Below are 71,782 nucleotides of genomic sequence, written 5' to 3'. Positions count from 1 at the left end.
TTAAAGTATAGATTTTGCAAACAGATTCTTGAAAGTTAGAGGAATCCCACCATAAACTGTATGTGATACTGTACAATTTTTAAACTCATGATGTACGGTAATAGGATAAACTTGCTATTTTGCTTTTTGTCTTATTGGCTAACAAAGATCAATGTAAAAATGTATGCATTTTTTATTGCCATCGCATGCAGCCAGTTGCGTCATGTTCAATGATCCTGACAATTCCGTTGTTTTTAGGTCAATACAACAAAGGTGTTCTTTCACTAGGATCTGCAGCAAGCAAAATTCACTCTGTATATTCAGATTTCTAAGCACGTCCTATGGTGTGATATGCCTGTTCCTCTTTACCGTCTCCTTCTGGTTGTTCTTTTTCTGAAAAGAACAAAATATCTTAATACAATAAGAATGAAAATACAGGTTTTACTTCTTTCTTACACTACAAACATAGTATGACTACCGGTATGTCTATATGAATATAAGACACTTTTGAGATACCTTTTTTTATTATATAATGTCATGAATCAGGGGTTCAAATTTTTTTTTGTCATGGTCAAGTCCAGGACTTACAGAGTAAATTTTAGGCAAGTCCGAGGAAGAAATTTCAGAGTCCATATTTACCTATACATTATTAAATTTATGTTACTTATAACTAATTTTCATTTGTTGCATTGAATGAATAAAGACTATATGTATTTAATATGTTTTATTTTTCCTCCATAAACTGTCATAAAGTCATACATGAGTATTTCAACACAATACCAGACTGATAGATTATTGGTACATTACAATAACTTTTACAAATACTCACTACTGAATAAACCATCTGTTACAATAAATAGAAATTAGAATGTGCTGTAAGTCACAGCTAAAACCGAAATTTAACAAACTCATTGTCGTTTGTCATATAGGAGGAAACATGAGGAATTGCGTAAAAGCAAGAGTCTAACCGCAACGGAAAATAAAAAGACGAATTGTATTTTCAAAATGTTCGTAATGTTTTAAGGTACATGTATTTTAACGCCCACAAACCCTTATTTTTACTTAATACATTTGAGAATTTGCTTTATTTTTTGCTTTACGGTCATTTTTTTAACTTAAAAAAAAAAGATAAACAAGAAATATAGCCAAGTCCCAGGACTTTGGCGAATTCTAAATGCCGAGTCCGGATGCGGACTTTGTTAGTCCGGGACGTCGGACTTGAGGAATTTTGAACCCCTGATGAATTTTTTTAATTAAATGCATATAAAGTCAGCCTCATTAATCTGGGCACTTTTGCTCCCAAGGAAATTATTTGGATTAATGAATTGTCTTAATTAAACAAACTGGTATATAAGGATAAAGATCAAATATTTTAGTTTCTAAATGTAGGCCACACTCTAAGGCCAAGACCATGGGGTTAAAGAAAAAGAAATAAACGTGAAATACAAAGACTCAGCACAAACTGTTCAAGAGTTAATACCAAAGGATCAAGCTTTTGTGGAAATAAAAAAATACATGTACCTGTCAGTGACATACCAATGCATATACAACTAGCAACCTAACTATTTTATGTGGAATTAAAATACTTTTCTTTTTACATCTTATTCCATTTTTTTAATTCAGCTTTGTCCCTAATTACCTTATTGATATAAATCCAATATTCTTTTGTAACACCGCAGATGACACTTGATTAGCCAAGGATCCTATATTTCCATGGGATCTGTAACATGATGAAAATAAAATAAAGTAAATAGCTTGATCTATTTAAAAAAAAATGTAGAATTTATTAACAATTTTGATTTATTTTGCAAATTTAGCTATGATAATGTGAAGAGGTCAATATTGTTAAAAAACCATGTCAATTACAAGTTTTTTAACAATACTGACTTCTTCATATTATCATACCAATTCTTTGGTGCTTTAGTTGAAACAATTTCTTTCAAGTTAGAAAACATCTTTACATTTTACAATTTTTTTTGGTTATTCAGTTTTGAATTCAATTTACAACATGACTTTTTATATGTTTATACACAAATATTTGACCATACATGTATTTAAGTCAATAGAACACCTACATGTACAATGTAAGTAGTGATGCAGGAATCCCCGATTAGATTCTCAGTCCAGCCATACATGTTCCTCGTTTCCTGACACACAAGTATGCCACTTTATGTTCAGTTTGCTGTAGCAGATCTGGCTTGAACTTTCCTGAAATATTAATATGATCTTTGAGAAATTATTGACTTAAGAAAATGCTTCTATATGTATACAATAATACTGTATGTACATTATGGTGTTTAAATTAAAAATACAAGGACTAAAAATCATAAATTTAAATTTTTAATACATGTATTATAAAACATCTCCTTTTTACCACCCCCTTAAAAAAAATTCTGGATTTTCCCTGATTGTGCAAGTGTAAATTGAAAGAAAAAAATACAAACCAATGGCTATTTTGGAGTTAATGTAAAAAGCACCCTTGACATTTCTCTTTCCAGGTGACACTTGATTTGGTCACATTATTTCAGCAGAGAAAGCTGAATACACTGTCTAGTTCATAGCTTGCTTCACCTGTAGTATTAAATATTTCTTTTATAATCTATGAATATGATATCTGTTTATAATCAGGGCCCTTTTGAGCATAAAACAAATACATACATAAATTTATTACAGGTGCATAAATATTACATAAGGCCAAAAAATAGTCTTGTTTCCTGCTACCCAACTGACCCTATTTTTTTGTCACTTGATCCTAAAGTTGTTTCTTTTTTTCAATGCAACTTTTTACAATTTGCTTGTTATCTCAAAAAGACAAAAGATTTGCAAGTAAAGGTCCACTGTCTATCATTTATAAAAGGGGTTAAAATAATTAAAAAGCATCTGCCATCCAAAGCAGAGAAAGTTTATACATTTCTGCATTTGAACAATTTAAGCAAAATATGTCTTTCCATTTTTTAATCTGAGTAACTAAACACCACCTCATGTGTTAGGCACAGATAGGTATTTTTACTAATCTGGCCTTTATCATGTTCTGACACCAGAAATGTCCGGTTTTATTCTTCTATTCTAGAAGTTACAGTCTGGTCATGAAATGTTTTATTTTTTAGCTAAATAAAACTACTTTAGGAAGGAAAAAAAATCTATGAAGGTTATTGGTAATTGAAGCTAAATATACTGGTTGTACCGGGTGCGTCGATTTACCCAAATGGACCCAAATGGAACCCAAATGGAAACTCAAATGGACCCAAATGGAAATCAAATGGACCCAAATGGAAATCAAATGGACCCAAATGGAATATAAAATATATATATTATATCGTATTCTCAAGTTTTTACTTATTTAAAATATAGAAAATAATAAAATTAAAACAAAAAGAGAATATTTTAATATCATTATTTTCTTGATTTGTATTTTTAAAAATGCGATTTAATTCTATTTGTAATAACTATTGAACACACTTGAATACAAAACTGAAGTATTAGATATTTTTTTATGGCTGTAGGAACGGATAGGGGGGGGATGCCATGCCAACCCACAAGCCACAACCCCAGCCCCTACCCCCAAATAGTTTTGCCGATATATAGAATACTATCAAAACTTCATGCTTCAAAATACAACATTAGAGATAAATAATTTTTTTAAAATCCATTTGTAACTGTAAGTTCATTATTTTCATCATTTTAAATAATTATTAAAATACGATAATACGTATTTAATATTCCATTTGATTTCCATTTGGGTCCATTTGTGTTTCCATTTGGGTCCATTTGTTTCCATTTGGGTTCCATTTGGGTCCATATGGGTAAATCGACGCGCCGGTTGTACCAGACCTGTGCGTAAACAAACAAGCACCATAGTCATGATCGATATACTACATGTACTACGTCGTAAATATTTAAAAGCTCAAGTTTTGTAGGGCCATAGGAGCGTTGCCATTGCGCGAGTCCTTTGGAACCAAATCTGACAACTTTTGAACTACCGTCCTCATGGATTTGATATAACATGTATCCCAATCCGCGACATGATGTGTCCACTGCAAGTCGAAATTCCAGGTCGTAACGAGGAAAACTGAGAACAGGCGAATTCTTCAGGAGCTTCTTGAGTTCATTAAATGCTGATGTTTGTTCAGAAGTCCAGTTAAACTTGGCATTTTTCTTCATTAACTTGAGTATAGGTTGTGCAATGGCGCTATAATTTGGTATGAATTTTCTAAACCAATTAAATAGTCCCATGATTCGCCGTAACTCTTTAATGTTAGTTGGAGGGGGATAGTTCATAATCAATTCAACTTTGTTGGTAGGTGGTTGAATTCCATCTTTAGATATCGCATGTCCGAGAAAAACACACTTGCGTTGCGCAAAATGACATTTCGATGGTTGAAGTTTAAGTCCTGCAGAATGAAGACGACCAAAAACTTCCTGAAGATCTGCAAGGTGTTGCTCAAAAGTTTCGGAACAAATAAGAACATCGTCCAAATAACACAATACCGACTTGAATGTAAGACCACGTAGGACCTTGTCCATTAACAACTGGAAGCTATTTGGTGAGGTTTTTAGTCCCATGGGAAGTCGTAGAAATTTAAATGTGCCATAACAAGTATTGAAAGCTGTGTATTTTGATGAATCTTCAGAGATAGGCATCTGGAAAAATCCTTTGCTCATATCTATGGAAGAGATCAAGTTCGGCACTTTGTCTGTAAATGATTCTGTAAGTTCTTGTAAGTCAGGGATATTGTATCGGAACTCTTGCGTCACAGAATTCAGGTAGCGAAAATCACAACAAAACCTGTAGTATGACAAACACTGATCTTTAGTTAAGTTGTTTAACTTCCCCTTTGGTTTGTTTTGTTTGGATACTAACACAATAGGACTTGTGATAGGGACATTTTCACTTTCTTGAACAGGTGCAATAATATTCTGTCTCAAGAGATCATCAAGCTGGTGACGCAACACTTGTTTCTTCTCTGGTGGTAATCGGTATGGTCGGTGATGTTTTGGTTGCGCATCGGGCTTAAGATGAATCTGATGTTCTACAACACGTGTACGACCTATGTCAGGGTTTTCCTTTGTAACAAACAAGGATTTGTTTTTAATTAAACACTCTGTTAATGACTTTTTGTCGCTGACACTCAATTCATCGTCAAAGTTAAAATTCAGCAAAAATTGTTCATTGGAATGAGTATTCGCTGTTGGAGCTGACTTGGAGTCAGATAAAGTTACGTTTGCACACTCGACGGGGGTTTTGTCCAAGTCTATCGTTTGAATATGGAACGAATTGTCAAGTGGTTTGAAATGAGCCAGAATTGATCCTTTATTTACAAACACAGGTTCATCACCAGGGTTCAATATCTTAAGGGGGACTGAGCCGTTTGTTGAAATAGTAACAACTGATTTCACTAGAAGTAACCCTTTTCTCAAAAACAAATTATGTACAGAACAAACACCTGGTAAACCTATCATTTTGGTTTTGCTAACTTTGCCACTGATGAACATTTCTGACTTGGGTGGCACTGAAAAACTTGATCTACATCTAACTTTTGTACATTTGCACTGACCTCTAAAAGTTACAAATTTGTCAAAATCTAACACAATCTTTTTAGAAATCAAATAACAAGTACCAAGTATTAAAGGATGAGATGCACAATCTAAAATATATACAAAAATTGAATGTACTTTAGACGAACAAGATGTCTGCACTGAGATACTGGCTGTCCCAAAGACGCAAACAGACTGATCATTGGCCAATTTGACAGTCTGCTCACTGCACGATCGAAAATTCGATTTGCTGTTAACTGGTAATTTATCAAAGAGAGACTTGGAAATGATATTGATACTACTACCAGTATCTAACAGTGCAGTAACTTGCATACCTTGGATCTTGACTGGCATGTACATAAATTCTCCAGCACTATTTTCATCACATTCACTTTCACTATTTACACTTTCACAAAACACATTTTCACAATCTGAAATGTTGGCACTATCACTTTCACCGCCACAGGCTGTGGGTGCCTTTTGCAGACCGGGCGCGGTTAGTTTCCCGAAACGGTGACCTTTTTACAGGCCGCAGCACTGTGTCCGTTTTGCTTACAGATCTGGCACAATACGGATGGTTCGCGGGGTCCCTTTCCGTTCCAATTGCACTCAGCTTGTCGATGGTTTGGGCCATTGCAATTGTAACACACGTATCGGGTATTCCTAGTTGGGTGGGCTGGTGCTGGTCTTGGGCGATGGGCAGCTTTCCTCTCTGGGTCCCTGGCCTCTAGGCGGTCCATTCGTTCAACGAGCTGCGACAAAAGCTTTTCCATGTTGGTAGAGGTTGCGGAGGGTTCCTTGGGTGTAACGGCAGCGACCGAAACTGGAGCCGTAGACTGGCGATATCCATAAGCCTCTCCGAGTTTGGCCTGCTGGAATGCGGCTTGAAGGTTCTTCGGATTGGCAGCTCGGACAAAGAATGCCAGTTGTTGTGGGAGTCCATTGATGAATTTTGCAGTAAGGTCCCTCTCTGGTTTCTCCAGTCTGGACCCTTTTTCCAGGACTTGGCTGTGGAAGCCTTCTATGGGGGCCCCAGGCTGGAGGGTCAAAGCGTCAAATATGGCGGATTCAGCAATGATTGCTGGGTCGTATAGAGATCTGCTGAGGTATTGCGCATTGAAAGCCTCCTTGACCACTGTCCAGGAAAGTTTATCGCTCGCCTCCAGTGTAGTAAACCACACAAGTGCTGGTCCCTTCAGGTGTAAATGGAACGCAGCTATCACTCTGCTATTGTCCTTCAAATTCTGCAAAGTGCAGAACGATTCAAATTCCTCCAGAAACTTCTGGGCATTTTCGCTTGTGTAGCCATGAAATTTAGTAAGTTCAATTTTAGCAGAAATCGCTACGGGTGAGGTCACTGGTTGACTAACTGGTGGCATTTCGAGAATGGTTTGATTTGGGGAATTAAATCCAAAACATTCAGAACTGTTATAATCCATGACGTAATAATAAAAAGTCCAAAGAAAAAAAAAATTTAGATTCTCCACCATGTAATAAATTGTCAAATTGATAAGTCAGGTATAAAGTTTTAGAATTTATTGTAAGTCCAAAAATATGAATTTCACAAACATAATTTTAGAACAAATTTTGTAGATAGAACAAACTGAATTTTACAAAGGTAATTCCTAAATTGACTCACATACAAACTCACTCACATCTAATCTTTGACAACTCCGCCCACTTTCGTACTGACCAACCAATTAAATTGCAAGAACAGGGGAATTCGTATGACATTAATTTACAACACTGAAATTAGGTAGAGCTAAGCATAACAAATTCAAAGAACACGATCCTAAGATCTAACCATAAAGTTGATAACAAGTATGAGTAAATGACATTGATATATCGTGAGACAGGAAAGAGATGTCAAGAATTAGATATTGGTAACATGTGCAAATTGCATTCACTAAACATCAAATGAAAACAATTAACTTTCAACTACAGATGTCAAACAAGACCGAAAAGTAATAATCAATTATATAAAAATACATTCATAATTAATAATTTGTCATTTAGAAACCCTTATAACCCATAATCATAACAATTCACCTTATGTATCTGACACGGACACAGCATACAAAAATCTGTTCCGCAAAAATTTTACTTCTTCCGTCATACCAATTAACATCGGTAGGGTCATGGTCTTTTAAATGTCTATACAGAAAACAACATCAGGCACAGATCGATACCGGTGTGTACCCACGTGGTGCTGTGCAGCGGACAGTGGACAAGGAGTAGTTTCACCAAAATTATGTTCATGTTCGGCTTCAGTCTCACTTCTATTTTGATTCTCATTAAGATGCTTCAATTTCGAGAACCGTAAAGATTTAATACGTATGGTAACTTTGTCTTTCAAGTCGAGAAAATTTCTCGATCGCTTCGTCGGCCATCTTGTAGCATAGACAATAATGTGTAAATGGAGACTTTTATTTGACGGCGTTCCGGAATCCGGAAAAAAAGCACGTGCAAATATGCGAATTCTTTCTATCACGTGATTGCTATCGGTCTCTACCTTAAGACAAGCTTGTAGTTGTCTTAAAGTTAGGACTAAGATGAAAAACTCTCCTAAGATAAGATAGCTTCGTTGACCCCGCTTATAACTAAGAAATGGTCATCAAAAGATATGTCTTAGTCCTAAGATAGCTTCATAAGCATGCTTGCAGGTTCCGAACACATTAGCAAGGGTGACGTAGTACTCACTTCCTAGCCTTAAACCCGTGAATAATTTACCATTTCCAGTTCTAGTCTCGCTAGATTTCAGCAAAACTACTTCCAGAGCGTCTTTGAATTCCGTTGGTTTTATAATTTGCGGAACATCAACATTTTGATGTACTTCCGATCTTAGTTACTGTTTGTTTATTTCATTGGTAAAAGCTACATTGAAGCATGGAGTTGAAGCTTATAAGTCCGTTCAAACAATAAAAATCGGAAGCAGAGAAAACACAAACATAAGAAGGGGTGGGATCAAGTGCCATGAAATAGTAAACTTTTCTTGCTAAGTGGTCCCACACGCTGTGTACTCCTTGTCATGTTTAGGAAAAACAAAGAAAAATCCATAGGTAAATCAGTGTGTAAATTATGGTCTAAAGATTAGTTTAAAAACATCAAACAGATTTAGTGATTTGCATTAATCATTTATCCTGTATGGAGATAACCATTACCATATCCTCCCTGAAAAAACGTCTCTTTTTTATGACCACTGCGCATGCTCCTTAAAAGTCATTTCAAAAACCACATTTATTTTAAAAAAAGATCAAACATAATGTGACTATATAAAATGGGTGAGATCTGATTTTGCTTCAAAATAATTTACCTTTTGGCTTTTGTAAACCCATTGTCAGTGTGCAAGTTGAACGCTAAGCAAAATATTTTAATCTTTGTGGTAAATACTCTATTGATTTAAGACTGAAATGTTGATGTTTATTGAAATTCTTTAATTCATAATATGTGTTAATAATGTTTTAGAAGTATGTAAAAAGAAAACGAATTTCAAATGAGTCTATAAATATTTCACCCAAAATATCTACACCTCTATTCCAAAGCAGTTAAAATTGTGACATTGTTGTTTTTTTTACAATAGTTTTGACTATAACAAAAAAATAATAAAAGAAATCTTAGATATTTATCGATATTTTGAATATTGTATAATAAAAATCAAATAGCATTATTTGTCAGGTCATTGGGCTTGGGGTTGCAGGTGTAATTGTTCACAAGATCAACAACAGTGATCCACCAAACGAGGACTCAGAATAAATATAAACGTCAGAATTTTCTATGTTTTCGATCCACACATGGTTTCCTGCCTCAACCTCTACAAACACTGTTTTGGACCCTGTATGGTAATAACCACCACCATTTTCACTCGAACGAACTTTTCCTTTTATTGAATTATTTATTTTAAGAGCTGTGCTACAGTGGGTACTCCCACTATAGTAGCATTGCATGGTCCAGTGGAACAAATAAAGGCCGTGGACAGGAGCGATAAATATTCCATTTGTCGGGTTGTAATGTTTTCCCTGGTTGTTAATTATATTAGGAAACTGAAGGATGAATCCAGGTCCTATTCCAGATTTACTATTTGACTTCGCAGAGAATGTTACCGGTGTATTATTGAAGACAGGTATACCTAAAATAAGAAAAAAAAATCATTTTATCAAATTCAAGCCCCATTATTATTTACTGTTAGTGAGTTATCTTTCATCAAGGTAACGATAGTAATCTTTTTGTGTATTATTGACCATTTAGAGTTTTTTCGACATGAGAGGAATATGTTCTCTTAATGTTAATTAACCATTAATTTAACGTCGCTGATTAGGCGATATTAAAGGAGGATGGCATGGCGATACAAATTGTGTGTAAAAGAATAATCAATCTCAAATGATTTATAGACAATTATACAAATATGTGAAGACGGCAAAATGCGTAGACTCTAGGAAATTCTTAATTAGATCAGGTGCAATGGAGTAGTAAGCATCTCTGTGGACCAGTCACACATGATCAGTAGGTAGACAGAACATTCCCTAGTCAATTTTAGTATAAGACCTAACGATTTCTATGAAACAAGTATTTTTTCTCGATGGAGACCTGTCCCCTAATACAGTTATAATATTTTTTTTTACTGAAGATAGTTTCAAATACATGTATATGAATTATCTTTCAAAAAGTTGCATATCAAATACTATCATACTTCTGAAATTGAAAATAAAATAAAAATATTTATACAAAAAAATAAATGAACTATAAATTAAAAAAAAGGAAAAAGTTCTGCATGGTTTTTTTTTTGTGCATTAAGGATATAGGATTTCAGAGTTTGCAGAAAATTTTAATTATATTTTTTATCATGTTTATAAGCGCTATTATTTGCAAGGAAAAAAATAATTTTAAAAAATGATTAAAAAATCATCTAAAATATACTCAATTTTTTTTATTTATAAATAAATCAAAAAGATTATCGCTTTGTAAAAATGCAGTAAGCTAACATCATACCTCCACTTGCTACCTTTAAGGTGTTGATGCTTGTGAGGTTCGTGTTGTCCTTTCCGGTCAGCATTTTTGACACAGTTTTCTCCAGTATGGACACTCTATTCTGCAGATCGGATACGGTCTCTTGATGAGAACTGTTTGTAGTATTCTGACAAAATACACAGCTAATGCAAAAGACGAGAAGGCTACAGTATAGTTTGAGAAACATCATGCTTCTTTCAAATGCCTGATCGGAATTAGGGAGGACTTAATATGTTTTCTTATCTATAACGTTTCGGAAGGGGAGTTTACAATCATTGTTTTTCATCCTGATTGGATAAAGGTATCTCAACAACACTTTATCTATATCTTCCTCTCTTTTAAAAGTATTTACAACTAAATTAATGAAAGATTTTATTTGAAATATTTGCACCACATGGGTCTATTTTTCCTCGTGGCGCTTAGGTAGAGTGTTTTCTCTTGACTCGCAGAGTAAGAAGCTGATCCTCACATCGCTGGTTCGAGTCCACTGCGGGATGTAAAGACCGGTCCCGTGTCGCAGTACGTATTAGTACGCAAAAGATCAATCACAACCCAAAGGCTTTTAGTGTAGAGTATAGATATAAATTTGCACCCTCCACCTGCAAGCGGTGAGATCTCCTTATGAGTGAAATATTCTTCAGAAGGACGTCAAACAACAAACAAACAAAATACATTGGGTTTGATAAATAAATAAAGTAGCTTCTGCTTGAATTTATTTGTATGTTACATTTTTATGCAATATCTATAGGTATTACAATACAGGTTTCGTTATTCTTGTATACTGATCATTTAACTCGCTCGTATATTTAAAACCTTCATTATATCAATCATCAAAAGGGTTTTCCATTCATAGATCATTCCATTTTGAATTTTAATACACAGTAAAGGATAAATTCTGATTACATGTTTTGAGAAACCAATATTGATATGATTTTTTTTAAATATCGATTGAACAAATCGTCATACTTTTGTTTATGTTTATTTATTCTAATTGCATTCATATTATAGACGGATTCGATTCTTTTGAGAGAACAACTGTATGTTCTGAAATGACCTTGTGGTTCTTGTAAATAAGAGCATTTTATCAATGGTTTTAGGGTGCCTACTTTTAATAAAAATGACAATTTAAGGAACAGATCTTAAGATATTTTTGAAGCATTTCCTTAATGCAAAATCGAAAGACAGTCTTTAAGGAAATACTTTTAAAAAGCACATTCTTGAATTGTAAAGATCCCAGGTATTTACTTCCCTAAAGTCCTTATGTTGTTTAATTCAGTATACTTTACAATATCTTATTTCATTCTTTTTGTGACGCCTGCAGAACAAAGTGACACTTAATAAACACTTTTCCCCGGCTTCTGTTTGTGTGTCTATCCGCCTCTTCTTCTCTCCCATCATATGTTAAGGTTATTATGCATTTGATAATTAAAAAGGCTAGATATTCATTTGCTTGGCTGCTTTTTGAAAAAAAGGTATTTTAAATTTTCATATTTTCAATGCAACGGTAGCCATTATTAAAAGTGTTTGAAAAACACATTTAACTTATTTATTATTAATGCTGTAATGTTTTATAAAGTTGTTGCTCACCACCAACTACAAGATTCCCTTTAGACAAATATAGACAGAGCAATGAAAATATTTCCACTGATTTCGTTCAGGGACAATAATAAACATCCTACATATTGGTATCTTTAAGAATTAATACACTGTATATTTATAGAAGTATAAAAGTGGATAGGAAATATATATTCCATGGAAGATTACTTTTCCTTGACATAAAATGACTAATCTTTGCTGTATCCACGTCTCTTTTTGTTTCTATTTCTATAGATAGAATAACAACTCGTTGGGAGCCGATATTTTGTTGTTTTTCTATTACATGTGAATTGAAATTTGGCAGCAAGTTAGACTTAGGTTGTCCATGAAAATCAGTTTTATTGGGAAGGATGTGGAGATAACGAACAATTTTTAATCTCAAAGTCCATAAAACAATACAAAATAGGAGCAGAGCAAACATGGACTTCCAAAACATCAGAGGTGGGATTAGGTGCCATGGAAGGGATCAGGTGCCATGGAGGAGTAAGCATCCCCTGCTGACCGGTCACACCTGCCGTGTGCTTTTTGTCATGATCAGGAAATAACGGAAAAATCCGTCGTCAATTCATTGTATAAATAATGGACTAACAATTGGTATGAAAAAAGTTAGTCAGCATTTTGACTTAATAATAAATTGTATTTGCTGACAAGGTCATTGTATCGACCATAGAACTTACGAAATGATATCTTTAAGGACAGATGATACAAACTTTTTTTCATGAAAGAGACTTATTAGTATCATGTTAGAAGGTAAGAGAAGTGGATAATTCTTAAATTTTATTCTCCTATGAACTGGAAAATGAAATAGACTTGGGAAATATTAGTAATATTTCAATAAAAAAAAAAAACCAAATATATACAAATCACATTCAGTAAAGGTTTAAAGCTGAAAACAAATTTCAGAATATCTTATCTTCGTGCTATAAGTGTAATATAAACTTTAGAAAACTAAAAAGCCAGGTGAATTTTTTTTAGGAAAAGCAAAATTACGAAAAGTCAGCAAAATCACATAGGTTTATTTTTACCTATTTGCTTTTTAGGCCACCTCAGTAAACTCAGGTGACCTATTGCTATCCGTTGTTGTTCGTCGTCGTGCGCCGTGAGTTAACATTTGAACATTTTCAGCTTCTTCTCTGAAACTACTAAACCAATTTCAACCAATTTTGGTACAAAGCATTTATCGGTGAAGGGAACAAAAATTGTGAATTTCATGGTCCCTGCCCCCCTGGTGCCTGAGGTCTGGGGCCAAAACCACTCAAATTAGTGCAATCTTTAAAAATCTTCTTCTTTACTCCTTGACATCAAGCAGTCAAACTGTTGGCATGATTGTAATCAGCATTGAGTCCTCTATCAAAATTGTGAAATTTCATGGCCCCAGGGTTAGGGGAGCTAGTGCTAGGGCGGGGCTAAATAGACTATATAGTGAAAATGCATTATTTCTTTGAAAATCTTCTTTTCTGCTCCAGGGCATTAAATAAGCTAACAAAGTACATAATAATGTTGAATAAGATTGCCTCTTCCAAAATTGTGAATTTCATGGCCCCAGGGTCAGGGGTTCTGGTGTTGGGGCGGGACTCTATTGGTTATATCGTGAAAATGCATTAATATTTTGAAAATCTTTTTCTCTGCTCCTGAGTATTAAACAAACAAAGTAAGTACATAGTTATGATGACCGAGAATGCTTTTTCTAAAATTTCGAATTTCATAGCCCATGGGTGATGGGTTCTGGTATTAGGGCAGAGCTCTTTAATTGTTTATATAGTGAAAATACATTAATTCTTTAAAAAATCTTCTCTTCTCCTGGGTATGAAATAAACTAACCACGAACATGGTTATATTGAATAAGTCTGCCTCTTTCAAAATTGTGAATTTCATGGCCCCAGGGTCAGGCTTTCTGGTGTTAGGGCGGGGCTTTGTTGATTTTATATTGAAAATTTATAAATTCTTTAAAAAACTTCTCCTATGCTCCTGGGTTTAAAACCAATAAACTATGTACATTGTTAGGATGAGGAAGGATACTTCTTCCCAATTTTTGAATTTCATGACCCCTGGTTCAGGGGTTCATGATTATATTGTGAAAATGCATGAATTCTTTGGCAATATTTTCCTTTGCTCCTTGGTATAACGCCAATGATCTAAGTATTTATATATGATGAAGAAAGGTGCCTCTTCCAAACTGTTTAATTTCTGGGCTCCTGCTTTAGGGGTACTGCATCCGGGAGGGGGTTGTTCTCACATAGTCTGAAAAAAAGTAATACTTTGAAATCTGCTCTTTGATATTAATCAAACACCAGGGTCAGTGGTTCCTCTGGGTTGGAGTGCACAACTGGTGGTTATAAAGTGAAAATGGATTTTCTCTCCGTTACTCTGATTTACCTTTGGGTATTAAGTAACCAAAATAAGCATGCTAAGTGTATAGTTATGATAAACAATGGTGCCTCTTTCAAAATTGTGAATTTCAAGGCTTTTGGTTTAAAATAGTCAAACCAAATTCAGTTGTTGGAAAGTTGTTACATGTTACTAAGGTGACCTATAAGGCCCATGGGCCTCTTGTCCTAATAAAATTCAATTGGCTTGGTATAGTTTTCTTAAATTATATCACACTTTTAGCACCAAGGTAACATATTCTTAATTTTTTTCATCTGTAAACCTTTACTAAGTGCGTTTTGTCCATATACGCAATTACTACAATAATTATTATATTGAAATATTCTTATTATTTTCCAAGTCTACTTCATTTTTCAGTTCTTAGGAATTAAAAATCTAAGAATCATGCACTTTTCTAAACTTGTGACATGATCTTAAGTTTTTTCCAAAGAAAAAAAATTGTTTGTATCATCTATCCTTAAACGAGACTGCTGATATTCTTGTTTCATCAATTTGCTTGTCAATAATTTACCTCGTTTTAGAAATTGTTCATACGTAGAGAATGCTCTTGCGTAACGAATCACCAGAGATATATAAACTCCGTATGCAGATGATGAAGGTATATTGCTACATAAGTAAGGGACGTTGACGATTGTAAAGTTAAAGTCATCACGTTTATCATATAGCTTGGTTGTTAGATTATAATTTACGTCTTTTCAAGTAAAATATCCAAGTATGAAACACATGTGCCAGACTCTGTGGTATCTTTTATCTCAAGCTCATTTAGATATATCGTGTAGACGACGTAGGAATGGAAATTTCTATAATTGTTAATTGACAATACGTCGTCGATATATCTAAATGTCGAGTTGAAGGCCATAAAGTGTTTTCTTCTTTTCTTGAATGAGATTTTGCACGTTGAGAGGCGCGGATCATCAGATAGATCTCGACGCTTCGCGTCTCGTTGGATCTGATGATCCGCACCTGTCAACTCGACTTGATACAACCCTTCGGATCAAGTTACTGTAATAATAATATATATTTATCATATACCCATCAATTTCCTTGTTTTTGTTACTGTTAATTTTACAGAGTTTGATCCAATTTTCCGGATCACCACACTGTGGTTTTCTGAATCCACATTACCACTCTCTGAAACTGATGGCATAGTACACAAAAATATGACGTTATTTTTCTTGCGCGTTAAAAAGTCCCTTGTTTTTATGCTTTGTTTTATGGATAAATATTATACAATTGATATCTAAAGTTTTATTCTGCTATATTTAGCTAGTTATAAGGGGGTATATAATAAATTTATCATTATAACAGTAACTTGGTCCGAAGAGCCGTGTTACGTCTCGTTGACAGGCGCGTATCAGAGGATCAAACTCGACGTTTCGCGTCTCGGATGATCCGCGCCTGTCAGCTCGACGTGATACGACCCTTCGGATCAAGTTACTGTTATAATAATATATATTTATCATATACTTAGTAGTAAATACACCGATTCTGCACGTTGTGATACGGTTGACGTCACAATACCCCATATCATGGACCGGTCCGAAAATCACGTATCGGACCGACGGGCAGAAAATCCATATCAACCGGAAGTAACGTTTGTTAGATTCGTTTACCTGAGAGGAAAAATTATTTATAGAAATATTTCACTGGAATTTTTAGGCATCATTCAAATAATGTTGATAATGATATATGCCAATTCTTAACTTTATAGTCCTAGTGAAACAAAAGATATCGAAAATGTTCGCGTTTTTCTGGGATAACCCTCATATATTCTGAATACTAAATCTACCAAGTAATCCCTCTGTTTTATATTATACAAAATGAAAGTTTAAACACAGTTTTCATTTATTTTCTGTGCAGAAGGATATGGAGATAACGAACAGTATTCAATCTCAAAGTCCATTAAACAATATACAAATCAGAGCAGAGCAAACACGGACCTCCAAAACATCAGAGGTGGGATCAGGTGTCATGGAGGGGTGAGCATCCCCAGCCGACCGGTCACACCCGCCGTGTGCTCGTTGTCATGATCAGGAAATAACGGGAAAAAATCCGTCGTCAATTCAGTGTATAAATAATGGACTAACAATTGGTATGAAAAACGTCAGTCAGCATTTGACTCAATGATAAATTGTATTTGCTGACAAGGTCATTGTATCGAACATAAAACTTACGAAATGGTGACTTTAAACGAGACTGCTGATATTCTTGTTTCAACTTGCTTGTCAATAATTTACCTAGTTTAAGAAATTGTTCAAACGTAGAGCATGCTCTTGCGTATCGAATCACTAAACATATCAAATGAAAATTCAGAATTTTTCTTAACATATCAAATGAAAAATCAGAATTTTTCTCGATAAGATTTTAAAATTCTATTGAGTATCCTATGATATAAAAATTTGAAAAATAGATACAAGAAAAAAGCTTAGGAAAATTGACACTTTAATTTATTTTAAAAAGAGTAACTGATATGTCTCTTTGTTTCGTGAAAACTGATTGTTCACTTTACTTTCTCCATAACATGTACATAATTTACTAAAATGGAAAAATTATATTTATTTATAAGATACTGTTTTGGAATTCGTTCGCAGTTAATCATTAGATGGAATTGCTTCTTACATACTATCTAGATCGTAAATGTAATCAGTATGTTTGTTTCTCGTTTTAACTCCATCTGAAGAATGAATTTTGGCACATACGGAGACGCCGTCAATGCCATCACCTACAAATTCACGTTACCTCATTGCTGTCCCATCCGAAGGACCAGTCTACACATTCAACAGTGCAGTAGTCAAACCAGCAACAAAAGAATCAACTCCTTACTCCTTGACTCTAGAGTAGACTGATGCTCTAACCACTGCGCCACGCGGGCGACGTTATCATTGAAAGATTTGGAGATAATGAACAGTTTTCCAGATAAAAAGTCCATGAAACAAGACAAAACAGGAGCAGAACAAACACGGACCTCCGAAACATCGGAGGTGGGATCAGGTGCCATGGAGGAGTGAGCATCCCTGCCGACCAGTAACGCCCACCGTGTGCTCCTTGTCATGATCGGTAAATAACGGGAAAATCCTTGGTAATTTTAGTGTATAAATAATGGACTAACAATAATCAAAACGTAAGCATTTGACTCAATGATAAATTGTATTTGCTGACAAGGTCATTGTATCTATAGATAGAGCTTACGAAATGATGACTTTAAACAAGACTGCTGATATGAAATATGGAGATAACAATGTTTTTTTTTAATATCTCCAAGCTGATTTGTTATGCAAGAGTATATACTACGTACAAACAATGTCTAAAAAAAAAAATACAAGCTATAGACCAAAAAAAAAAAAAAAGATGAAGAAAGGTTATTAATAATTGCTCTTTTAGTTCACATTTTGCAAATTCTATGATTGATACAATGAGTTCATGAAGAAAGGAATTCTATAATGTATTAGTTGAAGTTTGTTTGAAATTTATCATACAAATGATTAGTCCATTATTTTTACACTGAATTTTCTACATTGTGCACATATTTCCGTTTTCTTGAACATACAATAAACAAACGGCATATGGGATTGGCTGATAAGGAATGCTTACTTGCATTTGATGGTACCTGATCCTTGCTTTAATGTTTTCAGAAGTCCTTGTTTACCTTTAATCCATATTATCATTGTTTCAGGTGACTCTAAAATTTAATTGGATTGACTTTAAATTCATCATGTTTATAATACAGTTTTGTTTTATGGTTTTAACTAACGCTTTTTCATAGTTAATACCAAAATCGAAAAAAAAAAAAAAACAAGAGGCCCACGGGCCTTATAGGTCACCTGAATAACATGTAACAACTATCCAACAACTGAATTTGGTTTGACTATTTTAAACCAAAAGCCTTGAAATTCACAATTTTGAAAGAGGCACCATTTTTTTTTATCATAACTATACATTTAGCATGCTTATTTTGGTTACTTAATACCCAAAGGCAGATCAGAGTAACAGAGAAAAGAAGCATTTTACTTTATAACCACCAGTTGTGCACACCAACCCAGAGGAACCATTGACCCTGGGACCACGGATTTCAAAATTTTGGAAATTGTATCAATTTTATTTCATCAGAAATGGGTGATTAATATCAAAGAGCAGATTTAGAACTATTACTTTATTTTCAGACTTATACGTAACAACCCCCTCTTCAATATCCCTGATGCAGGCGCCCTGAAATTAACCATTTTAGAAGAGGCACCTTTCTTCATCATAAATATATATTTAGATCATTGGCATTATACCAAGGAGCAAAGGAAAAGATTTCAAATCCAGGCTTTTTGATATCATTTACAGTGGCTTCTTCAATAAAAATGGAACTCGTAAATTTACTTACTTCGTCATTGGTCATTTGCAAAATTATTTTGTTAAAACAGATTCTGATTGCACACATAAGAACTCTGAAGTTGACATCAAGAAGATGCTTGAGTTTCTGATTGACAATATCTATGTGGTGTTTGGTGACCAGGTATTCCAACAATCTATTGGAATTCCATTGGGTACAAATTGCGCTCCGTTATTTTTATTTTTATATTCATATGAAGCAAAATTTATGCAAAATATTATGCGTGAAAAGAAGAAAATACTTGCTATGGACTTCAACTCGACATTTAGATATATCGACGACTTATTGTCTATAAATAATGGTGATTTCCATTCCTACGTCGATACTATATATCCTGGTGAGCTTGAGATAAAAAAAAATACCGACACTTCTGTTTCAGTGTGGATTTTACTTGAAAAAGACACTAACGGTAATCCAACAACCAAGCTAAATGATAAACGTGATGACTTTAATTTTTCTATCGTCAACTTCCTTTACTTATGCAGCAATATACCTTCATCAACTGCATACGGAGTATATATATCTCAGTTGATTCGAGACGCAAGAGCTTGCTCTACGTATTAACAATTTCTGAAACGAGGTAAATTATTGACAAGCAAGTTGATGAAAAAAGAATATCAGCAGTCTCGTTTAAAGTAATCATTTCTTTAGTTCTATGTTCGATACAATGACCTTGTCAGCAAATACAATTCATCATTGAGTCAAATGCTGACTGACATTTTTCAAACCAATTTTAAGTCCATTATTTATACACTGATTTAACGCAGATGTTTCCGTTATTTCCTGATCATGACAAGGAGCACACGGCGGGTGTGACCGATCGGCAGGGGATGCTCACTCCTCCATGGCATCTGATCCCACGCTCTTCTTTTGTATTGCTTTATGGACTTTGAGACTGAATACTGTGCGTTATATCCATATCCTTCTTCCTAATAAATCATGCGTTTTCACAATAATCATTATAGAGCCCTATCCTAACACCAGAATCTCTGACCCAGGGGTCATGAAATTCACAAATTGGGAAGAAGCATCCTTCCTCATTATAACTATGTACATAGTTCATTGGTTTTATACCCATGAGCATAGGAGAAGATTTTAAAAGAAATTATGCATTTTCACTATAAAATCAACAGAGCCCTGCCCCAACACCAGAGCCCCTGACCCTGGGGCCATGAAATTCACAATTTTGAAAGAGGAAGACATATTCAATATAACCATGTACTTGGTTAGTTTATTTCATTCCCAGGAGAAGAGAAGTTGATTTTTTAAAGAATTAATGCATTTTCACTCTAAGAACAATTAAAGAGCTCCGCCCTAACACCAGAACCCCTCACTCATGGGCAAATGAAATTCACAATTTTAAAAGAGGCATTCTCGGTCATCATAACTATGTACGTAGTTTGTTTGTTTAATACCCAGGTGCAGAGAAGAAAATTTTCAAATAATTAATGCATTTACACTGTATAACCAATAGAGCCCCGTCCTTACACCAGAACCCCTGACCCAGGGGCCATGACATTCACAAATTGGGAAGAAGCATCCTTCCTTATCATAACTATGTACATAGTTCATTGGTTAAATATCGATCCAAGCACAGAGGAGATGATTTTAAAAGAATTTATGCATTTTCACTTTACATGTATATCCAATAGAGCCCCGCCCCAACACCAGAACCTCTGACCGTGGGGTCATGAAATTCACAATTTTGGAAGAGGCAATCTTATTCATCATAACTATGTACGTAGTTTTTTTTGTTTAATACCCAGGTGCAGAAAAGAAGATTTTCAAAATATGAATGTATTTTCACTATATAACCAATAGAGCCCCGCCCTTAAACTAGAACCCCTGACCCAGGGGCCATAACATTCACAAATTGGGAAGAAGCATCCTTCCTTATCATAACTATGTACATAGTTCATTGGTTAAATACCCAAGCGCAGAGGAGAAGTTTTTTTTAAAGAAATTATGCATTTTCACTATATAACCAATAGAGCCCCGCCCCAACACCAGAACCCCTGACCCTGGGGCCATGAAATTCACAATTTTGGAAAAAGCAATCTTATTTAACATAACTATGTACTTTGTTAGCTTATTTAATGCCCAGGAGCAGAGAAGAAGATTTTCAAAAAACATTGCATTTCCGCTTTACAGTATATTTAGCTCCGCCCTAGCAGTAGCACTCCTGACCCTGGGGCCATGAATTTCACAATTTTGGTAGACGACTCGATGCTCATTACAATCATGCCAACAGTTTGACAGCTTGATGTCCAGGAGCATAGAAGAAGATTTTTAAAAGCTTTGGCCCCACCCCTCAGGCCCCAGGGGGCAGGAACTATGAAATTCACAATTTTTGTTCCCCTTTACCCATAGATGCTCGGTGCCAAAATTGGTTGAAATTGGTTGAACGGTTTCAGAGAAGAAGCTGAAAATGTTCAAATGTTAACGCACGGCGCACAACGCCCTACGACGGTTAACAACGGATAGCAATATATAGGTCACCTGAGTTCATAGAAATTGTGATGGATGGGTTTTTTAAAAAAATTTAATTAGAGTTCAAAGGGATACATCGAATGTTGACAGGGGAGCTATTTTACGAGTTTCATTTTGATTTAAAAAAAACAGCCTTCTATGAATATACTATTATTGGAAATTAACTATGTTTTTGTTTTACTTCCAGTCGGTTTGTTCTATCCTCAGGACTTTGATGATTACATTTTGTGATTTTCATATTTCATTTGAAAATTCACGGTTCATAGAGGATTTCCATTTACAAATAAAGCTCATATGAATATAAGTGGTTTATAAAGCAGCTAGTTTTAAATATTTTTTTAAAGTTTGCCACGTTTCTCTATTTATTCAACGTGTCAAATGTTTTAAATCTTGCTTATCTATATAAGCTTCATGTATTATAATTCCCATTTTCCTTTTGAGAAAAATTATTGAAAAAAAGTTGATGAAATAAGAATATCAATACTTAATGTCATCATAGTGTTAGTTCCGATACGATGACCGGAACAATTAGAATTTATCATTCAGTAAAATACTGACTGACGTTTTTTCATACTAATTGTTGGGACATTTTCACAAACACACAGCGGTCGGCATGGAATGCTCACTCCCTTATTGGACCTGATCATCTCTAATGATTAAGAGGTCGATGTCTGCTCTGTTCCTCGTTTGCATTGTTTCGTTGGATTTAAATAATTTGTTCGTTATCTACATACCAGTATATTTCAGATTAAAAGAAAACTTCAATTTTCCGATTAAGACAAATTTATTGAATTACTTTTGCAGTCCTTCAGCAACTTTATAGAAAAGCATGAATAAAAATTATAAATAGATTTTCAGTCAGCTGACCTGTACTTTCTCGTTAGTGTAAATTGCATGTCTTTTATTTTAATAGCCAACGGACAGCACCCTATAATTTGCAACATTCCTGTCACAATTCAAACTCTGAGAAAAAATTATGCTGCTATCTTCTTAGAGAAAACACTATTTACATATATATTTTTCAGATTTTCTATTAAAAACAAATAGAGTTACAGTGACAACACATGCTAAACGATTGGAAACAATTGTAACTCAAAATTTAAAATCTTAACCAAAATAAGAATAAATCGGGGACTTGTAATTTCTTGATCACGTTAATTTACAGAATTAACAGGCGTTCAGAATGTTTATAAAATGGACAAAAGAAATCCCCCGAATGAGGAATAAGAGTAAATGCGAACATTTGTATAATCTACATTTTCAATCCACACATGCTCCCAAGCTTCCACCTCAACGATGACTGTATTGGACCCAGTATGGTAATAACTTCCTGCATTTTCTGCAGATCTTATCTGTCCTTTCAATGCACTGTCTATTTTAAGAACTGTACTACAGAAAGAACTTCCAATGTTGATACACTGCATGGTCCAGTAGAACAGGTAAATGCCGTGAACAGGTGCGATAAAGATTCCGTCCGTCGGGTTGTAGTGCTTTCCAACGTTAGTTATGACTGTAGGGAACTTCAGAATGTATCCCGTATTTATGCCACTCCTATCACTACTGGTTCGAGCGCAAAATATCACAGCAGTGTTATTGAAGATAGGAATGCCTAAATGATATAAAACATTTGTTTTTTAACATGTCTAGAAACTATTTCAAACACGTTCGGTTGTTTATTTGCAATATTAAAGATATTCTTCATGTATTCAATTTTCATTAGGACGAAAATCCCGAAAACTGATAATATACAGCATTATTTTGACAAGAAACATACGTTTTTGTCTAACTTATATGTTGAATTGAGAATAGATATGTCTACTACGGAGAAAATATACATTTGATACTCTATAATAAACTTTTATCAGAATAAGAGTAGTCTTAATGACACATTGCTATGAAAACTTTTATTATTAATGTTTTATTGAAAATGCAAGAAATGAATAACTCACTTATCATATTTTAGTTCATTTTTTTTTCAGTAAGTTCAATATTCTCTTTGTCATTTTAATCAAATGTTTTAAAAAGGAGTGTTAAGTATAATATCGTAGAGTTTTTTATGCTTAATTTATTGGAGTGATAGAATTGGAAGAATGTTATGCTTTGCGAAAGCTATTTTATTTGATATATTATTTGATATATTATTTGATAAAGTACCATTTAATCCTCGCCATTCTCAGAACTTTAAGGCGGTAAAAAGTTTCAAAAATTTTAAAAACAAATATCATGACATCATACCTCCACTTGCTACGTTTAAGGTGTTGATACTTGTGAGGTTAGTGTTGTCCTTTCCGGTCAGCATTTTTGACACAGTTCTCTCCAGTATGGAAACTCTATTCTGAAGATCGGATACGGTCTCCTGGTTGGTAATATTCGTTGTCTTCTGACTATAGATACAATTAACACTTAAGAACAGAAAGCATATGATTAAAAGTTTTAAATGCATGATGTCTTGTTCAAAAGGACAGGATTCAAACAAGGAAAAGCAAATCCGTATTTTATTTATAGTGTTCGCTGCATCCATTTAATAAAGGCGTTATCAAATAGTTGTTTTTACAACCTGATTGGATAAGGCTTTTGTATGCATCAAGTGTAAGAGAACGCATGTATTTTACGACTACTAAACCTTAACTGTTTCAGATATCTGAATCTTAAATATGGAACAATCAAGTAAAGCATGCTTATGAAACATATATAAAATCTTTGACTGCTTTAAAATGTTACATAATAAAGAATGAAATAGATATTTATAAAATCTTTGACTGCTTTAAAATGTTACATAATAAAGAATGAAATAGATATTTAAAAAATAGGAAATGAAATCTTTCCAATTTCTCTTCACATCAATAAACCTATTGTTATAGACAGTATAAATTAAGTTCTGCATCTGCTTATTACTAACACTGCTTCAATAAGGTCTGTACAAAAAGCCGACCGTGCTCCGTACATTTTATTGTATTTCTTCTTTTTTTCTATTGAATGTACTTTTCAAAGTCGTTGTTTTAATTCCTCTTGGAAGGCAATCAATGAGTGAACTACTGGTATTTGTGTGACGTCATCGAGAATGTTTAAAATGGTTTTCTTTGTCAATAATTTTTTCGTTTGTTAAAAAATCTTTACTTTTTAAGACCATTCCGTTTTTATATTTTATTGCATTTTGTAAACACCGTATGCAGGTGATGAAGGTATATTGCTACATGATTAAGGTAAGTTGACGACGGAAAAAATAATGTCATGACGTTTATCATTGAGCTTGGTTGGTAGATTACCAATAAGTCATTTTCAAGTAAAATTTTGAAATATTAAACAGATGTGTCAGAAACTTTTATATCTTTTATCTCAACCTCACCAGGATTTATCGAATCGACATAAGAATGGAAATTTGCATTGTTAATTGACCATATATAAATGTCGAGTTGAAGGCCACAGCAAATGTTTTCTTCTTTTCACGCATAAGATTTTGCACAAAGTCTGCTTCATTTGAATACAGAAATAGATATGCAAGTAACGGGGCGCAATTGGTACCCTTGGGAATTCCAGTAGATTGTTGGGAGACATGGGCTCTAAAAACAATATAGATATTGTCCATTAGAAATTCAAGCACCTTTTTGATGTCAACTTCAGAGCACTTATGTGTCAGAATATTGTTAACAAAATAATTTTGCAAATGATCAATGACATGGTAAATAAATTTATTTTGGCTGTTTCTTACCATTTGTTAGGCTTTTGTATTTTTACTGAAAATTCCGTCCTTCCTGATCCTTACGTAGGGTTCATGGTGGGTCTCACCGGTCAACAGGAGATGTTTACATCTCCAAGACAGCTGAACCCATCTCTGGAATTTTTAAGGGTTCGCGTTTCTGTGAGCATTATTGTATTGTTCATAGTTATTATGAGAAGGATCGCTGTTAGATATCTTTTTCATCAATGCTCAGGGTTCGTGTTAACACTTAACAAATCAAAAGTTTAAAATGATTTAGAGTTTTAGAATGTTGATATATTAATTCAAATTTTAAAATAAAAAAAAATCAAACTGATCTGGTAAATTGAAATTTAATATTTTAGTTCAAAAATCTAATTTTTCAAATTTCCAAACAGGTTTTCAAAGTTTAATAATTTCGATTTTAACCTAAAAAAATTAAAATTAAAATTTTCAAAAGCGACTGAATTTTTAATTTAAACGTTTGAATTTTTAGTCTACCGTATGTTCAGAAAGTTTACACAACAATATATAGTTCAGTAATATTTTCTTTTGATTATTTAAACATTAGCTTCTCAAACTTCTAAAATCAAACTTTGAAACATTTTAGACCTGCGTCGTGCATCGTGCGTCTTTCGTTTACATTTGAACATTTTCAGCTTCTTCTCTGCAATCACTGAATCACCAATGAAGGGGAACAAAAATTGTTAATTTTATGGCCCCTGCCCCCCTGGAGCCTGATGGGTTCGACCAAAACCACTAAAATTAATGCAATCTTTAAAATTCTTTTTTACTCGTGGACATCATGCAGTCAAATTGTTAGCATGAATGTAATGACTATTGAGTCCTCTACCAAAATTGTAAAATTCATGGCCCAAGGGTCAGGGGGTTCTAGTGCTAAAGCGGGGCTCTATTGATTATGTAGAGAAAATGCAGAAATTCTTCGAAAATCTTTTTCTCTGCTCCTAGATATTTAACAAAGTAACTAAGTATATAGTTATAATGAGCAAAAATTCCTCTTCCAAAATTGTGAATTTTATGGCTCCAGGGTCAGGGGTTCTGGTCTTAGGCTGGGGCTCTATTGATTATATAGTGAAAATATATTAAATCTTTGAAAATTTTCTTCTCTGATGCAGATGAACTACCTATATTGCTATGATAAGCAAGGACCATTCTTCGGATGGGGGGGGGGTCTTCTTTTATATTGAAAATGAATTAATTGATGGAAATCATCTCCTTGGTAGTAATCAAACAGTTTTTGATAAGCAAGGGTGCCTTTTCCAAAATTGTGAAATATGTGGACCAAGGGTCAGGGGTACATGTGTGGAAGTTGCACTAGTGATTTATATTGCTGAATATTACTGATTAGTCTAAATGCTTTTTTTCTTGTTCGTTCCTCTACTCTGTCTATGGGTATTAAGTAACTAAACTAAACATGCTAATTTTATACACTGTAGTTATAATAAGCGATGGTGCCTCTTTCAAAATTGTGAATGCCATGACGTCTAACTTAAAACATGAACCAAATGTTGCATGATTCTCAGATGACCTATAAGGCCCATGGGCCTCTTGTTAAAATTTGAAATTTTGATTCAGATGTTCTAATTTCAAATAACCTAAACACTTTGAGTTTAAGAATTTTACTTTAAACATCATAAATATCAAATTTCCAAACCCGATTTGAGTTTTCAATATCAGTTCAATAGTCTAATTATCTAAAAGCTCTTTTGATTAACCAAAATTGTTTTTGAAATAGTTTGAAAAGTCAAACCAGGTTTGGAATTTGATGATATTTTGAGATATTTGAAGTAAATATCTAAAAACTCCTAGTGTATTGGTTTTTTGAAATTCGAATGTTTGGATCAATATTCTAAATTTTAAAAAATCTAAAATGTTTTGAAAGTTGAAATTTAGAAGTTTGAGGTAAATTTTGAAATATCGAAAGTCGTAAAAGATCCGTGTAAAGGTTCATGGAAGTTGAAAATCATTTTAAATAATCAGGAGAAGAAAAATGTTATTCAATTTTAGATTGTTAAGCGTAAGCTTCCTGAGGAAACGGTAGGTTAATACTCATTAGTTGAAACTTCAAAATTTGTTTTTTGGAAATTTGAATTTTGAATAATTTAGGTAAAAATCTAAAATATGAAAATTCTAAAACCTGTTTTGAAATATGAATATTTAGATTTTAGAATAAAAATATTTAATTTCAATATACAAAATCAGCTTGAGTTTTTGAAAGTTATTGAATTAATATATATATTAAGGGGGCCGACTATAGTTTTATTGTGTGAAAACTACAATAGCGAAACTCTTCTTTTTTATACCATATATAACTTACATTAACATCAGTGTACATGCAAAGTTTGGGGGAAATCTACCGTCCAGGTATTATTGAGGGACCGTCTCAAAATACAGGTTACTATAGGATTATATGGGAAAATGCCAATTTTTAGCACTTTTAGTCAAATTATACAAATACTACAATAGAGATTTTGTTCAAACTATAATATTTGATGAGCAATACTATATTATACAATATATGTAAGAAACACAGCATTCTACCGTCTTGTTACCAGAGGGGGCATCTCTAAATGCAAAAAAGAAGAGCAAATTTTACAATTTTTATAGAGTACTACAAAATATGACGTACACAATGGATTCATATGAAAACATTATAAAAGTACTGGAGATATTCCTAAATCTCTATGTTTTAAATTTCAAGAGCGTATGTTTATTACTTATTCTTTAATAATATTTTACTACCCCTTTCTTTAAGAGATACAGATTATCATAACGTCAAAAAGACACTGCAGCGACGTCAACCTACCTATCAATTTTTAAAAGCGGTCAAAAACTCAGTTATATCAAACTGTAATTACATTTTTATACCTATAATTTCTTAATTTTGTTTAATTTTGATAATTAAGCGAAAAAAGTTTTATCAAAACAGTAAAAACGCTTCATTTTACTACGATGCGCGAAATATTGCGCAATGGAAACTATAGTCGGCCCCCTTAAATAATATTCTTTTACTCAAAATCATTTTAGAAAATTAAATTGTTCGGTATTACACGGACTAAAATCTCTTTTGGTTAAGCAAAAGAGCTTTTAGATAGTTAGAATATTAAACTAATATTCAAAATTCAAATCGGCTTTGAAATTTGATATTTTGGATATTTAAAGTAAAAATCTAAAACTCAAAGTGTTTTGGTTATTTGAAATTTGAATGTTTGAATCAAAATACCAAATTTTAAAAAAAAAAAAACAAAACGTCAAATGTTTGAAATACAAAAGTCTCTTCTGGAAATTTGAATTTGAACATTTAAGGTAAAAAATCTAAAATATTTAAATTTTTCAATAAATTATACCAAATCAGTTTGAATTTTTTGAAATTTAGATATTTGAACTTATATGTAATAACATAGAACTCAAAATAGAAAACTAGAAATTTGAATTCTTAAGTGTTACTCGGAGCATAAAACTTACTGAACTTAAGATTGTTAAACGTAAACTCAAACAAACGTAAACAGGTAGATTAAAAATCAAAAGTTTAAAATACAAAAATCGTTTTTGGAAATTTGAAATTTGAATGTTTAAGGTAAAAATCTAAAAAAAAATCTCAAAAAAAAAATCTAAAACCTGTTTGGAAATTTGAACATTTAATATTTTTGAGCTAAAATATTAAATGTTCAAATTTCCAAACCAGTTTTGAGTTTTTGAAATTTAGAAATGAACTAATATATTAACATTCTAAAACTCTAAATCATTTTTAAAAAATGAATTGTTAAGTGTTACACGGACCGCTCAGGACCACTAAGCAGGTAGTGTTATTTAATATGTCAACTCGAGATCATGGTTTAATTTTTTTAAAATGATCATTCGAAAGTCCAACTACTATCAATTCAAAGATTCGCTTGGTTAAAGGTACAGTTTCTAACCATTTTCGTGGAATTAGGTTTGGAGCGGCTGTGCTTGAATCCACGATCTTCCGATTTAAGAAAAATTAACAATGAGAGATTCTAGGTTATGTTTGAAGATAGAGAATCTCATAAATCCAAGAATAAACCCAATCGTTAGTTAGTCAAAGACATAGACAAAAAGAAATACACACAGTTGTATATCAGGTGTCTATGAGCTAGCCATAAAAATATTCGGTTTTCCTTGTTCTTGATGTAAGACTTAAAAGATCTACAGGGTTGTTTTTTTTTTTTTTAAAAAGACAAAACAAGTGTTATTAACTATCACTTCTGCTTTGATTTTAAGGACAATGTAGATGAGAAGAAAACACTTGTCCTCTTTGTTGCTTTTAATTTTTTCGAGATGTTCCGGATTAAATTTTGAGAGGAAATTTGGGACCACAAAAAATAATGTCTTGAAAGTTTTACCCGTTGTCAAAGTGTTTCATGAGGATCTTTTATGCAGTTACTTTAATTTCAAAATTCAATAAATATGTCACCAGATTGAACAGGTTAGAGGGGCATAGACACAAATGCATAGCTGTTTTGCTTCCAATTTTTCAAAACATTTTTTAAAATAAATATTTTAATTTAATAATTGACATGAACATTTTTAAAACTCAATGGCAACTATATTCTTCAAATCATCACATCAAACATCTCTGTCTGTAGGCAGGGCACGAGCTTAGCTATTAATTAACGTTTACGTTTTACCGTGTCTTCAATTTGTTTGCTTTGTATATTATTACAGAAGAACACTTGTGAGTTGGTTTGATATTACATATATTTTTTATCAATGTTATGAATTACAGCTTTCATATTTCATGCACAACAGGGTTTCCTTTTTTTACGTATTTAGTAAAAAACACATCATAAAAGTTGTTTCAATCAAACGTATAATCAAATACCTAGTTCCTTTTTTCTATTTTAAATACTAAGTAATCAAAAGCCAAAGACTAAAAGCATACCATTGTTCATCTAATGAACAAAGAAATACTCCAGTAGATAACGATTAGATTGCAAGATACATGATACATGTCATGAAATCTTCTGTCTAAGCTATTGAGAACAAATTAATGAAACAATCATCCGTCTCGCTTGAATAATCATTTTTGCTAGTTCTTTGGTCAATACAGTAACCATGTCAGCAAATAAAAAAAAATTTTTATGTCAAATTCTGACTGACATTTAAAATGGTAGGCCATTTTGTACGCACTTAATTGCACGCGCTTAATTAATTTCCCGTTATTTTCCGGTTATGACAAGGAGCACGCGCCGGTCGAGACTGGTCGGCACTCCTCCATGGCTCCTGATCACACCTCTGGTGATTTCCGAGGTGCATGCATGCACTGTTCCCGATGTGTATTGTCTAAATGGAGTTTGAAATTGAATATTGTTATCTCCGTATCGCATTATATCTCAGAAATTTTAAAAGTGATACTTACGAACAAAGTATGAAAAAAGTAAATGGTAATTTAGCCAAAAATCTCAATGATAAACGTGATGACTTTAACTTTTCAATCGTCAGCTTCCTTTATTCATGCACCAATATAACTTCATCACCTGCATACAAATTTTATATCTCTCAGTGGATTCAACACGCAAGAGCATGCTTTACGAATAAACAACGTATGAACAATTATCTAAAACGAGATAAATTATTGACAAACAAGTTAATGAAACAAGAATATTACAGCTTCGTTTAAAGTCATCATTCGTTAGTTCTATGGTTGATACAATAACGAAGTCACCAAATACAATTTATCATTGAGTAAAATGCTGACTGGCGTTTTTTTTTTAGTACTGTTTTCAGGCTATAATTTTCATTTTGAATTAACGATGGATTTTCCAGTTATTTGCCAATCATGATATGGAGCACACGACGGTTGCTCACTCCTCCATGGCACCTGATTCTACCTCTGATTTTTTGGAGGTCCGTCTTTGCTCTGCTCCTATTTTCTATCATTTTATAGACTTTTGAGCTTGAAAACTGTTCGTTATTTTCATACGTTTCAATGGTCATATTTCCTATAAATGTTGTTATAACAACCAATTAATAAACGAAATGCTGTTAAACACCCAATTTTATGTTAACGCCCCCAAAATCTACCTGATTCAAGATCAATAATTTACCGCCTGTCAATCATTAAAAAACAATATAGCTTCTGATTTGATTGACAGGCCAGCTACCCGTGCTACCTGATAGTCTGAGTTTGTGTCCTTTGAAAACGATTGCCTGGTCACGCGTCAAACACTTTCATGTAGCCGCCTTGTATACACGGGGGTTAAAAAAAGAATCTTTGTAAAATTTTATTTTAAAAACAATTGAGAGAAGATAATTGAAACATGACTTCATAAAATATTTGCTTTTAATTTCAACGGCTATATAAAGTATATTGTGTTTTAGGCGATATGTCGTCCAAAATATCTACTGTAGAATTTAGACCAGTCCGTGCACAGAAACGCTATTTTGCCGATTAAAATTGGAATATGATAAATAAGAAAAGATATTTAGCACAAACGGCACGGATAAAAAATTCATTTATCCCATGTTTTATCTACGTATATATGAATACAATTTATACCATGTTCTGTTGTAAAGTTCTAAAATGTTAGAAACAGTTAAAATGTCAGAAACAACTAGGAGTTTCGAGATTGTAACTTTTAGCTCGAATTTTCTAACATCTGTCAATATACCCAATATTCGAAATTAAAAAGTGAATATATACAAAGATCAATTCTTAAAAGTATAAAAGAAATCTTGCAAACAATAAAAAATTTTTAAACACACAAACACCCGGAAATGGTGAATATTTTCGACACTATTGTTGATCAGAACGTAGGCAATATTCCTATCGCGGTACGGTACATTGTATATGTTCACATTTCGGATAGGCCTACCTTTGAATGGAATATATATATATTTTTTAATTTGATATTTACACAAGTTTAATCAAAAAATAAGATATTTTTACTTTGTAGTTTTACTCGGTGTTCTTTTCTTTAATTTGTCATTTTTTTTCAAATATAAAAACGATATTTCTTTATTTTTTTTTTTATCTTCATTAGATATCGCTGAAAGTATTTATAAATAGATTTTATATTGAAATATTTCAATTATTTCAAGTAATTTCACTCAAATTTAGACACGAAACACGGAATGTTGACCCTGATCACTAGACACAGACTTCCTGTGTAATGCTACGTATACACAGATTTTTGACATCTTGGGTATTGGGGGTCTCCAGGTAAATAACACCACTGTTACTTGGACCACTCCCCCTCCTCAGGTAACCGTACGGTAAAAAAATTGGGTCTTTAAGAAGAGGTTGTAAAGGAGAACAATACGTAATATCGCGAGTACCTCGCAGTTATTTAACTTACTACCACTCTTTAGCAGGGGAGTCGAGAAAGCTATCAATCTCGCAAGATTTCTGGGACACATGACATTGTTTACAGTACTGTAGTGATAAATGGATGATTCGAACAATTCTATACCGAAAGTACAATGTATTACCAAGGATTGAACTCAAAATAGTAGATTGTCAAAATAGGAAAAATTATATTTTGTCAGTTTTAAAATGTGACGATTTTCAATGAAAATCTAATAAGAAGAGTCCGCTTAGTTAAGTGTAATATGTAACATTTTAGGATAAGTTCCCCTCAAAAATTGATTAGGCTGGTTCAGCAATTGTTTAGCGAGGTATTCCACTAGGATTTTTTACTTATTTGTCCTTTTAAATTCTGCAATGATCAATCTTGCATTGTATTCAAAAGCACATTTGCCCCATCCTACAGACGTTTCCTACCTCCATCGCAAAAGAGTTCCGCTAAGTTTAGTAATTGTCATATCAAGTATTAGAGCCTATAATAATCCTAAACTTGTATTTTGTACGGATTGGAACAGATTTGGTTTTTTTTATTATGTCTTCTTGAGACTTTAAATAGTCTATTATTCTTGAGGCATCAAAGCCTTGACATTTTCAACAACCCACTATATGTGCTGCTCGTAAAAAGCAATAATTTCAGTTTTGGGACACATCCACAAATTTTCAGGTTGATTGGAGGAGTACTTGTACTGTAGAAATCCTTTCACAAGCAAAATTAAAAGACTAAATTTGGATAAACCAGCCTTCTATAAAACATTTTTAACATGGTACACGATTATAACTCATCACAATATGTAAATATAGGTGGGGATTTTAAGTCAAATTTAGATTCCAAACCTAAATAACCCTAAATCAAGAATGGAGGTTATTTAAGATGATAGAGATACAAAATCTGAAAAGATATTTTTCGTAAAAATAGTCCAAAATTAAAAAAAAAATATTTACCCGGAGAAGAAAAAAGAAAAGATCATCAGACTTTTTTTAATGACAGTGTACACGAAGGATATGGAAATAACGAACAGTACTCAATCTTAAAGTCCATAAAACAATACATTAGAGAAGAGCAAACACGGACCCCCGAAACAACAGAGGTGGGATCAGGTGCCATGGAGGAGTGAGCATCCCCTGTCGACCGGTCACACCCGCCGTGTGCTCCTTGTCATGATCAGGAAATAACGGAAAAAATCCGTCTTCAATTCAGTGTACAAACAATGGACTAACAATTGGTATGAAAAACGTCAGTCTGCATTTGACTCAATGACAGACTGCACCTACGGACAAGGCCACTGCATCGACAGAAAGTAGAAGTCACTATTTTCTATAAAAACTTTGTAGTGGCACAATTATCGGGGCACGCCACCTCCCGGATCATATGGCCTTAAGTTAACTGTATTTTAGCCGTGTCAACTGATAATTTATCAGTCCGTTTCAAATCAAAACTGTTAAGATTAAGAGCACTAAACTTTTTAAAATTATAATTATTGTTATTTGTTTTCAATTCTCGATGCATTCATTCTTTATAACTGAACAAAAGACAAAATGATGCGTTTTCAAATACATTATACAACAAAAATTCAAAATGTGGATTACAATTGATGCTTCAGTTGTTATATAAGATGCAGTTTTTATGATTCATGTCACATATAATGACAAATGTATATGTAATGACAATAGTTTTCTCAAGAAAGTATTGGAAAATGCGAAGTGGTAATAGTTTCTCGACCACACAGTTACCACAAAATATTTTCAATTTTGTCTAAAGGATCTGTAAAAGCGATCCTCCAAATGATGAATCGGAATTAATGTAGACATTATTATAGCTCTCATTTTCAATCCAGACATGGTTTCCTGCTTCAACCTCTAAGAACACTGTGTTGGATCCAGTATGGTAGTAACCACTAGCCTCTTCACCAGATCGTATTTGACCTTTCAGTGCATTGTTAACTCTTAGACCGGTACTGCAATGTGGGCTACCACTGTAGTGACATTGCATGGTCCAGTGGAACATATAAAGGCCGTGAACAGGTGCGATGAAGATTCCATTGGCGGGGTTGTAGTGGTTCCCCAGGTTGATGTTGACAGAAGGGAATTTCAGAATGAATCCAACGCTTAATCCGCTGACGCTACTGCTAGACGAGGCGCAAAATACCACGGGTGTGTTATTGAACATGGGGACTCCTATGAAATGCAAATATATATGATAATGTATTAATTTGTTTCACAGGCATGTGTATAGCAATAGAAATAAATTACTTATTTTTGAGTTTATGCACGATTACTTTATCGGAAAACCAAGAAAAATCACAATAAAAATAAAATGACTACAAAACTACTTTTCTCTTTACTTTTGATAAAAAAGATACGTATATAGAAATTCCGTATTCTATAACACGTCACAATATATTTCCAGAAAAAAAGTTATCATTATCATTTTTCATAAAAACAAGAAAACAGTAAAATAATTTACAACAAAATAATTGTATATTGAAATTCAATCACATCTTTATCATCTAAATGCAAAATTTTTCGAATAAAGTCACTAAAAATGAATTCATTTTTTTTTTAATCTGATTTTCTCTGTACATTTTCATTTTACCTAATTCCATCTAGAAACAATTAAATTTGATTCTAAGAGAAAACAAGGATCGAAGATTAACGTGTATGCATTTACTCAAAATTATTTCTTAACCTATGTTTGACCCTATTATGCGAGGCTCTAAATTCAATATAAATTTAATTATACTAAAACACAATTTACTTGACGTAATGCAATTTTGACCTCACATATTAGAGAAATGAAATGATGTAAAGAAACATAACAACGGAACAAATTTTGGTATATTACCTTTTCTGGCTATATTGAAAGTTGTAATGTTTCTGTTGTCCTTTCCAGTTAGCATTTTTCCAATAGTTCTCTCTAATAAGGACACTCTATTCCGCAGGTCGGACACGGTTTTCTGGTCCGTTATAATAGTTGTGTTCTGACAATGAACGGTACTGATAAAAATGACAAGAAAAATTAAAACTTTGTAGACATGCATTGTGTTTGATATTGAAGATTAACGCTTGATGGTAAAAACAAAAGACTTTACATATTTATCATATGCGCATTTATATTTATGTTTGGGCGTGTTTAAAAGAGAGTCGTTGATTGGATGAAAAAAGGTATCAACTTAAGTTTCAATTTATCTTAAAAAATGCTGAATATCATATTGTTAAATTTGAATATTTGTATTTACATGTATATTTCTTTTGAACAAATTAATTTTATGACAATTACCGGTATTTAGAAAGTGTTTGTGTGGAAAAAAAACCACTGGGATAATATTTGCTCGACAGTGAGTTTGACAGTCTCGTTTTGGCTTGTCATTTTACTGATATACTGTCTATATGTGAATAAAATTTTGTATAAATAAAAAAAAATATACTGTCTATAGACGATAATGAGCAGTTAACATCTACTTATTCATTGTATGACAAACAAGATGACTTTAGCTTTTCCATCGTCAACTTTCCTTACTTATGTATTAGTATTCCAATATCATCTTCTCTTTCAATTTGGTGAGCGTTTTGTGAATTGTATGGACGTTTTAATGACCTTATTAGCTAATATAACCTATTACTGATTTGTTTCATGCTTAATGTTAAGCTTATGTTTTTGCAATGGATTAATTATGAAAAGTTTCTTCTACCTGATAATTACATTTTAATTTGCTCCTGGTTGGCCTGACTAATCACCAGGGGAGGGGGTGCTTTCTCATCCTAGGCACCTGATCCATCCTATGGATTTTCCAGCGTCTGTGTTTAAGCCCTCTTCAAGGTTTTGTATTTTTTATCAATCAACAGCTTAAAAACACACGAATTTTCCCCTTTATGCGCATCCATTCCCCACGATAAATAAAGTCAAGGTTTATTGATATCATTGACATCTGTTTTTCAATAAAAATGGAACCCGTAAATTTACTTTACTTGTCATTGGTCATTTGCAAAATTATTTTGTTAGAAACAGTCTGATTGTACACGTAAGTACTCTGAAGATGACATCAAAAAGATGCTTGAGTTTCTGAATGACAATATCTATGACTATGGTCTTCCAGCAAACTATTGGAATTACTATGGATACTCACTGCGACCGTTATAGGCAGACCTATTTTGAATTCATATAAAGCAGAATTTGTGCAAAATCTGATGCGTTAAAAGAAGGTAAAAATTACTGTGGCCTTCAATTCGACATTTAGATATATCAATGAAGTACTTTCAATTAACAATGGTAAATTCCATTCTTATGTCGATACGATATATCCTGGTGAGCTTTGGATAAAAGATACCACAGAGTCTGACACATCTGTTTCATATTTGGACATTGTACTTAAAAAAAACCTTAATGGTAAACTAACAACCAATTAAGATCTATGATAAAAGTGATGCCATTAACTTTTTCTATCGCCAACTCCCCTTACTTATGCAGAAATATACCTTCATGACCTGCATACGGATTTTACATAGCTCAGGTGATTAGGTACGCAAGAGCATGATCTACCTATGACCAATTGCTAAAACGAGGTAATTTTTTGACAAACAAGTTGATGAAACAAGAATACAACAGGCTTCTTTAAAGTCATCATTTCGTAAGTTCTATGGTAGATACAATGACCTTGTCAGCAATTATAATTTATAATTGAGTCAAATGCTTACTGAAATTTTTCAAACTAATTGTTAGTCCATTATTTAAACATTGAATTGACGACAGATTTTTCCGTTATTTCCCGATCATGACAAGAAGCACATGGCGGGTGTGACCGTTCGGCAGGGGATGCTTACTCCTCCATGTGGCACCTGATCCTACCTCCGATGTTTTGGAGGTGCGTATTTGCTCTGCTCCTATTTTATATTGTTTTATGGACTTTTGATCTTGAACACTGTTCGTTATCTCAATGTGTTTCATGATAGATTTTTTGGTTCGATCGCTGTTCGTTATTTTGTGAATTGATGCGACCTGACATTGAATCGTGTCCTTATTGAAATGTTTAATATTAATTGTTTCATCAATGTTTATGCTAAATTTTAGAACAGGCTAATTCATTTGCCGTATCATGACGGGATTGGTCGGTGAGAGAGAATATTCAGACTTCCCCTGGTCCTACCTCCAACTTTTCGGAGAGTCCATAACTTTGCCTTGTTAGCGATTCAAGCGGTTATCAAATTTTGTGGAATTGACGACCGTTTGTTATCTTCACAATTTCAATGCATAAATTACATCTACGTAATAAAATGTTAATTTCCTTCCGATTTCATATGGGGCTTAGATTTTCAGAACAACAGATAATACTTTTATTGTCAACAAATTAATATTACATGATATCCCAGTATAAGGAATTATTCAAGTATACAAAATGACAATAAAAATTGGAATATATAAATTTTTATGGATTGATTCACAATTTCTTAAGGACAGATGATACAAACAAAAAATGGATGCATGGATTGGTATTATATGTTTTGACCTAATTTCATTGTGAATGATGCAAATGATAAGGTTTTTGAATATAAAGAAATTGTTAACCTTCTGTGATGTTCAAAAATCTACCCTTCTGAAAACATCCTATGGAAATATTTTTCACTTCAGTTTCCATTTTTGTGCAACTTTGAATAAAAAAGATAAAAAATACGCGGTGAAACTTATTCATTTTATTAATTAAAACCCGACCCAAGTTTTTTCCGGTATTTTCAAAATTTTTGACAAACGTTTGTTTGTATCATCTGTCTCTGATTTACCCTATAATGAAAAAGAGTACACTGTAGATTGTTAGACGGTTTCTTCCCAATATAATCTGGTTTTACCCTCTGTTGTGTTCAGAGGTCTGTATTTTCTGCTCTCAATACGTTCTGTTTAATTACATTTCGCGGGTTGCAGAACGTTCATTATCTTAATTCACTTTCTATTGCCTTTATCTTGTATATTATTTAGTTAACTGTTATATCAAACCTAATTTCTGCAAAAGGTTTTCATGGCCGAATTTTTTCTGGCAAACAGTTAAAAATTTATATCCATTTAATAATGAAATCATCACAGCTTAAAGTAACATAAGGAAACAACTTGATGTTATCTACAACCAGGATGTGCACAAGATTTTTAAAATAAAAAAAAATTCTAGTAAATTCACAAAAGGCTTATTTTCTTAAGTGTTGCTAAATGAAACAAGTATAGACACATAAGAGTGAATACAAATAGGTCTTATATTCTTTAAGTATCAGTTGCTTCGTTTTAGTTACTGAATATAAAAAGTTAGTTTAATATTTCATGGTTTTTTCATTTGACATTCTGTAAAAGGCAAATTTATATGTTTGGATAATTTTTTTTTAAAATACGGTAACTGATAAATGACTCTCTCTTATTACTTTAACGTGTCCAAACGTACGATATTCTTTTCACTTGTAGAGGATATAAAATTGCATTTTGAGATGCTTTTTGATGTTTTTATTTCATTTAAATCAAGTGATTTTAGGGATCAATTTATATTGAATATAGCAAATAAGAAGACAGTTGAATATTTAGAGATAAAACACCAAGCCAAAATTAATGAGGTTACTATTCTGACGTCTTTATTTTCTTTGATTCCGAATTATAATCTTATTGAAACATTTTTTGTCAAAGAGAATACACAATATCATATATATATATTAAAAATTGAATTGGAATTTTTTGTGTGTGTGTAAAAGTCACAAAAATTGCTTTCGAAGTGCAACCACTTCCTCTTGTACGAGGGCATACAAGGACATGTACAATGTACAAGTATAGCAGAGTACAGAACGAAACTGTGCACATGATATAGTCTCTCTTTTCAATGGACATTAATATAGTGACAGATTGATACAGATTTGGATCTTTATTTTCCAAAACAAATGTACATGAATAATAAAATAATATCTTCTCTCCAATCCAGTACAGCTTCGGTCTTAGTATTGATCTGTATTTTAAAAAAAACGAACCTTTAAACTTGGACTTACAAATTTCGGAAACATATAAAAAAATATTCAAAAAGAATTTCTTACATCAGTATATGAATTTAAAGTTATTATCCGCCAATCACACGCACCACAATAATAAACACATAACGTTACCTATTTCCCTGCATTATATCCGTTGTATCCGTTTGCTCCACATCCGTACGGTCCACATCCGGATCCTCCATTCCGCCCATTATTTATTCCTCCATTATGTCCGTTAAATCCGTTATCATTATTGAATCCATCACGTCCGTTTATTCCATTATCGTTATTGAATCCGTTAAATCCGTTGTCATTGTTGCTATTCCATCCAGGTCGTCTACCTGCGATTCTCCCCCCGGATCCTCCTGGCTGGTGACCAGCCCATCGAATACCGCCTCCTCCATTGTTAATTCTACTCCTGCCAGGTATATATCCTCCAGCTGTATTGGGATGGAAGAGATAACACCAAAGTCAACAATAATTTCTTTATACAACCTACCGTTTGAAAACCACTAATATATATATATATATTTTTAAGATATGATTTGGTGGGGGTCAAATTTTTAAAAATTTTTAGGTTTTCGAACTTGAAAAATATATAATATTAATAGATATATGACTGATATAACAAGTTCTACTTAGAGATAAAGACAGACTAGACAGACAGACTTACGATAAGCACTGTAAACAGCGGCCACGCAGACACACAGGAGAAGAACTCGAATCATGGTGCAGAAATCTTCTGGGCAAAAAATTATTTGTGGTCAGAAGCGAGATCCACAGGACTTTATATATAGGTTAACTTAATTAAAAAATCAATTAAACTGGTGAAGTGAGTGCATTTTAAGTTCAATTACTTATTCTTCCGTCATTTAAACTCAATTGATTATACTCTATCACTAAATATAATGAATTTTCGAAAATGACTTTTAATTATTGTACAATATTTTACATCAATGTAAAAACATTATTTTAAAGTTTTTGTTAAAACATTCTAAAGGTTTTAACATTTTGAAGTCGAAAATGAATACATGTAGTAAATTGTAATTGTATTCTTTTAATGTATTTATATAATTTTATACAGGTAAGTTTCTCCCTTTTTATGTCTATTTTTATTTACTTTATTTTATTTATATCTTTATTGATTGGTATTTTTATTAACTTATTTATTTATTTATTTATTCATTCATCGTTTCAATATACCTAAAGAGTTGAATAACAATAAATTTTGAATCATGAGCTACCCTTGATAGTGCATATTGGAATTAATACAGTAAAATTTCCTCCATTTCTTTGCATAACTTATCCCATTATTAGGTATTCGTGTCCTGCTTTATGTCCTGTGTCAGCTGTACTATGAACAGAAACTGGAATCTCATTACTTTCATTAAGTGCACACGAAAGACACACTGATATAACATGACAGCTGGGTTTTTTTAATAGAAAACTGTAAATGAAATGCAAATATTTATGAAGTTTCTTTGAATAATTTTTTTTTCGTTTTTAGACAATTACAGTATTTAAAGAGATAATTTCTGCCTTACAAGGAATAGCCGCTTTATATCACTGTGGTTTTGCAATGATTAAGATACTTCTTAGTACATATTCTGGTAGATAATCTTGACAGGTAATGTTTACATTTTTTTTTTTTAAATTTCTATGCTATGTTTTCTCTCGTTGTCAAAGGATTTTAAAATGAATACTTCTGCTATCCAATTACTATATTCTTCTTTACATAAAATGCTTTAAACTTTTTAATAATTTTAGAGAAATCTGTTAATGATGTGTTTCATGTAAATCTGAACAGGTCACAGCTCTACAAATTAGCTGTACCTCTGAATTTACGTTGATTGTGAATGTACAACAACGTTAGCATCTCATTATAACTTAAGTGCATCAGTGAAATGTTCCATTACTTTTATAGATCAAAATACAAGAAGGATATGGATATAACGAACATCATTCAATATGAAAGTCCATAAAACAATACAAAATAGGAGCAGAGCAAACATAGACCTCCAAAACATCACAGGTGGAATCAGGTGCCATGGAGGAGTGAGCATCCCCTTTTGACCGGTCACGACCGCGGTGTGCTCATTGTCATTATCGTGAAATAACGGAAAAATCCGTCGTCAATTCAGTGTACTAATAAATAATGGACTAACAATTGGTATGAAAAACGTCAGTAAGCATTTGACTCAATGATAAATTGTATTTGCTGACAAGGTGATTGTATCGACCATAGAACTTGCAAATTGATTACTTTAAACGAGACTGCTGATATTCTTGATTCATTAACTTGCTTGTCAATAATATTAAATTGTTCATACGTAGAGCATGCTCTTGCATATCGAATCAAATGAGATATATACACTCCGTATGCAGGTCATGAATGTATATTACTGCATAAGTAAGGGAAGTAAACGAAATAAAAGTTAAAGTCGTCACGTTTATCATATAACTTGGTTGTTAGATTACCATTAACGTCTTCTTCAAGTAATATATCCAAATATGAAACAGATGTGTCAGACTCTGTGGTATCTTTTATCTCAAGCTCTTCTGGATATATCGTATCGACGTAGGAATAGAAATTACCATTGTTAATTGAATATACATCCTCGATATATCTAGAGGTCGAGTTGAAGGCCACAGCATATGTTTTCTTCTTTTCATGCATTAGATTTTGCATAAATTCTGCTACATGTGAAATGTACATGTAATTTGTAAATGTATCCAATGGACCTGGTTTGAATATGTTTAGGTTTTACAACAACGTTTTCATTAAACTTTAACTAAAATTCAACAGTTAAAAACAGAATTCCAATGTTCCATTATTTTTATGGGTCAGTAATAAAAATACAAGTGAAATATACATGTATCCAATAGATCTGGCTTGAGTATGAAAAAGTTCAATCTGATTCTTCCAGAAAAAGTATTGAACAAAAAAGTAAATAAACAAAGGAGAGATTTTCAATGAATAATTTATTAACTATTCATTTTTATTTATACAAATATGTTATACCAAATCAAAAGAAAAGTGCGACTTTAGCCTACAAATCATTAAATAATACAATGCTAGAGGAAAATTAATCGTTTTTGAAGTTGTTGCTGCAGGATACATCGTTAATGTTGATAGTTAACATCAATTTGTAGTTTAAAAATAGAAAATATCTAGTGGAACACCTTTAAATGAAGCATTACAAATAATTCCACATCTCTGTAACAGTAATTATCTGATATGTCATGCAAGATATCACAGTGTTTCATTAAATATAATTGTTAATTGTTTATGATTAATTATTTATAAATTTGTTTAATATTCGAGATAAAACAACTAAGGATTATAATATGGATTCCACAAGGATCTCTATACCTCTTGTATACCAAATGCTTTAAAGTTTGGCTTTTGTATTAACGCTCATCGTTCGAGGAATCATATCTTGCTTCATATTTTGTAAGTCAACTCTTTTAATGTTATTTTTACCAAGGGCTCCAAAGCCAACCTTTTTACTTCCTGAAATCAGATTTTTCTCTGTCTCTATCCCGTCTACAATTTTTAGGTCAACAGCTTCCGGTCCTGTTAATCTTTTTGCAAAAATAACTGATTCCCTTATGGCATTAGCATCAAGTTTGCGCCTGAAAGAAGATATTTTTAAAAAAGGAATTTTATTAAATGAAAAATCAGCAGTAAATTGCATCTGTAATAAAAACGATAAGTAGATACATTTCAAACATAAATCAATACTAAGTTGTAAAAAAAATTAATGAATTTACGAATACAAAAACAACTTCCCTAAGTAAGAAAATTATATTGAATCATTCAAAAGAAAACATAAAAAAGACAAACAAACAAAAAATACCCTGAGAGATAAAATAATATCACGGAACTCAAAAAAGAAATTTTAAAAATTCAAAATTGATCGATGATAAAACTCACTCTAAAATTTCGATAAGAAATTTTGGAATCTGAGAGCTAATTAAAGTTTCATTCCATGAAATCCATCCCCGATCAGACCGCATTACCCGGTAGTCATGACAAACTGCTAAGAAAGCGCCGCCGGCAAAGCAATGACCTTCAAATCACACAAGATAACCAGAAGTCTCTGTCGAGACTGTAGCTCTACTGGTTTGTACTTATCAAAAACCATTGCACTATTTTATGTATCTTTGTGTAGTCTACTTGTGTGCCAACTTATTTTGAAATCAAACTAAAACTGTAGAAGGAGTAGCGTTTTTAAGGAATTTCACAGAAAATTCTATTTTTAGTAACCATGGCAACACCGTTCATCGAAATCAAAAACCGATGCACTATTCTATGTATCTTAGTGTAGTCTACTTGTGTGCCAAGTCATATTGAAATCAGACCAAAACTGTAGAAGGAGTAGTGTTTTAAAGGAATTACACAGAAAATTCTATTTTTAGTAACCATGGCAACACAGTTGATCGAAATCAAAAACCGATGCACTATTCTATGTATCTTAGTGTAGTCTACTTGTGTGCCAAGTTATATTGAAATCAGACCAAAACTGTAGAAGAAGTAGCGTTTTTAAGGAATTTCACAGAAAATTCTATTTTTAGTAACCATGGCAACACCGTTCACCGAAATCAAAAACCGATGCACTATTCTATGTATCTTTGTGTAGTCTACTTGTGTGCCAACTTATTTTGAAATCAAACTAAAACTGTAGAAGGAGTAGCGTTTTTAAGGAATTTCACAGAAAATTCTATTTTTAGTAACCATGGCAACACCGTTCACCGAAATCAAAAACCAATGCACTATTCTATGTATCTTAGTGTAGTCTACTTGTGTGCCAAGTAATATTGAAATCAGACCAAAACTGTAGAAGGAGTAGTGTTTTAAAGGAATTTCACAGAAAATTCTATTTTTAGTAACCATGGAAACACCGATCATCGAAATCAAAAACCAATGCACTATTCTATGTATCTTAGTGTAGTCTACTTGTGTGCCAAGTTATAATGAAATCAGACCAAAACTGTAGAATAAGTAGCGTTTTTAAGGAATTTCACAGAAAATTCTATTTTTAGTAACCATGGCAACACCGTTCATCGAAATTAAAAACCGATGCACTAATCTATGTATCTTAGTGTAGTCTACTTGTGTGCCAAGTTATAATGAAATTAGACCAAAACTGTAGATGAAGAAGTAGCGTTTTTAAGAAATTTCACAGAAAATTCTATTTTTAGTAACCATGGCAACACCGATCATCGAAATCAAAAACCAATGCACTATTCTATGTATCTTAGTGTAGTCTACTTGTGTGCCAAGTAATATTGAAATCAGACTAAAATTGTAGGAGGAGTAGCGTTTTGAAAAATTGTTTACAGACAGACGGACGGACGCCGGACGCATTACTATAGCATAAGCTCTTCTGGTCTCTGACCAGTAGAGCTAAAAAGCACGCGTGCAAACAACAATTAGAAAATACTTATAATGAAGTTATTTTATTAATTTGATTATTCTACGTATTGAAACCACAATGTTTCAGCAATTTTTAGATACTAATAACAAAACGAGAGCTTTCATCGAGACCTACCATTAATGGCGGCCACGGTTGGTATAGGGAAGTGCATGACTCTCCACATAGTATCTGTGAGGACGGTAAAGAACTGCTGCCACTCATTGCTGCCCCTCCCTAGCGGCACTAAAAAGTCTAAGTCGATGCCATTACTGTAAAACTTACCCTCCCCCGTTGTCACCAGTATACGGACAGACTTGTTCCTAAATAAATAAAAATAACAGCACAACGCACTTACAATTTGTCATATATAATCCAAAAGTGAAAACATATTTTTTTTTTATCATCACTTTTTCTTTTATTTCCAAAATAAGTACATCAACCTTTCGTTGTATGATACGGTCTGTCACCGATTTCTATCATAGGCGCTTGGTTTCGAGATGGTATTATTTTGTGTATTATGTGTTTTTCTAGGTGTGTCTGAATACCCTCATCAAAATAAAATAAAAATTCACTGAAATTAGCAAGTTTTAAAAAATGTCATATTTACTGTAAAAGAGTAAAGAGTCACTCTCCATCTTGAAAATCAGGAGGTACCTCCTTTCACACTTAATTTTCATCTATATCTACATTTTTCCTACCGGTGTCGGGTGAGATTTAGCTTCAGAAATGATTGAATGACTACTCCTAATCATCTGTTGACCTACATATGCCGTTTTAAACATGCAGTGAACCGAAACGTCCTCGATTTTTGCACCTGATTACCGATAGCAACAGAAGTGCCTATTTTTAACGATGAAAAATGTAGATGCATCCCGGAATTACACGGAAAATCTAGCTTTTTGACCTCTCTAGATGTTCCATGTAATTCCGGGACGTCTCTAATTTTTCACCGTTCAAATCGGCACTTTTGTTGCTTTCAATTTCTGTGTTAGGTACTGAGGAATTTTGGGGTTTACTGCATGTTTTATACGGCAAGTTCAAATCAGCAGACGTTTGAAAGGCGTTATTCAATCACTTTTGAAGCTAAATCTCACCCGACACCGGTAAGAAAAATGTAGATATAGATGAAAATTAAGTGTAAACCGAGGTACCCCTTGATTTTTAAGATTGAGAGTGACACTCCTTTACTCTTTTTATGAACAGTAAATATGACATTTTTATTAAAATGTGCTAATTACAGCAATTTTTATTTTTATTTTGATGAGGGTATTCAGACACACCTAGAAAAACACATAATACACAAAACACACCATCCTGAAACCAAGCGCCGATGCTTTGACACAAATACTCCACCATACGATAACAAACCATTTTTTTTGTCGGTGGCAAGTAAAATTATGTCCTTTACTTGATTATTTATTTTAGTTTAAACATGAGAAGCGATTATCAACAAGGAATATCTTTTGTTAGAACATATTAAATGAAATCATTAACCAAAGGTATATTTAAAGCCTTGTTGAGCATGTGTTGTACACAAACGAAGGTTGACAACTCTTTATGTGTATAATTGTGTTACCTCTCGACTTCATCCAGAGCATCATTGAGCTGTTTGAGTGTTGTAAAGTTCCATCGATTTTCTCCGTTTCTCATGGTCAGAAGGGCGCATCCATCTTCATGAATCTCTACCGTTATCCCCATTCTTACGTTAAATATGACCGGTATAGTCCGCCTACCACACCAGCGTGATCTTTAGACCTCTATGGAGGGACGTAACGGTTTTCTGATTTTTTTTTATTTACTAGTGTGGGAACAACAATCCTACAGTTGATGGATAAAACAGAAAAAAATGTGTCGTTATTACTATTTTTTTTTATTTGTACCTAGTATCTAAAGCTGCTATTTAGATATAGAAAAACATCCTTTAAATTTGAATGCGTAGAATTGATGTAGGTAAAACAGACAGATTTCAATGTCAAAAACTAGAACTACATGTTGTACGCAATATTGATATGCGTATAGTGCTAGCTTTATTATTTTTTTCCTCTTTTTTCTCTTTTCTTCTCAGTTACTTTTTTTTACATCTGGCAAACAGGTCATTCGATCGATCATAAGTATTTAAATCATAAATGGGTAAAATTAAAACTTTCAAAAAGATTTTAAAACTTGTGCATTACTTCAATATATCAAGTTCTAGTTATATTATATTTGCCAGATTTTGGACATGATATTTCTTCATTGGTTGATGAAAAATAATGAAATTTAACTTACAGGATTAAAAAAAAATCGCAAAAAAGTTTTAGATATTTTAGAATAATAATATTTTAAATATTTATTCTTAACCTCTTTAAACTTCCTCACAAAAAAATACGCATTTTTTTATTCTAACGAGAAAAAGCCATGCATGCATAGTGAATAAATTACTTGTACAAAACTTTATGAAATCAAAATTTCAAATGGTGACTTCCTTTATATATATTTGAGAAGTGATGTAAATCAGATGTGGATACTAAAAATTCGAAGGAACTTTTTGTTGAAAATATGAAATCACAAAATTTTACCGAAACCAACAGCTTTAAAACTAACGATTTTTCATATTTATACACAACCATTCCCCACGATAAGTTGAAGTCCAGGATTTTTATATCATTGACATCTGGTTTTTTTTTCAATAAAAATGGAACTCGTAAATTTACTTACCTCGTCATTGGTCATTTGCAAAATTATTATGATAACATTCTGATTGTAAACATAAGTACCTCTGAAGTTTACATCAAAAAGATGCTTGAGTTTCTGATTGACAATATCTATGTGTTTTTTTTAGGAGGCCAGAGGCCCGTTTTACGAAAAGGACTTAAGAATTAAGACCAAATTCAATTCCTCATATTACTTTTTAATTAATATTAAATCGAAAACTATTTTTAACATATTAAAAGTAATGTGGTGAGATATTTTTACACAAACTACTTCAAAGAGAATGATTAATTTTGCAAAATTTTACAATAATCAGAAGTTTTTGGTCTTAGTCTCAAATTGTTTTGTAAAACGTGCCCCAGGTATTCCAACAATCTGTTGGAATTCCCATGGATACCAAATTGCACTCCGTTATTTGCATTCCTATTTTTGCATTGGACTGAAACGGAATTTACTGTAAAATAGCATATTTTCTTGGGGTCAGATTTTCGAGGATTGAGAAAAAGTTATTTGTTTGTGGGGATTTGATTTTGTGGTTGGAGAAGTGTTGAGTAGTAATGCATATGAAATTTTACATTTAGTGGAGGAAATAAATTCGTGGGTATCTCCATACCTCGAAAATAATGAAAATGAAACCCCACGGAAATTAATGATTTCACAGTATCCAAAATCTTATGCGCGAAAAAAAGAAGAAATCATTTGCTTTGACCTTCAACTCTACATTTAGATACATCGACGACATATTGTCAATTACATGTTATATAATGGTTGAATCTTTTCTTATGTCTATACGATATATCCCGGTGAGCTTGAGATAAAAGATTTACTTGAAAAAGACGTTACTGGTAATCTAACAACCAAACTCTATGATAAACGAGATTACTTTAACTTTTTAATCGTCAACATCCCTTACTTATGCAGCAATATACCTTCATCACCTGCATATGGAGTGTATATATCTCAATTAATTCGATACGCAAGAGCATGCTCTACGTTTGAACAATTTCTTACACGATGTAAATTATTGACAAACAAGTTGATGAAACAAGAATTTCAGCCGTCTTTTTTAAATACAATGACTTTGTTAGCAAATACACTTTATTATTGAGTCAAATGCTGACGGACGTTTTTTATACTAATTGTAGACAATTATCTAACACTGAATAGACGATAGATTTTTCCATTATTTCCCGATCATTTCAATGAGCACACGGCAGATGTGACCTGTCAGCAGGGGATGCTCACTCCTGTTGACTGACCCCATCTCTGATGTTTCGGAGGTCTGTGTTTGCTCTGCTCCGATCTTTATTTTTATTGGACTTTTGAGCTTGAATACAGTTCGTATCTCAATACATTATATGTAGCAATATTACCTAAAAAAAAACTCGTAAAGGATTTTTTCAGGTTACTGATGTTCTAGCATATGTTAGATGTTTCCAAACAAACCACACTGGAATCTCTTTTTTGTCTTTTGTTATGAAATATAACAAACAGGAATCATGCTAAAAAGTCCCTTTAAGCAATACAAATCAGGAGCAGAGCAAAGACCTGTGTTTGAGTAGCCCTTCTTGGATTATAATTTCATCATAACCAGAGCTAGCTCTAACAGTGGTGAGTAAATCTTCTTGATAATGTGAAAATCTTATGGATTCTTATATAGAATGAGCATTTGATAAATCCTTTCCTTTGTAAACGTACATGTATGGAGTAGCTCTATCATTCTATTAAATAAGATAACATATGAAAATACTTCCATGACATTGTATGAACAAAGAAAACAAATAATTCATCAAAAACAAATTTTTATTTATACAGGACAGGTGTGTTTATCCAAACACAGGCATCTGAAAGAAAAATAAAATGTGTTTTTATTTTTTAAAAAATTGGAAAGTGGAATAAATTCATTTACATTAAAAGAATACTTTGAATTAAACGACTAGGGTTTTATTGTGCAATGCTAAGTACATTAAAATAAAATGAATCTCATTTACTGTTTTTAATCAAATCGTTTTGTAAATAACCGATGAAATTTAACAAAATATAAAAATAACGTCAAAAATTTTATTTGTAACATTTTCATATAAAACTGATTTTCAAAATTATTTTCAACAAACACTGGTAAACTGACGTCTTAAAAGTGTTTGTGACGTTTTGATAAACTGAAACTCTATAAAAGAAGATTATAAAAATGTTATAGGTAAAAGAAAATAAGCTCTTGAAATTAAAAATATATATTTTGAGAATCTCACAATAATTTGGATAATATTTTGCATAAATAATTTGTATCTATCATATTTTATAGTAAAAATATAACAGGACGATATAATTAATTTTGACATTTTGAGATGCCCCCCCCCCCCCCCGTAGTTTTGTTTTTCTTAACATATGGTTGACGTCCAATAAAGCATTACTTATCACATAATTATGATTTGATAAAAATATCTATTGTAGTATTTTTATAATTCTGATAATTCTTTAGTAATTGTAACTGTATTTTAAAAAAGTCCCTAAAAATACCTAGACGGTAAAAGTTCCTCAAATTGCTATGTACACTGTTAATATACTCGTAAGTTACATAGTAGGTTACATACGGTATAATATAACCCCAATAGGCTCTCTTAAATTCAAATAAACGAATTTAAAATCTGGGCAAAGATCAATTTATACAAACCTTAGTAGTATCCTTTTCCAAAACCACCTCCAAGACCACCACCTAGACCACCGCCTAAACCTCCGCCAAGTCCTCCCAAACCACCGATTCCACCTAAACCACCTCCTATACCACCAAGACCCCCAAAACCGCCACCTAGTCCACCAAGTCCTCCCAGACCACCGAGACCCCCTCCAAGTCCTCCGAGACCTCCATATCCGCCATATCCTCCGTATCCGCCTAGTCCTCCGTATCCGCCTAGTCCTCCATATCCTTAATAAGTAGGATAGAATGTATTACAAAAGACATATAATAGCTTAAACAATCTAATGAGAATTCCATGGGTACCAATTGGGCCCCTTAATTAGCAGACCTATTTTTGTATTCATATAAAACAAAATCATTTATAAAACTTCTTCATGAGAAAGAAAAAAGAAATTTTTGTGACTGTCGATTAGACATTTAGATATATCGATGGTGTTTTATCAGTTAGCAAATCATATACACTTGTATGTCGACTTAATATATGCAATGGTGATTGAGGTGAAAGATATAAAGTCTGACAAATATTTGATATTTTACTAGAAAATGACATTTAGTAACTTAAATAAAAAGCTTTATCATAAACCTGATGACTTCAACTTTTCAATAGTGAACCTTCCTTGCTTATGTAGCAAATACACCATTTTCACACATGGGCTCTATATCTATCAGTAAATTCGATACGCAGGAATGTAGGAATGAACAATGCCTAAAACAAGGCAAGTTATTAACAAACAAATGATGAAAGAAGGATATGAAGATTCTCGTTTAACCCGTCGTTTCGGAAATTGTTTAGTAGATACAATAACCTTTTCAGCAAATACAATCTACCATTGTGTCATACACTGACTTACGTTTTCAAATTTTAAGTCCATAATTTACATTCTGACTTGTCAAAGTTTTTTTACGTTTTACCGATTTTGACAAGGAGCACAAGACGGGCATGACTGGTAGGCAAGGGGTGCCTACTCAAGCAAGGTACCTGATCCCCTTTGGTGTTTAAAGGTCCGTGTTTACGTATTGTTTAAATTGATATTTGATCTTGAAAGCTGTTCGATATCTCAATAGACCCCTTCATAACACGAGGGGTAGATTACATTACAGACTTAGAAAAGCTCCATAATATCGATGATTGATAATGAAAATATAAAAAGCGTTTTATTCATATATGTAGAATAGATTGTACAGAAGGACAAAGGAAAGCTTAATTTTGTTAACAGATAAGCTTTCTTAGTCTCGAGCGTACTGAATATATTAACTGCTCGAACCGTTATAATCTGATGGAATGTGACATTATATATATATATATACCTACGCAACTCTCGTTCTAGGTTTTCTGGAGGAAAAACTTTTTTCAGAATGCAAAACATTTTTTGGAGAGGATTTTGGTACATACATTGAAAGAAACTGGAAACGTTATTTAGATGACTGTTTTATTTTTTGGACAAAATCTCTACAAGATCTTTTAACAGCATTCTAAATATGGCTCCATGAAAGTATGCATTTTACAATGGAAATCAGTGAAAACAAATTGCCATTTTTAGACATTCTTATTATAAAAGAGGGAAGCAAAATCATAACGGATCTCTATTACAAGAGCACAGACTCCCATCAATATTTGATTTTCAACTCATGCCATCCCTCCCATACTAAACGAAACATCCCATTCAATATGGCCAGGCGAACTTGTACTATTGATGAATCGCAGAAATACAAGACTGTGTGAACTAAGAATTTTTCTTTCTAGACAAAAATATCCATCAAAATTAATTGAGGCTGCTATACAAAAGGCAAAGGAAATACCCATTAACGAATTACGTACTATTAGACATCACGAAGAGGAGAACAATATAAAGATCCCTTTTGTTCTAACCCACAACCCAAGAAATCACAACATCTTTAAAACTGCCAAACAATTTTTCCCTATTATTCAACAATCAGAAACATTAAGGGACCTTATTAAACCAAAGGATATACTACACAGCAGGCGTCAACCTCCCAATTTGAAAAAGATTCTTACCACTGCCAAATTTACATCGAACCCCGAGAAACCGATGGTTTCTAAGTGCGAGGATCCACGATGCGGAACCTGTCAAGTTTTAAAAACCGGACAAACCATTATTTTTAAAAACGGAATGAAGTTTGACGTTAAATCTTCTATGACGTGTAAATCTAAAAACCTTATATACTGTATGACGTGTCCTACATGTGAGGAAAATTATATAGGACAAACCGGAACCAAATTAGCCGACCGTGTTCGCGTGCACAAACAACAGATTAAGGATCCGACCATACGAAACACGCCATGTAGTGAACACTTTGATTCTTGTGGCAAAGGACATTTTTATATATTTCCTTTTTACAAAATAAAAGAGGAAAATGAACAATTACGGAAAGCCAAAGAACAATATTTTATAAATCTGTTTAAACCAAAATTGAACTGTTAAAAGGATTTTATATCAAATTATTGTATTATGTACATTTTATATAAAATGTCTCCATTATTGTACATTTATAATAGGCGCTTAACTTTGATCAGATGAACTGTAAAACTTTATCTGTGCGCCTCATTTAACTGTGATTACTATTACGTCACAGTCATTATGTTTAACGTTGCCTACATAACGTCACGAGAATGACGTCATAATGTAACTTGTTTACAATTTCAAATCTACTGATGAGCCCGCATGGGGCGAAAGCGCTTTAGATAAAAGTTTGAGTTTATCATTTGAATTTGGATTTTATTTTATCCCTATACCAAGGAAAAATAATTTTTTGAATATATATATATATATATATATATATATTTCATTTCTTAACTAAAATCTTTTAGATAAAACTTTTTTTCATTTGAAGTAAATAATTCTGATTGTAAATTAAAAAAATGTCCCAACTGAGTCAAAATATTTAAGACATAGTAACTTAGTAACATGGTAATTCCCTGATATTAATTTCCTTTTTTCGCATTTAATAATTCTAATGTCTTAAATAAACAATGTATGAAATATTATTATGCATGACATATTTTATTTAGTACGTGTATTAGGAACAAATTCGTTTTTTTAACATGCCAATAGAATTATGGTGATTTTCAATCAAGATTTGAATAGTTTTCATTTTAAAAATCTTAATGTTCCAGATAGTTTTTATTCCTTTCAAGCACTCAGTAAAAGCACATTAAAGATAAAAAGAAGCATTGCATTGTTCCGAGGTTTGACACATTTAATTAAGTATTACAATTCCTAATTCAATTTCTATTGGTCGACAAATAACTTCTCATTTTGTGAAAATAAAAAAAAAATGAAACGTTTTCTAAGAATTTTTTTTTATAGAATAGCTTTTTAATTATCTGGCGCACAACTTTTAGCAACAAATCCCAAAAGATATTCCTTTATTGACAATTTAATTAACAGAGTAATTGTATTATGCATGTAATTTTAGCATTTTAACGTTATAATTTCTAACACATACATGTATATGTTAAATTTATAGATATATTCACAGCTCTTAAACTATGTTTACTTGCGTTTTATTGTACAGCGCTTTAGAGTTGTATTATTAATATTTAGCGCTATATGAATTCATTTATTATTATATATAATATTAAAATCTATAAAGATCCTTACCTCCTCCGAAGTACTTGGCATTAACAGCTGGGAAAAAGTAAAAAAAGACGGTAAAATGTGACTCAAAAAGTAAATTAGAAAAAAAATCATCTTTCAATGAAATTGTACAATCTTATTAATAAAGTTAATTTATTTAATTACCAAGAAAAACATTATCCTTTCATCTATTTATATTTATTTTAAAATAATATGAAATTGTTAAGGCAAACAAAGAAAATTAGATGACATAATTCAAAAGGAATAAATGTTAAAATTTGAAGATAATTGTTTTTTTCAATTTTTTGTCAATTTTTTTTTTCAATTTTTTAAATCATAATTTTACAAGATTAAAATATTCTTACCACAGAGTGCCAAAGCAAGGAAAAATAGAGTTCGAATCATGGTCAATTGTTCAGATGTTCAGACTATAGAGATGCTCTGACTTTTATACAATGTCCAGTGAAATCACGTGTAATTTATTTTTTTTGTTAATATTAACATCAAAAGACATATTTATTGTTTAATCATGTTAATGTCATGTAATGATTAAATAGGAAAACAAATAGTTTTGAACTCCTCGCGCGCCCTTGTTAAAACAAGTGAAATCGATGTTATTTACTCACGTGATTAAGAATTGAACATAATGAAAGTGCGCAAAAATAAAAATTTATTATGATTGGATGTTTTTAAGTACAAGCTCACCTCAGCTGATTAACTATTTTCCGGAAAAGTTCACGAATGTCAATAGGATATATGTTGCAATTAAGATGCATTAAATTTTAATTGTGGAATGGAATTTACTCTGACAAAAAGTACGACGCAGTACAAAATAAATTTATTTTTATCTGAAAACACAAAAGAAGTTATACAATTTTAATTCCTTTTGTGTTTTTGAGTCAGCATAAGATTCTGTTGCATTTTTTAAAATGTTGCTTGTATTTTTTTTAACTTGAACATCCTAGAACAACGATATAGGCATAAATGGATTTTTTCGTGGAGTAGAGGAAATCCTGGCAGAAGGCACAGGACGAACCAATTAAGTGAGGTCAGCAGTCAACAGTGAAGTTACTCGTCAAACTTCTATTTGAGGTACATATAATGTATATTAAAGTACTTATGTTTGAATGAATTCATAAAATGATTATTTTTTCATCAACATAAAAGGAAAGTATTTATATTATTTTGATGTTCCGTTTATATTTAGTTGTAATAATGAAAAATTAAGATTACAAATTTTTCTTATCTAACATACAGTGTCAATTAACAATGGTTATTTTCATTTTTATGTTTATACGACGAAACACATGTAGAAAACGAACAGTATTCACAAAGATCCATAAAACAATACAAAATAGGAGTAGAGTAAACACAGACCTCCAAACCATCAGAGATGAGATCAGGTGCCATGGAGAAGTGAACTTGAAATGAAAGATACCACTAAGTATGACATTTCTATTTTGTATTTGGATATTTTACTTGAAAAAAGTGTTTACAATTGTAACCTAAAAACTAAGCTTTATGATAAATGTGATGACGCTAACTTTTCAATGGTTTAAATTATTCATGAAATAAGTTAGGTGAATGACAAACAAGTTGATGAAACAGCAATATGCAGGAAAGCATAATTGCATCTACATCTAAATTATTCATAAAATAAGGTATAGTCTTTTTTCTAGTAATATATTCAAGTATGAGATAGATATGTCAGAGTCAGTGGTTTCTTAAATTTTTCTTGATTTCTGGTATATATTAGTGTCGATATTTGAATGGAAATACCATTGTTAATCGTTAATATGTCGTCGATATAAATGAATGTCGGGCTGATGTTTTTTCTTCCCTTTATAAGATTTTGATTTTTTCAAAGACCACGTCTCCATACACCACACAGGAATTGTCAGTTAGCCACTCAAGCATCTTTCTCATATCAAATAAAGGTACTTGTGTGTACATTTAGAATGCTTTTTAAAAAAAAAATTTGTAAATAACCAATTACTAGATGCGTAGTTTCACGATTTTTATTTGGTTGACTTTTTTTATCTTGACCTTGGATTTTGATTTGCATTCGAAATACTTCAACCTTTGCTTTAAGCTGCCATACAGGGGGCATCAGTGTTTCAGAATCACATCTTGTTTAACTTCTGAATCAACGAACACAGAAGGTTACATTGTTTTAATATTACCCTATATCGCTTATTGCGTGACTTAAACATATATCTGATACATTTAATCCGTTCTGACAAAGTGTCAACTTCTCTTTTTTATGTTTGATCCTTCAACGCACAAACACAAATACCTGTAATAAAGGTGCTCGGCTATGAACAATTAGAAATTGACAGCTTGTCCTACAGCTTGTTATTCGTGTTAATAATAAACTGAACAAATGTCAAATAAATAGTCTTTTTTCGAAACTTCAAATAAACAACACCAGATGAAAAATTACAAGAAGAAAACTTGTTTACTTTTGTCCATCCGAAGACGCCAATTTTATGCTCTTAAATATCTTTCTAAGAAGCTATTATTAATATTAATCAGCGTTAACCAAACAAGTGAAAATTGCAAGAGATTATGCCGGTAAATGATATGACAAAGTCTTGAAATCGTGAAAATGGCAAATCCATATATAGATTTAACGAATTTATTGTGTACTGGTCATATACTTTACCAAGAACAGAAAGGATTTATATTAAAACATATTCAATACAACAATATAAAACAGACAAGAAAAAGGTAGAACAAATAATGCGTTCATTGCAATTATGAACATAAATTTCAAATATAAGGGATTCTTTCTATCATAACACAGTAAAAACTCTACACAAGAATTTGTCAATGTAACGGACAGAGAAGTTGGTAATTTTTGTAATTAATAAAAGTTTGTTCTGATCCCAAAATGTAAAACAATGTGTTTATAGTAATCTGACTAGTACATAAAGTTGTAGAATATAAAAATTTTAGAGTTTAGAAACGTTGATCGTGCGCGGAATCATATCTTTCTTCATGTTCTGAAGGTCTATACGTTTTATAACGTTGTTACCAAGAGCCCTGAATCCAATCGCCTTACTTTCAGATATCAGATTTGATTCAGTCTCAATTCCATCTACAATCTTTAGTTGGACAGCTTCAGGACCTGTCAACCGTTTAGCAAAAATGACTGATTCTCTTAAAGCCTCTGCGTTAAGTTTCCGTCTGAAAAGAAATTAAAAGACACTTTCTAATAAACTATTTTTTATAACACATTTACAAAGAAACAAAATATACAGGACAATAGCTACCGGTATACTTTTAACAATACATTTCTATGAAGTATTTTCTGATTGCTGTCTTAGATACGAACATTTTATCCAATAAATCATGAGACAAAATAAACTACAAATCTTCGTTTTTTTTTAATTCAAAAAGACACTTTAAAATTGTGACTAAGACAAAATTTCAAATTGCTTCGCATAATAATTCATAATTTCCCTTCTGCTTTCAAAAATGTGATTTTTCTGGCATTGAAAATTTAACAAGCAAGAAAAATATTTTAAACTCTTAAACTTTTGCTAAACTTGAAGACGTTTGATCGTAGTTATCTTATATATTTAGTAAAGAAAAACAAAGGTGGGGGTCTAAGATTAAAATTCATAAAACGTTTATAATTTTACGCTAAAATTGGCTTATTTTTTCAAGGACTTTCAGAATATTTTAACCTGTCACAATATGATAAAAGAATTCATAAAAAATAATGCAATAATTGATTTAGAACCAGCAGAAATCATTTCAGTGAAAAAAAAACAGCTTTGCGTGCAACCAGTATGGAAAAAATAGGAATTAAACTTTACAGTACTGTATATATTTCAAATCGGAAAAATTGATCAATTTCTTCTACAGAAAAAAACCACAAAATATTGTTTCTAGCATAATTCTATTTAAAAAGAATCAATGGTTGTTTCTTCAGTGGATATACTTTGATTTGCATTGTAGAATCCAGATTTAATGTTAGAAGTTAAAAAATGATGCAGAATATGAGAAATAAAGGTCCAGAGACTCCAACAGCCAGGATAAAATCAAAATAAATCACTAATAGCCCATCAACCACATTTGGATAAAAGAAGAAAGTCTATTGTTTTCCACTTGTGAGGAGTTTTATAAGGGAAGATATATCGTCACTAATAGCTCTTAACTAAGAAATATTTCAAATAATATTAACAACACATTTGATGAAAACAAAAAAAATGAGAGAAGAAAGTTATGTATAACAAAATATTGTTTTCATGAAAATTGATACACTTGTGAGCTAGAAATCAATTATAAAGGATAACAACTTTATAAGTATACATGCTGAAGGGTATATTTATAATCTTCAACTAATTTTTATTTTGGCAATTCTTTAAAAAGAACTTGTTCGGAATATTTTTGCGATGTGAATTACAAAAAGCTAAAAGGTGAAAGATCACCCATCGTTCATGGAATAGACATAAACACTGTTAAAATGAAGTGGTACGTACTCTAAAATTTCGCTGAGTGAATCTGTTATGCGAAGGCTTATCAATGTCTCATTCCAAGAAATCCATCCGCGATCAGACCGCATCACCCTGTAATCATGACACAATGCCAGGAAAGCCCCGCCAGCAAAACAGTGTCCTGAAAAAATACTTTAATATTGATAAAAACAACCTAATTACAAAATTGCTCCTACTTCGTCGAATTTATATTCTAAAAGAACTACAGATGGTCATAAAAAACGCACAGCAAGAAGAACAAAACCCTTCCCATTCTAACCGTTAATGGCGGCGACAGTGGGTATTGGAAAGTGCATGACTCTCCAGAAGGTATCCAGCAGGACGGTATAGAACTGCCTCCCAGCATCAGTAGATCTCCCAGTAGAGTTCAGCCAGTCAAGGTCAAGGCCGTTACTGTAAAATTTACCCTCACCCGTGGTCATCAATATCGAGGCAGATTTGTTCCTGTAAGTATAACGTACGGAAAGAGAAATTATTCGAACGATTGATTATGTTTCTAACTTTTAAAAAATGAACTTATAATTTTTAATAGGCAAATAAGGTATTGAAAAATGGTACTTTTATGAAGATTTAAGCTTTTTTTCTAGATTTACAAAAATAACATGTTTATAAAGACATGAATAAAGAATTCACATGATTAATAAAAGGTTTCATATTGTTGTTATTTTGAAAACCAAAAACATAAGGTACTGCAACATGTTTCTAACCCTGCATATATTAAATATTTTATATATATGAACATTATGGTGTCTTATTTAAATAAAAAATACAAAATTTAAATCTATACTTAAAGATATGTATGCCGTGCTAAACAGTATTTTTGCACAGCTGAAACCGAACAAAAATTTCTGAAATATAATAAGCTATCAAAAATGAAGCATTCTTGCAAATTCGACGAAATATTATTCGGTATTAACATAGTACTGGTCGGGAAAACAACACGATATTGTCATGCATATTTAGAAAGGACTGACCTTTATCCTGGATCTGTGCATGTGCGCGGGAAAAGCATTGCGAGAATCATCAGGTCGAGGAAAATATTTTTTGTGACGAATCACAATTTTTTTTCCCGAAATACTTTTTTTAACTAAATAATAGTATTCGGCATGTGAAATGAAAAATTTATGAGGTGTGGCTTGTACAAACTACAAAAATAACATCATTATGAAGTGTGTTAAATATTCCATATAAAAAAAATCTTTTATACACAAAATAAAAACATAAGCAATCAACATGTTGTCATATTTTATATATTAATATATTTTATATATATGAACATTATGGTGTCTTATTTAAATAAAAAATACAAAATTTAAATCTATACTTAAAGATATGTATCTGTTGCTTATTTTTGCACAAATTAGCTTGTTTAAAAGTGAGTCAAATTTAATGGTCATGGTAAAATTGAAAATTTTATATCCATCTGAACATATTATTGTATTAAAAAGTACTGGTCCAAAACAACAGATATTGTCATAATTTATAAATGTAGACGTTTATCCAGTTGCAAAATATAAACAAAAGCAAAGCGAGTCATCAGGACCTGGAAAATGTTTTCATGTAGTCTGTTCAATGAGGAATACAAATAGACCAATCAGCTCAATTAGTTTTTAATCCATTTATGGGTTATTACATAAAATACTTCATGTGTTTTTCCAAAAGGCTAGTTTTTTAAATCGCTCTCGGAAAGACTCCATGCTTTATGTACATTATTATCTACTAATCCCATGCTCATATTTGCATACAAATGATTAACAATGATGAAAATTAAAGTTTTCCCCACTCCATTGAACAGGTCCGTTTGTTTAGAGTTTACCTAGTAGACCATCATGCTTTTCGGTTCATTCACGAGATTGGAACATTGTTTGCTGTGAACATGCGAGACCACGTGATCATGATTATTTCAATAAAAGGCGGTTTTTTATCCGACACGGAGAGAAAATTTTTACCAAATAATATTTCATAACTTTTAAAAGTGATGGAGTGGAATTGTCTTATTTGCAGAAAGTACTTGATGAGACACCACATATATATATATATTTCTTTTAATATAAAACACTAATACGGCATATATATCTTTAAATTATTTAACACATAAGTGGCGTTGAATGATATATTTTTTTAAAATTAACAGTATGGGTACGAAATATTATCAACACTAACTCTTATATATATATATATATCTGACAGTTGTTTCAAAATTTTTAGGGGGTGTGTAAAAATTTGATTTACTTACAAACAACAAAAACACTGTTTCCTAGCTAAAGCAACGTAATATGTGGTATTTAAAGTCATATATGGCGTATTTTTCATATGTTCAGACTAACTAAAATTTAAATGATCTTTTACTTTGTTTTGTTACTTTATATAAAGATAGGACTTTCTTGTAAATAACACAATAATTTTATTTAAATCAATCGCGTTACATAGAAATCCGAGATTAAAAACAATAGCCGATTTATTTCCGAAACAGTTTAAAATCAATTTAACCTACATGTATAGAAATATGGGGATGAGATTTGGGTTCAAAATTTTTTATTTTGAATTTAGATAGCAAATATTATCTTAATCTTTGTTTTATCCCGGGTTTTACTTTTTTAGTTCAGATACCCCTTACTTAGTATATAGCTTTTTAACCCTTTTTAAAAACTTTTTATACGGCCCCTTGTATATCGAAGTACAAAGTACGAGTCCGATCTCGTAGCGCTTATTGCTGAAAATGTCTATTTGCTGTACTATAGACGTGGACCAAAAGAAAACAAGAACGTTCCAGTTTCTGACCTTCTGTGTGTTGTGTCCAGATCCTGATTTTAATCTTCTGATTTATTTGAATGTTTAGATCAAAGTATTATCTAGCCGAATATTAACTTGTTTTCCCATATTTAATCTTGCTAGCTGTAGTCTTTAAATATGTATACATGCCTTTCCACCTCGTCCAGTGCGGTATTGAGCTGATTCAATGTCGTCAAGTTCCAGCGATTTTGTCCATTCCTCATTCTGATTAGGGCACATCCATCGTCGTGAAATTCTACCGTTATCCCCATCATTAAATTTCAGTATTAACCTGGGTGTATGAGGTCTGGTCAGTTAATTTTGATTGTTATCACATTGACCCCGGTGTATGGAAGCAGGGTACAACATAAACTCAACGATTCGATCATTACATTTAAATGCATCACAACAATGACTGACCAAGCAACGCCAGAAAAAATACGACAGTATTATAATAATGAAGTTATAAAATATTGTTCCACCGACTAACCATGTGCGCCTTTAAACTTTAGAAAAAATGAATACTTGAACTCGAAAGGACAATAAATTAAAAGCACGTCCATATATAAGCAGAGTGTAGAAAAATAGAAAATATTCGCAAAATTAAAAATTTAAAAATGCATGCCGTCTAAAATTTAGAGGAAATTGATTACACTTTACGTTTCACAAGACTAAAATTTACTCTTAAACGTTGTAAATCACATGTACACATCTTGTGATGTTGACTCTTTTAACTGTTTGCAAACACACAAATAATTTGGACTTTATACCAGAAATTTAATTTTTTATCCAGTTTTAAGTATACATATGCATTCTATGATTTGAACGCCATTTATTGCTGCTCAGGTGTTAACGATTTGATTAATATTGGTTTTGTCAGATAATTATCATGAAATCCTATGAGATACACTTGACACATTTACGAATTCGAAGAGAGTGACTTTGTAGAATAAAAAAAAGGTTAATGGAAGTCTAACCTAATTTTAGTATACCAGTAATATTATATATTATTTTACCCCTTTATAATGATTTATTATAAAATAGCTTATTACAAATATCCAGAAGAAAAAAAATCTCTAAATAGTTGATATAGAAAGTTTGTTTTTTCTTTTATTATCATGTTTTGTTTTTTTTTTATTTTTACTTTTTCAAAAAGACATCAGTTACACAAAGTTCGTTATTTTACTTTAGGATCAGGGTCCGTTGAAGGTTATTTGTCATTGTTGTACATACATGTATGTGGCAATTAAGCTCAAAATTTTTCAAACAATACAAACTGGAACAGATCTATCATAGATCTGCAAAATTTCAGAGATTGGCAAAGATGCCATGTATGAGTAAGCATCCCCTGGAAGATATGTTGTTTCTGAATGAAAAAAGGAAATCAATGTGTTCCTTTGAATTTATTTCTAAAGTCAACAATTATTATGCACACTTACAGTTAAAAATCAGAACAACGTCATTAAAAATTATATAAAAGAAATCACAAAAAGAAAGAACAAATGACAAAAAAGTTATAACAAATCTGCTCTGCATATACAATTCATTACATGTATGTTTAATTTAAAGCATCGTGTAATCTACTTTTTCACATCTGAATTATTAAACACAGAAGGGTAAATTGTTTTAGATTGCCCACATCCGCTTAATGCAAGTTTTTAACATACATCTGATACCTTAAGTCCATTTTTTCTAAGTGTCAAGGTCACTTTTTGTGTTTGATAGTTCATCTCACATGCACAAATACTTGTTATGAAAATGCTTGGCTTTGAACCATTGGAAAATTAAAGGTTGTCCTACAGCTTGTCATTCGAGTTATAATAAATTGAACAAAATGTCAAGTAATAGTTGTCGAAACTTCAAATACACAACACCATATGAAACATTACATGTACAAAGAAGAAACGTCTATACCCTTTTCACACCATCATACGCACAGTAATAGTTAAACTAACGAGTGTTTATATTGTAGGGGTTTGTACATCGGAACAATATCACAAGATCTTGAAATTGTTAGAATTGCAAATCCGGAGATATATCGAATTTTCGACCGAACACATTGTTTGAAGTATAATGAAGCGATATCCCTATGACTGATGAAAGTAAATAGACACTCTTGTGAAACAATATTTTTTGAGACAATAAAATTAAAAACTGCGCTCTTTGTACATTGTTTTTAATAACATTCCCCTTGGATTTACGAAAAAATCATTCAAGGACCAGATTTACTGGTCATCACTGTACCAAAGACACACTTCATAGAGAAAACATAATCGAGAAAAAAATCTAAATCTTTGCAGACATGAAAAGGTAAAAAAAAAAATATGTTTTATACAGTGATGAAAATAACATTTTAAACAAGGTTTTTTTTCAATCAATAATTACATGTAGTATACATTGTACATTAATTAGCTTTTTTATCGTCCATGTAACGGACAGTGAGTTTGATGAATGAGATCTTGTTCACAGTATGAAAAAGAAATTTAAAAAAATCTGACTAGTGCATGGTTAATGCTAGGGGGGAAAAAGAATCCTCAAAGTTTTGACTCGTGGATTGTGCGCGGAATCATATCTTTCTTCATGTTCTGCAGGTCTGTACGTTTTATAACGTTGTTTCCAAGGGCCCTAAACCCAAATGCCTTACTTTCAGATAACAAATTTGATATATCTTCAATTTCATCTACAATTCTTAGTCTGACAGCTTCAGGACCTGTCAACCGTTTAGCAAAAATAATTTCTCGTAAAGCATCTGGGTTGAGTTTCCGTCTGAAAAGTAATAAAATGTTTTAACGGGGAAAAACTTTTTCGAAAACACTTTTATATATATATATATATATATATATATATATATATATATATATATATATATTTGTGATCCCTATTATTGCCCTAATAAAATGAATGATAAAGAGCCTTTAAAAGCCAGAAAAAGATATATGTCAAAGAAGTGTATTATTTTATTTGTGTTGTGCCCCCCCCCCTTTTAAATCGTTTTCGAAATAAAGCCTAGCAGTTAAGTTAAAAAATCTTCAATAAGGCTTTCTATATTATGCTAGTATGCCTACCCAGAAATGTAGGTTTAACTTACATTTCTACAAGTAGGCCCCTAGCCTTGCCTATCACGTTTTGTACTGCCATCGTCCAAAGAGTTTATTTTCATGATCAACAACTTTCAGTCAGAAGTCCGTTTGATGTAAAGCTAGCAATTGTCTTATAATGTTTTCAAAGATGCAGATAGCAAAAATTCTAAATTTTGAACTTGGGAATAACATCAACGGTGCTACGTCATCAAGTTTTACGTCATCAATTTGAATAAGCAATCATTCATGTAAAGCTGTTTTGTTAAAACGAAAGATAAGGTTGAAATGGTGTATATTCAGGCTTGTCGATAATATATACACCATTTCAAAAAAGCCAATATATACACAATAGATATTCTCTCTCTCCTCTCTCTCTCTCTCTATATATATATATATATATATATATATATATAACTTTTTTAAAAAGAAACAATATACAATGTATATTTTGTGCAAGTGAAATGACTTAATTAAAAAATATTTCTATAAAGTAGTACATGTACCATTTCTTACGTGCTGCCTTGGGTACTATCAATTTATCTTAATATTTACTATAGTACTTGAAAAAAAAACAAAGAGCTTTTATAAGGTCAAAAAAATATATAATTTTCAAAAACTTTTCATTGAAGTTTTGCTGTATATTTCTTATATAATTTCTTATATAATCCTAATTGACTATCCTTTGAATTGTGTACTTATGTTTTGAATTATATTGATATTTTTTTTACAAATAAAAAGAGAATGACAATTCTAAATTTTAAAAAATCATATATATGTTATATCAAGAGAGGAAACACATTTTAAAAGAACTTGTCGTCTTTACTTCATTGAGAACTGTTTAAATAATTGGTAAAAACAACTTTGAGATTTATTGATTGATTTTATACTGTTAAACGTCCATCTCCAGAATATTTCACTGATATGGAGACGTCACCATATGCACATTGCCGGTGAAGGGCTGCAAAGTTAGACCTATGCTCGGCTCTTACGGCCTTTGAGCAGGGAGGGATCTTTATCGTGCCACGCCTGCTATGACACAGGGCCTCGGTTTATACGGTCTTATCCGAAGGATCGCCCCATTTAGTCGCTTTTTACGATAAGCAAAGGGGTACTGAAGACCTATTCTAACCCGGATTCCCACGGGGTAAAAGAACTTTGAGAAAAAAAAAATAATGAGAAGAGCAATATAACAAAATATTGTTTCCATATACGATTGATTAACTAAATAATAAAGCATGAATATAAATATAAGGTAAAGGATGCAATTTTATTTTCTTTAGATAAATATTTGCACGCTATATTGTTTTTCTGAGTTGGGAGTTAAAAAGGTGAAAGGTCGACGATCGCTCAGGTTATTTTAAATTAAATGATACGTACTGTAAAATGGATGAATCTGTTATTCGAAGGCTGATCAATGTTTCATTCCAAGAAATCCATCCACGATCAGACCGCATCACTCTGTAATCATGGCACAATGCCAGAAAAGCTCCAGCAGCAAAACAGTGCCCTGCACAAAATCAAAAAACATTGACTACTTCATATTTCATTTATTTTCTATAAATAACTGTTGTTTCATCATTATTCACGGATAACCAATTTTCTTTTTTGAGTCCATCCACGAAGTCAAATATTCTATGAGATTTAGTGCTTCCATTTTGAGTTATGATAAAAAAAATTTTAAAAAGCCTCTTGCACTTGTAATTAATATATATCAAGAACCCTTCCCCCTTAACCCAACAGGTTGGATTTATAATTGTATTTTTTATACCCCCGCTCCGAAGGAGAGTGGGGTATACTGTTTCACCCTTGTGAGTCTTTCCGTCCGTCTGTCCGTCTAGCTGTCTGTCCGTCTGTTACAAATTTTCGTCAAAGTTTTCTCAGCAACAACTCATCTCAGATGCTTGACATTTAGATACAATCTTCTCTGAGGCATGCCATATCTTGGGATTCATTTTTGTTCAAATCTTATGTCAACTTCCTGTTTATTTGTGGGCCTGTCCGTCTCATATGTAACAAATTTTTGTTGCAGTTTTTTTCAGCAACTACTCATAGCAGATTCTTCAAATTTTAACACAATCTTCTCTGAGGCATGGCATATGGTAAGAATGATTTTGGTTCAAATCTATGACAAATCCTGTTTGTCCGTGCGTCTGTCCGTTCATACATGTTTCACACATAATAAATGTTTGTCACAGTTTTCAAAGCAAATTCTCATCGCAGATGCTATACATTTTAACACAATCTTCCATATGCTGGGATTTTTCTTCTTTAAATCCGATGTCAACTTCCTTTTTGTCTGTGCATCTGTCTATTTCAGACATGATTCATACATAACAATTTTTGGTCACAGTTTTCTCATTTACTACTCATCACAGATGCTTGACATTTTAGCACACTCTTTAATTAGGTTTGCTTTATAGTGGGATTCATTTTTGATCAGATCCGATGTCAACTTCCTGTTTGTTAGTGCATCTGTCCGTTTCATAAATGAACACATTTTCGTCACAGTTTCCCAGCAACTGTTCTCATAATAGATGCATGAAATTTTAGTACATACTTTGTTGAGGCATGTAGTATGGTGGAATTTATTTTTATATGAATCTGATGTCAAAATTCAATTTTCTGGTCATATACCCGTAACGTTTATTATCATGATTTGTATATTCACATCAAAGCGGGGGTATTAATAGTGAGCTTTGGCTCACAGATTTCTTGTTGTCATTATAGGAATACAATTACCTGGTAAATTTTCGTAGATATTTTTAGCAGTTTATAAATTTTGCACGGTGATTAAAAAACAAAACGCAACACTTCCTACGCGGTGCATATGCCAAGCAGGGGCATCATAATAACACAAACATGATTAATTATAAGGTGTTAATTCATTATTCGCAAACAATCTAACGGTCCAACTACTATAATCACCTGCACAATGACATTATAAATATTCGTAAAATACAAATGGGTAGAATTATAATTAATTACTCCCTCTTCATATCTCCTTAAATTATACAAATAATTAATAAACACAATTTAATGCTTATTTGACAAATATTTTTTGTTTATCATGAGAAGACGGGTATGTGTATTGCGGAAGTCCTGCAATATCGAAGAGCCTCAGGGCTTGTCGTCCATTAATTTGCAAGTTTTCAAATCGTTGGGTCGTATCAAGCAAGTGTTGAACTTCGGAAAACAAGGAGATTCAAGATGTTATCATCAAGCTGTATATGTGCAAGTAAGTCTCTTACGCATTGTATCAATTTTAGATGATTTTATGAGTTTGTACAAGCCTGGTGGCTTAACTTTTTCATTTCACATGCTGAATACATGTACCATAAAAGAGTAAAAATTAATTTTAAAAAAACATCATCAAGGATTGGAACCCAAGACCTCCTACACATCAAGCGAGTGATATAACCTATACCTCGGATGTCTTTAAGTAAAAATTTATGCAAACAATGGGTCAAAGACATGTGTATATTCATGTTTGATATTTGTCAAAATTTTACATCATACACAGTGTCTAAATTAGCTTTTACTGAACAGTTCTAATAGATGTAATACGACTACAAGAGGTGCATGGCCTCATTGAATACCTGGGTATCATCTAACGATTGAATATGGATGGTGTTTTAAACCACAGGCCATTAAATTAAAATTCACAATTTTGAAAGAGGCACCGTTGCTTATCATAACTATACAATGAGCATACTTACTATGGTTACTTAATACTCAGTATAAAAAAGCGAAAATGCTATACGCTTTATAACCAGTTGTGTACCCCAACCCACAAGAAACATTGACCCTGGGGCCTCAAATTTCAAAATTTTGTCGTAAATTTTATTTCATTATCAATGATGGATTAATGCCAAGAAGCAGATTTCAAATAATTTATTTTCAGACTATATACCCCACCCCCCATCCAGCCCCAGATTACCCCTGACAAAAGTGTATTGAAATTGACTATTTTGCAAGAGGCATTTTTCTTGATCATAAATATGTACTTAAATCATTTCATAATACCCAGAACAAGGGAACAGGTTTCAAAGAATTCATGCATATTCACTATTTAATTATTAGAGCCCCGTTTCAACACAAAAACCCCTGACCCAAGGTCCTGAATTTCACAAATCTGGAAAAGGCATCCTTCCTCATCATAACTATGTACAGTAGTTCATCGGTTTAATACCAAGGAATCATCCTCGAAACAGTGATTTTTACTAAATCCACGAAAATTGATATCCACGAAAATATTAATGAAACTACGGTTTTTTATTTATACAATTCATTAATTTTTACCAAAATAATTTTTGGGGCCTTAATTGAAATAATTATAAAACTTTTTTGAAACAATTTTTAAGTCGTCGAATCAGTATTTGAGAAAAACAATTGAAATACATCTACATGTACAAAGGAAGCAAGCTGCAAGGACAAATAACCTTTAATTCTTACCGTTAATGGAGGCCACAGTGGGAATCGGAAAGTGCATGATTCTCCAGAGGGTGTCGTGCAGGTCGGCGAGGAACTTCCTCCCAGCATCACTAGATCTCCCAATAGAGTTCACCCAATCAAGGTCAAGGCCGTTACTGTAAAATTTGCCCTCGCCTGTGGTCACCAATATCGAGGCAGATCTGTTCCTGTAGTTATAAAGTAAATGAAAAATAAGAGCATTTAAGCATGAAGTAAAGTTTTTTACTAAATAAAATGAACAGATAATTTATAAAAGCCGTTAAATTTATAAACGCCTATAAAGACATGAAAGAAAAGGGAGATTTTAAAAAATGTATGAAAAGCAAACCGAGATCTCGAATTATACAATCCATTCTCTCAGATGACAATCTGTTATAACGAATTACCGATTCGTTCTCACAAATTATGAATTCGTTCCCTTAAATTACACAATACCTTACATGTATCTCGGATTGTAATTTATGATAATTCTCTCCGTTTAAACATTCGTTCTCTCGGAATGCATATCATTTCAACGAAACGAAATAATTACTGATTATTCATCTGCGCATATTATATATATATATATATATATATATATATATATATATATATATATATATATATATATATATATATATATACTGAAAGGAAAAAGAAACGCAGGGTAAACTTTTGAGGTGAATTAAATTTGTTTTTCTTAGAATACTTTTTAGTTTTCCTATCTAATTTTTAAAATCATATTTCAAAAAGATATAACCAAATTCTCATATGATTTTGTGAAATTATTCATGAGTTATTGAAGCTCAAATGACGATACCCCCCAAAAGGGAAAATCGAAAACTCTCATTATCTTCAATGTCCATCCCGTGCATCTGTCAGAGTCTTATTTCTCCTTTGCATGGAATATCATTAGAGTGTTTATTTTTCAAACCCTAGCTATATTTAGCACGGGTAACCACGCAAAAAAATAAGTCAAACGGCGCGCGCATGCGCCAGTGAGAGGAATACAACAGTAAGTTGACTGGCTCAAAAAACCAAATTGCGGAATTGTTTTCTTTCAAATTTCGTATGAATGTAATGATTATAATCGTGTACACTATTAATGGCTGTTTTTGTGGTAGTAAGGTGGCGGCTTAAGAGATGGCAGGACGAATTACCCGCTCGTAGCATGGCTCTGTTTCGCGATAACGTCATCGTCACGGTTGATTGAAATCCACTCCATACCCTCTCTGACAACGGCTAAAAGGTTTTTTGGGGGAAAATTTACAAGAGACTGCTTAGTAAACCGTTGTTGCCTTTTTCATTAATTAGGCAATTCGAAAACAAGACCCCATTGAACTTCCGTGAACTGTGCCAAGATTGCAATAAATTCACAAAGTCTCTTAATATTGAAAAACGATGTGCATACCTCATATGCATAAAATAATGCAACAAGATTTGTGGACAAACACGTCGTTATCAAATTGCACGTGTTTTGGGCTTTTTAGCGTTTTCCATTGACGTCATGAATTTTACGGTTGATAATTCTGTACTGATTTTGATGCACAGTAACTTAATTTCATCTGAACAATTGTCGTAATTTTCGGTCATGTGGTCAAATTTTTATACATTAATGCTACCCTGCGTTTCTTTTTCCTTTCAGTATATATATATATATATATATATATATATATATATATATATATATATATATATATATATATATATATATATATATATACGTTATTTATGAATAGAATGTAGAGTAGTATACATCCAACCTTTTATTACATATTACAGTCGAAAATGAGAAAATTACATTAACATTTTTCAAATTCATTAACTAGTATTGATATTTGTATATGTACTACACAAAAGTCTTGTATAATTATTTCTTTTTTTTCTAAAATAAATCTTATTGACTGAATTAAAAAAAATACAGAACGCCTGGTTGCTGAAGCAAAGGATTAAAATCGGTGGGGCTGAATAGTTTTATTCGAGATCTCGACTTATTAATCTGTGAAAACGAATTGTGTAATTCGAGATATCGATTTAAAAATCGGAGGAAAGAATTAGTACACTGTTAAAGCGAATTATGCAATTCGAGATCTCCAATTATAATTTGAGGGAAGGATCGATCGACTTTATAATCGACGGATTGTGTTTTTTTAAATTTGATTTTTTATTTTGTAAAGAGAAATGAAAATCAACGTTTTCATTTTAGATTTTTTATTTATTTAACATTAGTTTCTAAAGATATGAATATGAATTCTTATGAATAACGAAATGTATCTTATTGTTATTAATATGATTTTAATGAGCATGAAATGACGGGAGTATATATACTCATCAGCACTGATATATGGTATTGATGCACCATAGAACACAAAAACGTTCTATTTTCTGACCTTCTATATTTTGTGGCCAGAGCTCCCGATTTATGTAAATTTTCAATAGGTCAAATTATTATCACGTAGAAAGCTGAATGTTAAAAACTTGTTGTTCAATATCAAATGTTGCTGTAGTCTTTAAAAATATAATACAAGCCTTTCCACCTCGTCCAGTGCGTTATTGAGCTGATTCAATGTCGTCAAGTTCCAGCGATTTTGTCCATTCTTCATTCTGATAAGGGCACATCCATCGTCATGAAATTCTACCGTTATCCCCATCTTTAACTTTCAGTATTATACCTGGGTGTAAGGTCTGCTCAGTTTATTTTGATTGTTATCACATTGACCCCGGTGTATGGAAGCGGAGTACAAGATAAATTCAATGATTACATTTAAAAACATCTCAATAGTAATTGTCTAAGTAACGCCAGGAGAAAAACAACAGTATGTTAATGATTAAGTCGTAAAAAATGTTCCACCAACTTGCATGTGCAATAATATGTATAATGTTAACGGAAAACCGTTTAAACGTTTGGAGGACAATAACCCAGATAGCAAGACTATGTTGGGCCAACATTGACAAAAGGTTGTATGGTTGGCGTTGGGGGAACAACGTTCGGCCAACGTTGGCCATGGACCAATGTCACCATACCAACCTTCTCGACCATGACAGAATTCCTATGTTGGCCCAGCGTTGGTCCAACGTTAGCAACTTCCATTCACTTTACTTCCCAAGGAAGGAGGGATGTTGATGTTGGCCCAACGTTGGCCCACTGTTTGTAATATACCATTAAAGA

General features: G+C 32.3%; 8 protein-coding genes and 1 long non-coding RNA gene across 11 annotated transcripts in view; all 9 read right to left on the bottom strand.

Annotated features, from left to right (window-relative positions):
• Positions 1-7,703, bottom strand: part of LOC134244919 (uncharacterized) — a 24,179-nt gene extending 16,476 nt beyond the window's left edge. Inside the window, exons 1-5 of one of the 3 annotated variants that reach the window (XR_009987327.1) lie at positions 7,564-7,703; positions 2,424-2,550; positions 2,055-2,187; positions 1,619-1,699; positions 222-372 (exon numbers count right to left, since the gene is read on the bottom strand). This is a non-coding gene — a long non-coding RNA (uncharacterized LOC134244919). Of the gene's footprint in view, positions 1-221; positions 373-1,618; positions 1,700-2,054; positions 2,188-2,423; positions 2,792-7,563 lie in introns of those variants that run through there. The other 2 variants (XR_009987325.1, XR_009987326.1) reach the window with 2 other exon arrangements.
• Positions 7,704-8,736: 1,033 nt separating this feature from the next.
• On the bottom strand, positions 8,737-10,733 carry LOC134244918 (collagen alpha-1(X) chain-like). The gene is made up of 2 exons (XM_062727183.1): positions 10,501-10,733; positions 8,737-9,640 (listed from the first exon to the last, which is right to left on the bottom strand). Exons 1-2 carry the CDS (start codon positions 10,706-10,708, stop codon positions 9,222-9,224), a joined length of 627 nt encoding a protein of 208 aa, XP_062583167.1. The 5' UTR covers positions 10,709-10,733; the 3' UTR covers positions 8,737-9,221.
• Positions 10,734-22,135: 11,402 nt separating this feature from the next.
• LOC134244891 (complement C1q-like protein 2) lies at positions 22,136-23,836 on the bottom strand. Its single transcript, XM_062727125.1, has 2 exons — positions 23,606-23,836; positions 22,136-22,979 (listed from the first exon to the last, which is right to left on the bottom strand). Exons 1-2 carry the CDS (start codon positions 23,811-23,813, stop codon positions 22,558-22,560), a joined length of 630 nt encoding a protein of 209 aa, XP_062583109.1. The 5' UTR covers positions 23,814-23,836; the 3' UTR covers positions 22,136-22,557.
• A 9,905-nt stretch (positions 23,837-33,741) lies between these two features.
• On the bottom strand, positions 33,742-35,514 carry LOC134244890 (complement C1q-like protein 2). Its single transcript, XM_062727124.1, has 2 exons — positions 35,258-35,514; positions 33,742-34,590 (listed from the first exon to the last, which is right to left on the bottom strand). The coding sequence occupies exons 1-2, from the start codon at positions 35,451-35,453 to the stop codon at positions 34,169-34,171; spliced, it is 618 nt and encodes a 205-aa protein (XP_062583108.1). The 5' UTR covers positions 35,454-35,514; the 3' UTR covers positions 33,742-34,168.
• A 3,640-nt stretch (positions 35,515-39,154) lies between these two features.
• LOC134244889 (nacrein-like protein F) lies at positions 39,155-40,149 on the bottom strand. The gene is made up of 3 exons (XM_062727123.1): positions 40,076-40,149; positions 39,535-39,842; positions 39,155-39,380 (listed from the first exon to the last, which is right to left on the bottom strand). The coding sequence occupies exons 1-2, from the start codon at positions 40,128-40,130 to the stop codon at positions 39,535-39,537; spliced, it is 363 nt and encodes a 120-aa protein (XP_062583107.1). The 5' UTR covers positions 40,131-40,149; the 3' UTR covers positions 39,155-39,380.
• Positions 40,150-42,424: 2,275 nt separating this feature from the next.
• Positions 42,425-46,599, bottom strand: LOC134244888 (uncharacterized). The gene is made up of 4 exons (XM_062727122.1): positions 46,399-46,599; positions 44,958-45,142; positions 43,340-43,475; positions 42,425-43,038 (listed from the first exon to the last, which is right to left on the bottom strand). The coding sequence occupies exons 1-4, from the start codon at positions 46,518-46,520 to the stop codon at positions 42,795-42,797; spliced, it is 687 nt and encodes a 228-aa protein (XP_062583106.1). The 5' UTR covers positions 46,521-46,599; the 3' UTR covers positions 42,425-42,794.
• A 2,703-nt stretch (positions 46,600-49,302) lies between these two features.
• On the bottom strand, positions 49,303-54,228 carry LOC134244887 (uncharacterized). Its single transcript, XM_062727121.1, has 4 exons — positions 54,173-54,228; positions 53,832-53,858; positions 50,185-50,436; positions 49,303-49,357 (listed from the first exon to the last, which is right to left on the bottom strand). The coding sequence occupies exons 1-3, from the start codon at positions 54,210-54,212 to the stop codon at positions 50,186-50,188; spliced, it is 318 nt and encodes a 105-aa protein (XP_062583105.1). The 5' UTR covers positions 54,213-54,228; the 3' UTR covers positions 49,303-49,357; position 50,185.
• A 2,159-nt stretch (positions 54,229-56,387) lies between these two features.
• LOC134244886 (uncharacterized) lies at positions 56,388-61,448 on the bottom strand. Its single transcript, XM_062727120.1, has 4 exons — positions 61,235-61,448; positions 58,572-58,756; positions 58,298-58,433; positions 56,388-56,996 (listed from the first exon to the last, which is right to left on the bottom strand). Exons 1-4 carry the CDS (start codon positions 61,357-61,359, stop codon positions 56,762-56,764), a joined length of 681 nt encoding a protein of 226 aa, XP_062583104.1. The 5' UTR covers positions 61,360-61,448; the 3' UTR covers positions 56,388-56,761.
• Positions 61,449-62,504: 1,056 nt separating this feature from the next.
• Positions 62,505-71,367, bottom strand: LOC134244885 (uncharacterized). Its single transcript, XM_062727119.1, has 4 exons — positions 71,143-71,367; positions 68,617-68,801; positions 65,542-65,671; positions 62,505-63,850 (listed from the first exon to the last, which is right to left on the bottom strand). The coding sequence occupies exons 1-4, from the start codon at positions 71,262-71,264 to the stop codon at positions 63,619-63,621; spliced, it is 669 nt and encodes a 222-aa protein (XP_062583103.1). The 5' UTR covers positions 71,265-71,367; the 3' UTR covers positions 62,505-63,618.
• Positions 71,368-71,782: the final 415 nt, after the last annotated feature.

The sequence above is a fragment of the Saccostrea cucullata genome, unplaced genomic scaffold, assembly GCF_032062105.1.
Source record: "Saccostrea cucullata isolate Sc308-1 unplaced genomic scaffold, CSIRO_AGI_Scuc_v1 ctg365, whole genome shotgun sequence".
Taxonomy (NCBI): Eukaryota; Metazoa; Mollusca; class Bivalvia; order Ostreida; family Ostreidae; genus Saccostrea; species Saccostrea cuccullata.
The sequence above is the reverse complement of the archived record's forward strand: the minus strand, read 5'-3'. Positions and strand labels throughout refer to the sequence as shown.

Coding starts and splice junctions, on each gene's coding strand:
- LOC134244891 (XM_062727125.1), bottom strand. CDS start 23,813: ATGCATTTAAAACTTTTAATCATATGCTTTCTGTTCTTAAGTGTTAAT. Junction 22,980..23,605: donor CTTAAACGTAGCAAGTGGAG/GTATGATGTCAT, acceptor TATATCATTTAG/GCATTCCTATCTTCAATAAC.
- LOC134244890 (XM_062727124.1), bottom strand. CDS start 35,453: ATGCATGTCTACAAAGTTTTAATTTTTCTTGTCATTTTTATCAGTACC. Junction 34,591..35,257: donor TTTCAATATAGCCAGAAAAG/GTAATATACCAA, acceptor TGCATTTCATAG/GAGTCCCCATGTTCAATAAC.
- LOC134244918 (XM_062727183.1), bottom strand. CDS start 10,708: ATGATGTTTCTCAAACTATACTGTAGCCTTCTCGTCTTTTGCATTAGC. Junction 9,641..10,500: donor CTTAAAGGTAGCAAGTGGAG/GTATGATGTTAG, acceptor TTCTTATTTTAG/GTATACCTGTCTTCAATAAT.
- LOC134244889 (XM_062727123.1), bottom strand. CDS start 40,130: ATGATTCGAGTTCTTCTCCTGTGTGTCTGCGTGGCCGCTGTTTACAGT. Junction 39,843..40,075: donor CGCTGTTTACAGTGCTTATC/GTAAGTCTGTCT, acceptor ATCCCAATACAG/CTGGAGGATATATACCTGGC.
- LOC134244885 (XM_062727119.1), bottom strand. CDS start 71,264: ATGGGGATAACGGTAGAATTTCATGACGATGGATGTGCCCTTATCAGA. Junction 68,802..71,142: donor GCACTGGACGAGGTGGAAAG/GCTTGTATTATA, acceptor TTATAACTACAG/GAACAGATCTGCCTCGATAT. Junction 65,672..68,616: donor CACTGTGGCCTCCATTAACG/GTAAGAATTAAA, acceptor GATTTTGTGCAG/GGCACTGTTTTGCTGCTGGA.
- LOC134244888 (XM_062727122.1), bottom strand. CDS start 46,520: ATGGGGATAACGGTAGAGATTCATGAAGATGGATGCGCCCTTCTGACC. Junction 45,143..46,398: donor GCTCTGGATGAAGTCGAGAG/GTAACACAATTA, acceptor TTATTTATTTAG/GAACAAGTCTGTCCGTATAC. Junction 43,039..43,339: donor TTTCTTATCGAAATTTTAGA/GTGAGTTTTATC, acceptor ATCTTCTTTCAG/GCGCAAACTTGATGCTAATG.
- LOC134244887 (XM_062727121.1), bottom strand. CDS start 54,212: ATGATTCGAACTCTATTTTTCCTTGCTTTGGCACTCTGTG. Junction 53,859..54,172: donor CCTTGCTTTGGCACTCTGTG/GTAAGAATATTT, acceptor ACTTTTTCCCAG/CTGTTAATGCCAAGTACTTC. Junction 50,437..53,831: donor TGCCAAGTACTTCGGAGGAG/GTAAGGATCTTT, acceptor CTACTTATTAAG/GATATGGAGGACTAGGCGGA.
- LOC134244886 (XM_062727120.1), bottom strand. CDS start 61,359: ATGATGGGGATAACGGTAGAATTTCACGACGATGGATGTGCCCTAATC. Junction 58,757..61,234: donor GCACTGGACGAGGTGGAAAG/GCATGTATACAT, acceptor TTATACTTACAG/GAACAAATCTGCCTCGATAT. Junction 56,997..58,297: donor TCACTCAGCGAAATTTTAGA/GTACGTACCACT, acceptor ATTTCTTTTCAG/ACGGAAACTTAACGCAGAGG.